The 72,089-nt window shown below is 44.9% G+C and overlaps 2 protein-coding genes and 1 long non-coding RNA gene across 3 annotated transcripts; 1 reads left to right on the forward strand and 2 right to left on the reverse strand.

The window, feature by feature from the left end:
- Positions 1 to 8,193: 8,193 nt before the first annotated feature.
- LOC138787161 (uncharacterized) lies at positions 8,194 to 11,738 on the reverse strand. Its single transcript, XR_011362315.1, has 3 exons — positions 11,646 to 11,738; positions 10,846 to 10,935; positions 8,194 to 8,765 (listed from the first exon to the last, which is right to left on the reverse strand). It is a non-coding gene; the product is annotated as an uncharacterized lncRNA (long non-coding RNA).
- Positions 11,739 to 11,851: 113 nt separating this feature from the next.
- Positions 11,852 to 35,064, forward strand: TRMT10B (tRNA methyltransferase 10B). The gene is made up of 9 exons (XM_069964324.1): positions 11,852 to 12,052; positions 12,499 to 12,758; positions 17,404 to 17,518; positions 18,665 to 18,792; positions 19,764 to 19,916; positions 26,957 to 27,035; positions 29,340 to 29,407; positions 31,270 to 31,393; positions 34,859 to 35,064. Exons 2-9 carry the CDS (start codon positions 12,534 to 12,536, stop codon positions 35,005 to 35,007), a joined length of 1,041 nt encoding a protein of 346 aa, XP_069820425.1. The 5' UTR covers positions 11,852 to 12,052; positions 12,499 to 12,533; the 3' UTR covers positions 35,008 to 35,064.
- A 2,103-nt stretch (positions 35,065 to 37,167) lies between these two features.
- Positions 37,168 to 45,495, reverse strand: EXOSC3 (exosome component 3). The gene is made up of 4 exons (XM_069964325.1): positions 45,195 to 45,495; positions 41,415 to 41,564; positions 38,278 to 38,429; positions 37,168 to 37,405 (listed from the first exon to the last, which is right to left on the reverse strand). The coding sequence occupies exons 1-4, from the start codon at positions 45,435 to 45,437 to the stop codon at positions 37,201 to 37,203; spliced, it is 750 nt and encodes a 249-aa protein (XP_069820426.1). The 5' UTR covers positions 45,438 to 45,495; the 3' UTR covers positions 37,168 to 37,200.
- Positions 45,496 to 72,089: the final 26,594 nt, after the last annotated feature.

Below are 72,089 nucleotides of genomic sequence, written 5' to 3' on the forward strand. Positions count from 1 at the left end.
CCCCCATTTATCCTCACTGGCTGTTTCGGTGTCGGAGGCAATAATAACGTATCCCTCTGACGCCGAAAACACCCTGGGGGTCATCTTTATACGGGGACTAGTATATGGGGTATGTAGTGGTGTAGTGTCAAACTTTATTCAATGTAGTGTAGTGTGGTGTAATGTAGTGTTTTTTTACATGTTTTTTTTACAGTAAGTATAAAAAAAAAAAAACTACGCCAAAAATGGTGTTGCTGATAAATGCCGCACTTATGTGCGGCACTTATAAGCAGACCGTGGCAGTAGGATAGAGAAAAAAAACACCCTACGCCAAAAAGGAGGAGTTGCTGATTAGCAGCGCACTTTCGTGCGATGCTGATCAACACTCAGCGGCGATAGGGTGCGGAAAATAGAAAAAAAAAATTGAAAAAAAAAACAAAAAAAAACAACAAACTTTATTACATACTGAACATCCCTGTAGCTGCTGATAAGTGTATTACACATATCAGCCGCTAGAGGGCAGCAGAGCGAAAAATCCCGAAAACCCGACGCTGGAGCCAAAAATAGCCGAACGTGACGTCACGGAAGCCGAAGACCCGAACGAGACCACGAGGACGCCGCGAACCCGGAAGACGCCGATCAGGACCCCGGGAAAGGTGAGTAATGTACGAATACCTGCTCTGGACCCCTCAGCTAGGTAGCTGAGGGGTCCAGAGCAGGTATTTATAACTTTTGTGGACTTTGATCGCCGTGAACGGCCGGCCGGTAGCGGCCGGCCGTTCACGGCGATCGGGCCGGTGGCACCTGGCCACCATTACTTTTTACAGTAATGGCGGTCGGTGCCGTCCTCGGACAGCACCGACCGCCATTTTTTCCGGGTCATCAGGTTCCGATCGCCGCTATTGGCTGATCTGAACTGATAAGCCAATAGCGGCGATCGTCGGCATGGGGGGGGTTAACAACCCCCCATGCCGACAGGGAGAGATGGCCTGCAGTGTATTTCTGCAGGCCATCTCTCCCGATCGCATGCGGCCGGTCCGCGGCGCCCTCTTAAAGGACCCGCGTACCGGTACGTCATGGGTCCTTAAGTGACAGTGATCCATGACGTACCGGTACGACATGGGTCCTTAAGAGGTTAATCCACTCCCAGTTTTGGTTGCAAAATACTGAGCAAAAATACTGTGTTGAAACATAGCCTTAAAGTTACCTAGCTTTGGGCTAGTAAAACTTTGATTTATTATAATTCCTCTTCACTACTACAAATAGGCATTCCCATTCCTTCTTCCTATAATAAATATCTACAATTAGGCATTGATAAAGTCTGAATTTCCTAGTAAAATAACGTAACCAATCCAAGTTGTATTTTTAGCGACATATTTTTCTATGCTGTCACAACCATCAAAACATACATTCAAAACTTAAGTGACAGTTTGGTCAAAAACCAGAGCACATAATAAACTGTCAGATATCCTTGGAGCAGGATAAAGAAATATTTCCCCTTTGTTGGTGATAATCTGTTTATTCTTCATTTGAAACATTAAAGGCATTAAGGACTACAGGCGGCTAAACTGGTTATGGAACAGTGAAAGACAGATCAAATTCAATTACAGTCGCCTGAAGCACAAGGTATTTTTTATAATAGGTTGGAAAGAAGAAAGAAATTATAATTATTTATTCATGAACTGTTATACTAATAAAAAGTGTCATTGCTGTACTGTAACTTTTCTATTCTTTGTCATCTCTGCCCTATGGTACCAAAAATGATGCAAAAATTCAAATGAAGAAAACATAAAAATACTGTTTAGCTGTTCTTCAAAAAAACAAGAATGCATTGAAGATTATTCGCTCTTAAAAGGAAAGTGTCATCAGACAATGATATATATAGCGATTGTGCTCTGTGTGAATGGTTACTATTTACACCGTGGATCCATAAAATACTCCCATTTGCTATGTTGACATATTGAGCCTACCATTTGAATAAGCCTGCCCCACTATTTGACGTAATCAGTTGCAGTCTTAGCATTGGTCCGCTCCCTGATGGTCGTGCAGTGTTATAGTCACATGGGGCGCTTGAGTAGTGCGGTTCATACTAGTGTGAGTTCCACCTATTCTGATGGTCTCTCACGGATGTTTAACAGTTGTTTACTTGCTTTGCTGATGACGCGTGGCGAGTTTTCCCAGCTGCTCTGTATGTTCATTATTTATTAACACAAATTTGTATTTTCATATCTTTTTTTACTATGTATATTTTCACTTTTGTTAGTATCTTTCCAGAAATACATATGTCTATGTATGTTTGACTGTACTATGATCTATTAATGCACTTTAATGATGTGTTTACACTGATTACATGAATTGAATAAATCGCTTTGATTTTGCACATATGTCCGGAGTGCTGCAGTACTTTCTATTGGATATACGTGTGCTGGAGATCCCTGGCTTACAGCTGGCACCCGATACTCGCTCTTTGACTATTCGAGTGTTGCGTCTTCTTTATATATTATATATATATATTTATTTATAGTGAGAGAAAGAAATAGTGGTCCCTAAACATATGATATTATTTGATTCTGGGAGGACCATTGTATGTTGAGCCCATTACTCTATGCAAAACTTGTAATTCATTTCAAAGTCCCCAAAATGTCATCCGAAAGTAAAATGAAGGAAAATAACCACTAAAATAGTACATATAAACTCAATAGAACTTTATTTAACTTCATTTAAAAAAAGGAAGTTTGGGGGCTTCTTTGGTCTTTTTTCCACCTGTAAATTGGCCATTTTATGGGTGCAAAAATACACAGTGTGAACTTGACCTAGTCCCAGCAGGTCTAGAAGGACTGCCATGCTTGGGCTTGGGGTTCTTCAGAACAGGAGAAAAGGGGATTGCTTTTACTATACAAAACCTTTATTAAGCCATGTTCACATAGCGTATAACACCGGTGTTACTGAAGATCATCCCAGCCAGTACTTCGGTACCGGCCTGATGACCGTTGTTGCAAATTGCAACAATGGCCGTAATTTAAGTTAAACGTACGTTGTGTGAACATGTCCTTAGACAGACACACAGATAGACATGTGCTGCACTCCGTCTTCTGTTACTTTTCCCCCTACCCTGCTTTAGGACCATGGAGATCATTGTCATGTGACCATGATCATGACATCATTCCAGGTCCTTAACCCGCAAAATGATGATGGGATGTTACAGGAATGTCATGAAAAGCAGGACGCTCCAGGAACGTCATGATGTTCAGGGGCTCTATGAAGCGGGCTCAGGAGCTTAGCTCAATTCATTCAAGGACCAGCTGCTATCAGCTGCGCTCCTGTCACTGTGCAATCGGGACCCTGCAGTGTGTTTGTGTGACTGCGGGAGGTAAAATACTTACTTCCCAGCTGTTCGATTCGCAATCTTTTAAAAAAACAAACAAACACAACAATTTTTGTCACAAAAAAAATATTAAAAAGCGATCAAAAATTCCAATCTACACAAATATAATATTAATACAAACTAGAGGTTGTGGTGCAAAAATGTCGCCCCAGCCAGCCCTGTAGGTAGAAAAATAAAAGTGCAATGGCCCTTGGAAGGTGGGAAGGGAGAAAAGCAAAAATTAGAAGTGACCATGTCATTTAGGCCAAAATGGGTGGCAGAGGTAAGGGATTAAAATAATATTGCCACAACCCCTCCCCCCTTTCGTTACTTTATTATGCAGTTTAGTAGGGTAGACAGTGTCACCTAGGCAGGGCTTGATGGCAGTTGGGCCCCCACTCCCCTGCCTGCCTAGTTGATACTGTAAACCGATTAAATGAATCAATTTTAGAGCAAAAAGAAAACACAGACATTTATAGCTCAAAGTTTGCTACTACATAAGTGAAAAAGATAAAAAGGGGGCGGGGTCCCCTTGGCTTTACCTACTGAGATTTGTCAGTAGAAACAATCAATCAAAATGGATACGGCCATTATGGATATTCATATTTGTGCCATATTATACAGCAGATCTGTGCAGCATGGCTGCATAATACAGCAGTGTGGATGGGACCTCGCCCTGTATATCTTTACTCATTTGTCTGGAGGGAGAGAACTACTTTGAACAATTTTTATGCTTATGATTAGAACAGAGAGAAGACTTAAGAACATCCAAGTGACAGGAGTTGCCTACACTGATTACTGTTTCCACAGTACAGCACCTACACATCGCTTTCTGACAGCAGCTATCAAATCGAAAGTGTTCTACATTCACTGATTTACTGACATCAAATAACACAGTACTCTGGCATAACAAACGAATTTGGAAGCCTGTAATCTACCAGAAAATTATTTCCACTATATTTCCATTATTCGACAGGATAGGTGATAAAAGAATATATATACATATATATATATATATATATATATATATATATATATATATATATATATATATATATAGACAATTAGTGAAAGTGAGGTGTGTTTACAGCATGCTGCCTTATGCTAAAATTTCTACATAAAGAGCTGACAGGAAATAAATGCAGCAGTTGCCGCAACCTCGCTGATGAAAATTGTGAAATGAAATGTTCTTCAACTGCTTTGGATGGGAAACTGGCAGGTGTCCTGGGGAAGGGGTTTGGCAGGGTGGGAGAACTGTGATGAACAGCTGAAAAAAAGCATTCTAGAAATTGCAGTACTATGCAACTGCTCAACCGGGATGTACAGAACTAAGACCACTCCCCCTCCAAAAAAAAAGAAAAGAAAATTAATGGTAGAACGCTAAGGGAGTAAGGAACATACTTCTGCAACTTTTTTTTTTCTTTACCAGATATCAGAGTACACTTTTAACCCAATAAGGACCCATGACATACCCATATGCTATGGAAGCCTGTCACTTAGGGACCCATGCCATATTGGTACAGCAATAAGTCCTGTGGCTCCATGGATTGAGCTCAGAAGCACAACTCTCTGCATAGAGGGTGAGGACCAGCGACTATCAGCAGCCAGGTTCTCATTGTAGCAATGCCACTGACTCCGGTCATTAACCTTTTAAACAGTGCACTTAAGTGTCAGTGACAGGAGCTTAGGTCTCAGTCTTTTTTCCTGACTGCCGGAGGTCTCATACTTATTTCCGTGCGGTCAGCTTGGCAATCTTCTTGCCTCGGGCACACTCTATGAGAAGATCGCAGAGAACACTGATCACTGCTATGCAATGGCGTAACATTGACCAGTGTTAGCAATCTAGTGATTGCATGTAATAGTCCCCTAGGAGGACTACTATAAAACTTGTAAAAAAAATAGACATATTATATATCGTAGTGTGCACAACTGTCCAATCTATTAAGATATAACAATACTATTCCTTTTTTTGTCACATTATCACAAAAAAATGAATAAAAAACAAAATCTCCTATCTATACAAATATGATACTAATAAAAACTAGAGATTGTTGTTCAAACAGCTCCATAGGTGGAAACAATTTTTTTTTGCATTTTTCTAACGATATTGCAAAAATAAAAATTGGCCTGTTCTTTTAAGGGAATCGTCAGCTGTAAGTCATGCTCCAAACTGATGAAACTGTTAAATATCAACATAACATCTCTCATATATCCAGCCGTGCTTCCAGGATGTAGAAAAATGATTTGATTCTCTGGTCCAAAGAGTCAGAGGCTTTTCTAAGCTCTCAACCAGGTCCCAACCAGGGTTAGGTATGGAGGTGTTAGGCCCCGTTCACACGTAGCAAAACTAGCAGAATTCCGTTAGCCTCCCTCTCATAATGGGAGTCTATGGGAGGCGCGCACTGCTGTTCTCACAGCGTCTCACCGCTGTGAGAATGTTCATTCTTTAGCTCGGGGAGAGCAGCAGCGCGCGCCTCTCATAGACTCCCATTATGAGAGGGAGGCTAATGGCATTCTGCGGCGAACAATTCCGCTAGTTTTGCTGCGTGTGAACGTAGCCTTAGGCTAAGTTCAGACAGAGCAAAAGGGGCGGATTACGCGAGGAAATATTTCCGCCTGAAATCAACTGACACTGAATTCCGAGCAGAATGTAAGCGGAATCCCTGCGTATTTCAGCACGGAATACTTGAGGAATCCGCGCTGATTCTGCATGCATTCAGCACTGAAATTCAGCGAGTATTCGGTGAGTAATAATAGAGGGAGGTGCCAACAACAATTTTGCAGACTTTGGAGACTAGACTATATGGTACCTGAATTTTCTAGAACAGATCACCTCAGAGCTGGCAGAGGAAAAGGAGCAGAGCTGAGCAGAAATGGCAAAACATCACCGCTTTGCAATTGATGGAGATGCACTAATTTCAGAGGTATGTATGTATGTTTTTTTCCATATTCCACGCTGAAACAAAAAATCACAGCCCCATTGATTTGTATAGGCTTCCGCTAGCGGAAGAATGAACATGTTCATTCTTCTGGCGAAGAGCGGATTAGTCGCGGAACTTTCAGCGAGGAAATTCCACTGTGTGAACTGCAGAGCAGAATTTCCATTCAACACAATGGAAATTAGCTCTGCACCTATTTTAACGGCTGATTCAGCGCAGAAATTCAGCTGCTTTTGCTCTGTGTGAATGAGCCCTTACAGCCTGCTGCATTTCAGCTCAGAAAAACTTCTTTGACTATTCTTAGTAAATAATTAAAGCATTTCTCTACATTCTGGAATCACAAACAGATATAGGAAAGGTACCAGGTATCTCCCTGATCTAACAGCTACCTAGCAGTGTCAATAGGATAGAATTTGAATTTCAGCTGACAGATTCCCTTTCAGGCTAAAATCCACTGTGTCCAACAGTCCCGGCAAATTAATGTCCCAGGTATGTGCCGACAAGCTCCACCACAACCATGGGTGGGAGATTAACTCTATTACTGCCAATTAGAGGTCACCCAGCTTTCCTGCATCTTGTATAGTAGTCAGTATGATGGAGTTCACCCAGCTTTCCAATATCTTATACTCAATATGATGAGGTCACCCAGCTTTCCAGCATCTTGTAGTCAGTATGATGGAGGTCACCCAGCTTTCCAGCATCTTGTAGTCAGTATGATAGGGTCATAGCATCTTATACTCAGTATGATGGAGGTCACACAGCTTTCCAGCATCTTATACTGGAAGTCACTCAAATTTTTCATCCTTCTGATACACAGTGTGAGGGGGGTTTCCCAGCTTTCCAGCATCTGGTACTCAGTATGATGAGATCAAAACATCTCATCTACACAAATTTTTACCTGATAAAAAAATAGAGATCATGGCGTGAAAAAATGACATCTTGTAGACGCTACTAATAGGTAAAAATATAAATTTGCAAAAAAAAAAGGTTTTAATGTAAGAAAATAGTAAAACAATAGAAAAGTTAACCCATAAAGTTTTGGGGTTCCCCCATACATTTTATGGTAGATTGAAAGGCGCCATTACAAGGTACACTTGTCCCTGAAAAAAACAAAACAAAAAAAAAACAAGCCCTTACATGCTACAGTATATAACATGTTTATGTATCTAATTATTTTTACGTTTTATTTGTATAATGAAGAAGGGGGTTATTTGTTCCCCCAATTTTTAAAGGGGTTATTTAGCATTAGAAATACACGGCCACCTTCTTCGAGACAGCACATCACTTGTCTCCAGTTTGGATGGGGTTTTGCAGTTTGATTCCATTGAAGTGAATCAAGATTAATTTCAAAACATTTGTCCATGTTTTTCTAACACAGGATAATCCCTTTATGTCACCCTGGAGACTATTACATGCAATCACTAGATTGCATACATTGGTCAATGCTGTGCCATGGCATAGCATTGATCAGTGTTTTCCTCACTCTTCACATAAAGCCTGCCTGTGGCAGACTGTATCAGAAAATCACTGAGCTGACTGCATAGAGGTAAGCAGTATACTTATGGCAGCAAGGGAAAATGATCGGGACCCAGTAAGTGCCTTGATCGCATTGTTTAGGGGTTAATGACAGGCTTCAGCGCAATTGCTGCTGCCTGTCATTGAGATTGAGGGCACGGCAGCAGATAGCAGCCGGTCCTTACCCGTACATCATAGGTTGTCAAGTGACAAGCGCCCATGCCATACCTATACGTCATAGGTCATCTAGGGACTAATGGCTGTACATGAAAATCCACTCATATCTCACTTTGTATTTCCACTAATTAGAGTAATAAAATACAAATACTGTTACAACATTTATTTTTCTTTATTGTGAAAGTGTTAGTAAAAGCATTTAAAATATACAACACAAGCACAATTGCCATCACTTTGGTTCATTTAATTTTAGATTGCTTTTGCTTGCATTGCAGTTTAGAGCCCATATGCATTTTAATCTTTAGCCCCATCTAGTGTTATAATTAAGACACTGCATATTCTTTTTTATTCTGGGTAAGGCCTTATTCACATGTTCCTTAAATTCACACAGATCCGCAATTACGGACAAATTTAGGGTCCATTGATTGTTGGGCTAGTCACACTATCTGTAGTATTATGGATCTGCAATCTGTTCTGAAAAAAAATAGGACATGTCTTAGGCTATGTTCACACTACGTAAAAGTACGGCCGTTGTTGCCATGTGGTGGGTACTTAGGTAATAATGGTGGAGGTTAGTGTTAGCCATTTTATACCAGCTAACACCCTGACCCATCTAACAGACGGCTTCCAATACTAAGCCCGTAAAGAAACTAAAAACACAATTGAAAAAATGTTTTATTACAAAAAATAACAGTCACACCCCTCGTTGCCCATTTTATTAAAAACAAAAAACAAAATGCTGGTCATCAAGTAGTCCAACGAATCCAACGCAATCCTCTGGATACCGATATCTGAAAAACAAGACAAAGGCAGTGGCAGAACATCCATCATTTTGACGGGTGTTCTGTACTTTGCAGATGCTGCATACAGTCTGGCACACAAGGGGTTAAGTGAGGAGGCATTGCATCTGCACTTAACCCTTTGGGTGCCATACTGAACAATGTGGCTTCCAGGGGATTAAGTGATGATGCGTTGCATCCACTTTAACCTCACCCGCAGGCAAGCAGACCCTTAAAGCGAGCAGGCTGCAGGCCCGGCAGCGGTCCTTCCCCCATCCGCCCCCCCGTCCTCGGCATGGTGATGACTACTGAGGCCCCCTGGACCACGTCAGTGATGTTTGCAGCCCCACCCTAACCCCAGATCTCTGACGCGATGTCTGAAGTATCTTCTCTGCACCCTGATGTTCCGGTTCTCGACCACCACTTACAGAGAGGAGGAGAGTCATGGGAGTTAGGTGAGTATTGTGTTGTTTTTTTGTTATTTTTGGGGGGTCATATGCAGCTTTCCCAGTATCCTGTTTTCAGTATCATGTGGTCCAGAATACTGCAGTCAGTATGATGGAGATGCTTGTATGTATCAGGAAATCCTGAAGGAATTTCCTGATAGTTTCCTGGAGGCCAAAACAGATTAGGTCCCCTTCACACATCCAGAAAATACACCCGGATTTCTTATCAGGAAATCTGGACAGATACGGACCAATAGGGGTACATTAGTTAAGGATTTTTCCTAAAGGGTGTCCGTTCTGGAAAAGAGGTCAGGATTTTTTTGATCCTGTCCTATTTTAGTCCGGAATTCCGTCACGGACACCCCATAGAACTCCAAGGGGGCACTAGAATTCCAGACACTTTCCCGATGCATATCAGGAAAGTATCTGGAATTCTGAAATGGTTGAGAGCGCCTCCAACCACGGACCTCAGTGGTGCTGCCCGCCACTGCATAATCCCTGTTGGACCTCAGCAGCAATGGTGACACCGGACGCACCTTTCCAGGGATCTCAGCGGCGCTGACCAGCCCACAACCCCACAGACCTCAGCAGCACCGACCGACCCGCCACCCATCACCCCCTGGATCTTAGTGGCGCTGCCTAATTTGCTTCCCAACTTCCAAACTCCCCCCCCGACCTTGGCAGAACTGAGGCCAGCAACCCCCCCGGGACCTCAGCAACACTGTTTGGGCCCACCACCGCAACTGACTGCCGCTCCCCCAGGACTATCACACATCCCATAATGGTTGTAGTTCTGCAACAGATTAGAAGATGACAGTACATGAGGGGAAGGCGGTGGCACGGTACACGAAGGGCCATGTAGGGTACATGTGATATATGTGCAATGTGTGTTGCCATACTGCCATATTGAAAACACTTTTTTTTGTGATGAGGAAAAAAAAAGGTGTTGTCAACATGGTCTAGTATGCCAACACACATTGCACATATATCACATGTACCCTACATGGCCCTTCGTGTACCATGCCACCGCCTTCCCCTTATGTACTGTTATCTTCTAATCTGTTGCAGAACTACAACAGAACTACCCTTGCTTACCTGGGTGGTGGGTGGTGCCATGACGATACCCTTGCTTACCTGGGTGATACCATTACGGTATCCTTGCTTACCTGGGTGGTGCCATGACAGTACCCTTGCTTACCTGGGTGGTGCCATGACGGTACCCTTGCTTACCTGGGTGGTGCCATGACGGTACCCTTGCTTACCTGGGTGGTACCATAACGGTACCCTTGCTTACCTGGGTGGTGCCATGACGGTACCCTTGCTTACCTGGGTGGTGCCATGACAGTACCCTTGCTTACCTGGGTGGTACCATGACGGTACCCTTGCTTACCTGGGTGGTACCATTACGGTATCCTTGCTTACCTGGGTGATACCATTACGGTATCCTTGCTTACCTGGGTGGTGCCATGACGGTACCCTTGCTTACCTGGGTGGTGCCATGACGGTACCCTTGCTTACCTGGGTGGTGCCATGATGGTACCCTTGCTTACCTGGGTGGTGCCATGATGGTACCCTTGCTTACCTGGGTGGTGCCATGACAGTACCCTTGCTTACCTGGGTGGTGCCATGACGGTACCCTTGCTTACCTGGGTGGTGCCATGTTGATGAGGAAACAGTGCCGAGCTGCAAAATTCTCCTCGCTCTTAAACCGTCACCAAGCAAAACTGTTGACACTGCTGGGAAAACCGTTTACATGTCAGTAACAAGTCCATGTTGTACAAGGTGCCACCGACTAACATCTAGCCTCAACATTCCCCTAGCATCAACCCTTCCCTTCTCTTCCAGTGCAGAGACCCCCAATAGTTACTAGAAGGTTTGCACAGCCCATGATGTCAGACCACACTCACAGCCCCATGATCATGCAGAACATCACATAACAATGCCCCCACACACCCCTGATCCTGCAGAACATCACATAAGAGTGCACCCACACACCTGTCACCCTGCAGAACATTGCAAAACAGTGCACCCCCCCCCCACACACACACACACACCCACACCCTGCAGAACATCAAACAACAGGGCACCCACACACACCCCCACCCCGCAGAACATCACATAATAGGGCACCCACAGACCCTGCAGAACATCAAATACCAGTGCACCCAAACACCCCTCACCCTGCAGAGCATCGCATAACCGTGCACCCACACACCTGTCACCCTGCAGAACATTGCATAACAGTGCACCCCCCCCCCCCCCACACACACACACACACACACACACACACACACCCACACCCTGCAGAACATCAAACAACAGGGCACCCACGCACACCCCCACCCTGCAGAACATCACATAACAGGGCACCCACACACACCCCCACCCTGCAGAACGTTGCCCTCAATGTGGCTTACTGTTAATTGAATACACTGCACTCACTAACCTGCTGCTTCATGAAAAAAGCCTGGAAACCAGCTGCCTCATAGAAATCCTAGCAGAAGATAGCTGCTCCCACACATGAGACTGGTCACATGGACATGACGTCATCAAAGGTCCTTTACACTTCCCAACCAGCTGTCTCATAGAAATCCTCGCAGACAGAAGATAGCTCCTCCCACACATGAGACTGATCACATGGGCATGACGTCATCAAAGGTCCTTTACACCTACCTCCGGCAATTACACTCTAGCTTCTATCCCCCTCTAGCAGCCTATACGGTGTAGCAGCTGGTCGGGGACTTCTGGGGTTGAGTCTCCTGTGGATTATATTCCTCTGCACAGAAAACAAGTACAGGCTGAATGGTTCCTCTGTGCTGATAGGAAAGCTGTCGTTCTACTAAGCAGTACCGTGTAAGTATACGGAATGACTGACCTGCTGCTGTGTAACATGGCGGCTGGGCTCTAGAGCATTGGCTCCGTATGGTGTGTGCTACAGTTTACCATTCTTCTGTCTGTGGCTGGGTACACATATATATATATATATATATATATATATATATATACACACACACACACACGCAGCCACACCCCTTTTTGTAGAAGAACGCTTGCAGCCTCCATAGTGTTGTGTGGGTGACTATCTTTGCCCAGTTCTGCTGAATGATCATTGATTGTATGTAGGGGACAGCCAGGGTGATCAGAGGGACCAGATGCATTGCCACCAGCTTCCACTATAGATAGGATGGTCTGTATGAGAGCAGCGGATTATACTTGGCAGTGTGTGTACATGTATATATAATGTATATCTTATACCTTGTGATAACTAACAGTCTGATCCCAAACTTATGTTATCCCAGTAACTACCGCGTAAAAAGGAGCGATAGAGGCGGACATGATGAAAGTCCCCGAAAATCTGATCTGCAGCCAGGCGGTGAATTGTATAGGAGAAGCTGAAGAGGATGACGTCGGAGAAGAAGGCAGGAATGAGAAAGAAGAAGGCAGGAATGAGAAAGCAGAAGACCTGAACTCTTTACTAGATCATCTCCCTTTAATTCATATCGATGTGGATGATAACCGTCCTGAGCTGCTCTCTCAGGAAAAAGAATCTTGTTGTTCTGTAAGTGTGCTTGGGACCATGGTGTAAAGCTATATTTATTTTGCTATGCAGACTTAGGGTCCTATTAGACGGCCCAATGAAGCCCTGATCAATATTGTAAACATGTGCCAATCAGCTTGATCGGTACTTATTTACTGGGCCTATTACATGGCCCGATAATTGTTTGGCAAGGGCTGCAGGGACATTGTTAGCGATGTCCGTGCTGCCCTTGCCCAAACAGTTAATACTTAACCTGTCCACGCTCCTGGTCTTCTCCTGCACTCTGTATATGTCCCGGCATTGCACGCTGTGGCTTCACTGGCAGTCCCAGGTCGCTCTGAAGCCAGGATGCATACAGAGTGCAGGAGAAGCCAGAAGCATGGGCTGGTAAGGTATTACCTGTTTGGCAATCGTCAGACATCAGCCACGTATCGCTATTACCCGTAGCAATTTGTGGTCAGAGGGCGATGATTTTAGGTCTGGGCCTAAAGAAACAATCAGACAAAGATTGTTTCATCGGCTGATCGTTGCCTCTATTACACAGAGCGATAACCGATTATCCTTCTGTGTATAAGGGGCCCTTAGGGATCTTTCTGCGCAACTGTATACGATAGATTTTGTGATCAAACAACAACAAAGTGACCTTTAGGAGCTTTAAGCAAAGAAGGGGGAATGAGCGCCTCCTTGCTGAGATGTAGAAGCTAGAGATGTCACAATAACAGAATTTTGCCTTCGATACTTAGTTTAGTATCATGAGTTTTGAGGCCAAAACGTTACTTTGAAGAAAAACAAAACACAAAAATATGAAGTCTGTCCGTTTTCTTAGCATAAAATGCTTGTTAGCTTGATCACCACAATTGGTATCACTTTGCCAATGTTTGATTTTTAGTTTTACATAAAGCATTTTTTCCCTACCTAATTTCATGTAGGGTCCATTCACACATACAGGATGTGCAGCAGATATGATGCTTTATGTTTAATAATCTAATTATATTGATATCTGCAAAATAGACAACCCATAGGGGCAATAAATCTTTCTCAATCTGGACAGGCATTATATCCTCTCTCTGTGGAGCGTTATATGCTCCGTCAGACAGTGAGTGTAAGAGTTTATTATAAGATAATGCCCCTCATATTGTTGTCGATAGGGCTGTGTGAGGGATAATTTTTTTGTTCTGTGATCTGTAATTTTTATTGGTACCACCTTTGTATATATGTGACTTTTTGATCACTTTATGCTATTTTGTTTCTGAACTGTGATGTGACCAAAAATCATCCAAATTTGGACTTTGGCATTTTTCCCCACCAATGCTGTTTACAGTGTAAGGCCAGTGTAAGTTGTGTATTAAAGGACAAGTGCCATGAAAAACTTTTTCCCAGAAATTGAAGCACATTACAAAGTTATATAACTCTGTAATATGCTTCAATCACCTATCTGCCTCCCTTCCCTGTCTTTTCCCCCCTCCACCCCCCCCCCCCACCAGGAAGTGTCCTGACTCACACAGACCTGATTACTGTCGTCACCGTCACCAGGCAGCTCCTTCTTGTGAGGATGAGTCATAAGCAGGAGGGCTGCTCTAGGTCCTGTTACACCAGCCTCCCCCTCCCCTCCTTGTCAGGTGACTCTGCTTGCTCAGCTTATCTTCTCTAGTGACATGACTCCTTCACTGAGTCCATGGGAGCAGGAGAGAGGGTATGAGGGGAGGGGGGAGCTGCCTAAGTGCCGGAGTCAGTTAGAGGGAAGATAAGCAAGTGAGATGTGACAAGTGATGGCTTGCAGTTGTTCAGCCAATAGGAGCTGAGCAAGCTGTCACCTGACAAGGCAGGGGAGGGGGGAGGCTGGTGTAACAGGAGAAGGGGCTGAGAGAAGAGCTTGGTGACGGTGACCACAGTAATCAGGTCTGTGTGAGTCAGGACACTTCCTGGTGGGGGTGGAGGGGGTAAAAGACAGGGAAGGGGGGCAGATAGATGATTGAAGCATATTACAGAGTTATATAACTTTGTAATGTGCTTCAATTACTGGGAAAAAGTTTTTCATGGCACTTGTCCTTTAACCATGGCCAATGTTGCAGATTTGCATAAACTGTCAGTTTTTCGTGTGGCCACTAGGGATCCCAGCCGGATTGTATACGGCCATGATTAAAGGGAATGTGCCATCAGGCCTGGGCTGAAGCACTGGAGGCGGTCCGAACCCCCACCCCCTGCCCCTCTAGGATTCAGCTCCATTGATTCTAATGGAGTAGTGTCATAGGGGGGTGGAGGTTTCCTCCCACTGGGGGTGGGTCTGCCCTCCTCCAGTGCTTCAGCCTAGGCCTGATGGTACAGTCACTTTAATACAAAAGTTATGTGCACTGCAGTCTGAGGGAATCCCGGACGGAGTATATACACATAGTATACGCTCTGTCCAGGATCCCTAGCGGTCTCACGAAAAACTGACATAATTTTCTTTGAATAGCGGCCGCACAAGCCACACTCTCCATTGTCGGCTGTGGTGAATTGAGAAGTGGGCGCACACTGATGCGTCCATATCCCAATTCAGCACAAATTTCACCCAGACGGTACTGCAGTAGCGGCTGGCATGATCTTCACTGACACTAGCCGTTCTGTGACCCGGCCGGCCGGTGTTTCATGTAGTGTGAACCCGGCCTAAGATTGGAAATGTGATAATTTAACAGTTTTGGCAATTACAAATTTGATTATACCAAATATTTATATTTTTTAATTGAAAAATGGGAGGGGGGAAGTAACAGAACTTTTATTAAGGGATGTTTTCTGAAGAGTACTGTATGTTAAGCTACGCTATTGCTCTGCTTAAAGGGGTGCTCCAGCGTGGGGGCTATTTTGGGATCTGGCCGGGGAGGAGGTGGCTGAGAGAAAAGACGTCCACTTACCTCCCCGGATCCAGCGGCGAGTTCCGTATTGCGGCGCTCCGGTCCTCGGTTCCCGGCCGCTTCCTGGTGTCTGACGCGAGCTTGAGACGTGACGTCTCAAGTCCGCTCAGCCAGTCAGTGGCAGAGGCAGGTTCTGAGCGGACTTGAAACGGATCCCGCCTCTGCCACTGACTGGCTGAGCGGACTTGAGACGTCACGTCTCGAGCTTGTGTCAGACACCAGGAAGAGGCTGGGGACCAGAGCGCCGCTGGAACCTGGCCAGATCCCAAAATAGCCCCCACGCTGGAGTACCCCTTTAACATACAGTATCGAGCATGAAATCCTGGTATCGTATCATGTACTGAGTATCGATATTACTACTGTATTGATATTTCTGTGCATTGTACATCCCTATAGTAGACAGTAGTGGTGGGAAATCTCTTTTTTGGAGATTAGCTCACTATGATCTAGTTCATTTAAAAGAGTAGTTCAGTTCAGAAGTTCAGCTCATATAGTTCTCACACACGTGTGTAGGCAGTGTAGCTTCATAGTTTTTATTTTCTTTATTAGATTAGTATATTCTGGGATATGCTGTTTTTATTACTTTCATTTTCCAGCATGGGAGACCGAAAAGCTGAACTCTGTCGCCCTCTGGCTTTAGCTCAGTTTAAACTAATCCCTGCCAGGAAAGTAAACTAAGGGTCCTATTCCACCGGACGATTATCGTTCAGATTATCGTTAAATCGTTTGAATCTAAACGATAATCGTTCAGTTGAAATGCAGTTAACGATTAACGACCGAACGAGAAATCGTTGATCGCTTTAGAAGACCTGGACCTATTTTTATCGTCGCTTGTTCGCAAAACTTTCGCAAATTGAATAAGACATTGTTCGGTCGTTCGCAGTAGATACGAATACAATAGGGAAGAAAAAACAATCGCAAATATGAGTGAACGTTTTCAGGTCTTTCGCAATAGCGGTCGTTTGAGATCGTTAATCGTTAACGATTATGCAAACTATAATCGTCCGGTGGAATAGGGCCCTAAGTCACTTCGGTCACTTAAAACATTAGTTCATTTTGAACTGATCATTCACAAGAAGACTATAGAGGAGAATATAATAATTGGTCATTGCTTACCTCTCCCCATGCGTGCAATGCACTTAGGGAACGGGTCAGGGATCCCCACCAGAAGGAATTTTCACCCAAGTTGTGATGTCACAACTCGGGGTTAAAATGCCAATCCCGGCTGCCTGGGGTTAAAATGCCAATCCCGGCTGGGGCGTCCTGCCCCAGTCACTGACTGGCTGAGCGGGCGGTCCATCAACCGGGTCATGATGACGGCTCTGCAGAAGGTTCCAGAGCAGCAATCCAGCCCTGGAAAGCATGGGCAGAGCCTGTCTCTGCAATTCGAAAGTTTTTTTTCCCATGGCCAGACTTTTCCTTTAAATATAGGATGCCTCCCTGGCCGAGGGAGGTAGTGGAAACTAGTATAGGACATTACAATGGTGTTTTCCCTAGGTGGTGGGGAATCATAAGAATTGAGGCCACTCACTATAAATATATACTTTTTGTTTGCAACTGTTTTAGTTGCGTGTCTGTTACTATAGCATGGGCAGCATAGTATGGTACGGGCGACATGTTACCTTTAAGTAAAACATACTCTTTAACAGTGGTACCTAAATAACAGATCACAGAATATTCATTTATATCGCAATATGGATCTTAGGGGTCATCAAGCTGGTGGTGTGTAGCTGCACAGAACATATAATTTTTTTTTTTTTTTTTTTTTTTCTCAGAGAAATGTAATGAGAAAACAGAGACACTGGGAAAAAATAGTTGCAGCCAAAAAAAGTAAAAGAAGACAGGAAAAAGAGAGAAGAAAGGCTAAGCAGTGTGCAGATGCCAATGCAGGTAACATGCCCTTCCTTTTTTGTCCCAATGGATATAGGATACTGTAATTCATGTTTGTTTGTTTGGTTTTTTTTTTTTTTATGTATTTCCGTTCAGTGTTACCATTGTTAGCATTCAGATTCTTGCATTTATATTTTTATATTTATATTAAAAATATATTTAATCTACATAACCTGTGAATTAGGATAAAGACAGGACAGTAATAATTTTGGCCATGCCCAAGGGGAATGTATAAAGCATATTTCTTGTGGTAGCAGAGATTGAATAAAGTGAAAAAAACAACCAAATTTCCCTGTGTAAAATAAGTCTATTCACGTTGCTTAAATGCCTCATCATTGTATGCGCTGGATGGTATTCAGCTGTAAGCCTTGTTTAAGCCACTGTTTAAAACAGTGCACTGTAAAATATGGTGTGGCTTCAAATGTAAAACTAATGGCCAGAGGGGGACTTCTATTGCACTGGAATCACGATCATCTTCTGACCACACAGATACTTGAGCTATAGGTGTTGGGTAAAGATAAGTGAATCTATAGTAGGAACAAAGTCAATCGCTTGGTTCCTACCTGCATTCTCCTCGTCAGGCTGTGGGCCTGCTCCGCTCTGTGCCGCTTCTCCCTGGGTGCTGGGAAAAATTGGATCTAGTCCTGGGAAAGTTTCCCAGGACTGGATCCATCTTTTCCCAGCACCTTAGACACCCACCAATCAACTTGCTCCATCCCAAGGATGGGGAACCTTCGGCCCGTCCAGCTGTTACAAAATTACAATTCCCATCATACCTGGACAGCTGAAGATTTAGCTTTCTTTGTCCAGGTATGATGGGAACTGTAGTTTTGTAACAGCTGGAGGGCCAATCCCTGCTCTATCCTGTAGATAGGGGATTACTATCAGATTGCGGAATCTGTTGGCGCTATACAAATCTTATTATTTATTATTATTATTATTATTAGATTGGGAAAAAGCTGCTTTAAAGTTTCCAAGCCCAGTCTCTGATCACTTTTACTCTGATTTTGTACATAATAGTAAGCTAATGTCTGACTGCTCAGTGAGCTTTGTCAGCTTTCAAAAGGGAGGCCAGAGCTTCCTATGATGATGGGGCTGCAGTGGATGAGCATACCATTAACTGTCTTCTATTCCTCTTTGATCCAGATACTGACCAACAACAACACAGCAAAAAATTTTTAAAAGCTTTAATGAAAGAACGTCTCTTAGAAGCAAAAGATTCTGGTCCAAGACTTTGCATTGATTTAGCTATGACTGATCACATGACCAAAAAGGTAATACAATTTCATATTAAGCTAAGAGTGAACCTGTCAGCACCTGGGTCCTACCTGAGGTGCTGACAGTGTGCTGTGATTTGCAATCCCTTTGTGAGCATGTTACCTTTTGGTAATTTGTCCATGGAGTGGATCATTCACAATCTCAGGTCTCCTACTGTAATAAAGAGTCAAACAGGAGTTGTGGCTCAGTGTTTGTGCCACACACTAGCAAGCCTCACCCCTCCTTCATGAATAATCTTTGCTGCTCAGCCTCCTGCTCTCACACACTGTCAGTCAGTGTCTCTGATTGCAGATCAGTCCTCTGTAGGCAATTCTTTTCACTTTTATTACTGATACAATAATGTAAAAATATATATTTTTGGTCTCTAGACAGGTAAATTACCCCTAGACGACAGCTCTAACATTTGTTTCTTTCAGACATAAACTACCTACAGAGGACTGATATGTAATCAGAAACACTGACAGCTGACAGAGCAGGAGGCCAGGCAGCATTGATTATTCATGAAGAGGGAGGAGGAGGAAGAAGGGGTGAGGTGTGCCAGATTTTGCACAAATGCTGAGCTACAACTCTTCTTTGACACTTCATTATAGTAGGAGACCTGAGATTATGCATAATCCGCTGCACTGACAAATAACCAAAAGGCGCCATGATGACATCTATAGCACAATGTTAGCACCTCAGGGAGGACCCAGGTGCTGACAGATTCCCTTTAACTGTATTGTCAGTTGTCTTTTGCAAAATGTCATTTTTACCACAAGCAGGCCAGAAATCTTAAAATGCTTAAATCCAGTGGTTTGTTTATTTTGCTAAGAAATCTAAAGACCTTCTTAATACTTAATCTTGTTGGCCAACACCTGGATATGTTCAGAAAGCTGCCCAGTAAAATACCCAATCCACTAAAGATGTTGTGGTGCTTTACAAACAGGTGCATTGCACTTTTCATGTTTGTTTGTTTTTGGTCTTCCAGGAGATAAGTCGTCTTGCTGCCCAAATCAGAAGACTTTATGGGTCAAACAGAAAAGCTGCAAAACCATTTTGGCTGTACCTGACAGGTTTTGTAGAAAACAGTCTATTATATGATGAATGTGTGAGAATGAATGACGGATTTGTCCAGTATCTTGTAAGTTCCTTCCCTTGAATTATATCTTTTTTTAGATCTGCACTTAAAGGGAGTTGTTCAATTTGTCTCCAATTTAAGGTCTTTGCTTGCTGTCAGTGAATTGGGTATACAGTGCTATAAAAGGGCATGTACAAGAGCAGGACATCAAACCATTCTTTATGCAACTTGTTTCTTCGTTATTTTCTTTTCATGCAATTACAAATTTGTATAAATGCAAAATAGATACCAAATTATATCACCACAGTGCCCGGGAAAAAGGAGGAACTGATGTTCACGCCATAGCGCTGGTAAGCTCCATTAGTCCCCTGAGACTCTCACACTTGTCAGACGATAGTATGGTGATGTCTGAACGTGTTACGGGGTCCGCCCCCTTTGTCAAGCATCTTTGTCACGCATCTACGGCGTGAAAATCGGATCCTCCTTTCTCCTGGGCACTGTGGTGGTATAATTTTGTATCTATTTTGCATTTATACATGAAATGAAAATAACAAAGAAACAAGTTGCATAAAGAATGGTTTGGTGTCCTGCTCTTTTTGTACATGTGATAATATCCAAGTAAAGCGGCTTGGTTCATGACGAATTTCCCACAGTGTTATTAGGCACATTACTACTACTTTGAGTGCTATAAAAGGGCAGTATAGTAAAAGCTGCTTAAACCCTGCCAGGGATAACAGAGTCCTGCTCCTCTACCCACCCGGTACTTGTTAGCTCTTTCTTCATACTGACTTATACATGAGAATCAGCAGTGTGCTGTGTGTCTTGCAGAATGTATACAGCTTAAGGCTAGGTTCACACTATGTAACTGTGCGGCTGTATTTTTTATGCGGCTGTAAATGTGCGGATGAAACTACGGCCGTGGGAAAAAATAGACATGCGGCTGAAAACATACGATCATTTACTTGGAAATCTGGTTCAACTAAAAATAACAAATAAAATCTTAAGAAAGTGATGCAAACACCTCTGGATGCATCTGGGAAAGCAGGGAAACAGTTTACATGAATCGCTATTACCCGGGTTTGCAATCCTCTGCAGTAATGCCGATGCCTCTCATGTTTAATATATTGAATTAATAAAACACATTTTCGTTGTAATAAAGTCCCTTTCGTTGTTCAATAATTTAATTTAAACGATTCCATCATTTTGCAATTAAATATACTGTTAAAATAAATATATAAATAAATGTATTTATTTTTTGACAGTATATTTAATTGCACAATGATGGATTCGTTAGAATTAAATTATTGAACGAAACTGATTTTATTTTAACAAAAATGTGTTTTATTAATTAAATATTAATTAGTACAGGAAGCTCCATAAGCCGTTAATTCATATTGCCGGCAATAGAGCATTCTGTACTAATCATCACTTTACTGTAATTAAAACATCAAATGTTTCTTCTAATTATGTTATCACAATAGCATTATTAGAAGAAACATTTAGAATTATATGTGCGCTCAGCTGATTGGCTGATCGGCTCAGCGCACATATAATTAGCGGGTCCGCAGCACAGTCACTTCATTGTGCTGCGGACCAGCGAAGAGGACACATCGGGGTGAGTATACAGATCTCCCCACCCCCTCCCTAGCACTGCACCCCTCCCAGCAAGGAAGGGGGGTCACTTAACCCCTTCCTTGCTGGGATGGGTGCAGTCTGACATCAGTCTGGCCCCCAAGGGGTTAAGGGGGATACAATACATCCTCCCTTAACCCCTTGGGGGCCAGACTGTAAGCAGCGATCTGTAAAGATGCTGCATACTGTAAGGTGCACAACACCGCTCGCAATGATGGGTGTTGTGCTACTGTTTGTGTGGTTTTTGTGTGTTTCTCCCTTTTTGTTTTTCAGATATCGGTATCCTGTGGATTACGTCGGATTCCGTGGACTACGTCGATGACCAGCGGTTGTTTGTTGTTATATTTTTTTATAAAATGGTCAATGAGGGGTGTGGGGGTGTTTTTATTTGACTAAAAAAATTTTTTAACTTGTGTCTTGTCTTTATTTCTTTACTTTATAGACTTAGTAGTGGAAGCCGTCTAATAGACGGAATCCATTACTAAGTTGGGGCCTAGTGTTAGCCGGTATAAAATGGCTAACACTAACCCCCTATTATTACCCCAGTACCCAATGCCACCAGGGGTACTGGGAAGAGCCGGGTGCCAGTGGTCCCGGAGCGTCAAAATTGGCGCTCCTGGACCGGGCGGCAGCAGGCTGGTAAGATTTAGGCTGGGGAGGGCCTAAACTAATGGCTCTTCCCACCCTGGTGTTACCAGGCTGCTGTCGTTTGGTTTTTAACCCGGCTGGTTATAAAAATAGGGGGGACCCTATGCGTTTTTTTTTTAAAATAAATAAATAATTTAAAAAAAACGCATAGGGTCCCCCCTATTTTTATAACCAGCCGGGTTAAAAACCAAATGACAGCAGCCTGGTAACACCAGGGTGGGAAGAGCCATTGGTTTAGGCCCTCCCCAGCCTAAATATTACCAGCCTGCTGCCGCCCGGTCCAGGAGCGCCAATTTTGACGCTCCGGGACCACAGACACCCGGCTCTTCCCAGTACCCCTGGTGGCATTGGGTACTGGGGTAATAATGGGGGGTTAGTGTTAGCCATTTTATACCGGCTAACACTAGGCCCCAACTTAGTAATGGATTTCGTCTATTAGACGGCTTCCACAACTAAGTCTATAAAGTAAAGAAATAAAGACAAGACACAAGTTAAAAAAATTTTTTATTCAAATAAAAACACCCCCACACCCCTCATTGACCATTTTATAAAAAAAACAACAACAAACAACCGCTGGTTATAGACGTAGTCCGCGGAATCCGACGTAATCAACAGGATACCGATATCTGAAAAACAAAAAGGGAGAAACACAAAAAACTACACAAACAGGAGCACAACATCCATCATTGTGAGCGTTGTTGTGCACCTTACAGTATGCAGCATCTTTACAGATCGCTGCTTACAGTCTGGCCCCCAAGGGGTTAAGGGAGGATGTATTGTATCCCCCTTAACCCCTTAGGGGCCAGACTGATGTCAGACTGCACCCATCCCAGCAAGGAAGGGGTTAAGTGACCCCCCCTTCCTTGCTGGGAGGTGTGCAGTGCTGGGGAGGGGGTGGAGAGAGCTCTATACTCACCCCGATGTGTCCTCTTCGCTGGTCCGCAGCACAATGAAGTCACTGTGCTGCGGACCGGCTCTTTATATGTGCGCTGAGCCAATCAGCTGAGCGCACATATAATTCTAAATGTTTCTTCTAATAATGCTATTGTGATAACATAATTAGAAGAAACATTTGATGTTTTAATTACAGTAAAGTGATGATTAGTACAGAATGCTCTATTGCCGGCAATATGAATTAACGGCTTACTGGAGCTTTCTGTACTAATTAATATTTATTTAATAAAACACATTTTCGTTAAAATAAAATCAGTTTCGTTGATCAATAACTTAATTCTAACGAATCCATCATTGTGCAATTAAATATACTGTCAAAAAATAAATATGTGTATATATATATATATATATATATATATATATATATAAATATACATTTATTTATATATATATATATTTATTTTAACAGTATATTTAATTGCACAATGATGGATTCGTTAGAATTAAATTATTGAACAACAAAAGGGACTTTATTACAACGAAAATGTGTTTTATTAATTTAATATATTAACTATTAGAGGCATCGGCATTCGGCATCATTGCCGGCTATTTTTGAAGTACTCCGTACGGACCGCCTGTCAATCCACGCCCGCATGTCCAGCCGCAAACAATGGTCTTGTTAATTTTTTACGGGTCCGTTTACGATAGGGCCATAGATTCATACATAGTGTGCACTGTGCAGCCGTATATCATATATTTTCCAGCGTACGCATGAACCACCAAAAATACCGCCGCACAATTACAGCCGCAAATACAGCCGCACAGTTACATAGTGTGAACCTAGCCTGAGGCTGCGTTCACACTACGTATATTTCAGTCAGTATTGCAACCAAAACCAGGAGTGGATTAAAAACACAGAAAGGATCTGTTCACACAATGTTGAAATTGAGTGGATGGCTGCCATATAACAGTAAATAACGGCCATTATTTCAATACAACAGCCGTTGTTCTAAAATAACAGCAAATATTTGCCATTAAATGACGGCCATCCACTCAATTTCAACATTGTGTGATCAGAGCCTTTCTGTGTTTTCAATCCACTCCTGGTTTTGGTTGCAATACTGACTGAAATATACTGACTGAAAGACACATATACTGACTGAAATATACGTAGTGTGAACGCAGCGTTAGGCTGGGTTCACACTATGTATATTTCAGTCAGTATTGTGGTCCTCATATTGCAACCAAAACCAGGAGTGGATTGAAAACACAGAAAGGCTCTGTTCATACAATGTTGAAATATGAGTGGATGGCCGCCATATAACAGTAAATAACGTCTATTATTTCAATACAACAGCCGTTGTTTTAAAATACCAGCAAATATTTGCCATTAAATGACGGCCATCCACTTAATTTCAACATTGTGTGAACAGATCCATTCTGTGTATTCAATCCACTCCTGGTTTTGGTTGCAATATGAGGACCACAATACTGACTGAAATATATGTAGTGTGAACCCAGCCTTATACATGAAAACACAAAATCAGTTTCCCATTGCTGTCGGGCGCACCGCTCCTATTTACACAGGGAGATGCGCGGCCGATAGCGATACATTTTAAAGCCTGCTCAAAATACACGATCAGCTGAGGATCTGCATTTTCCCGCTCCTCAGCTGATTTTTTACACACTTTTACACAGGCCGATTGGCTGAAGTGCATTTCTATCAACACTCCTGGCTGATAATTGCCCCATGTAAAAGGCCCTTTAGTTCCTTGTTTTCTGATCTAGACTGAGCTGAACTTATCTGCCATAACAGCAGTTATTTGCATTGTTTTCTAGAGTCCCCTTCTCTTGTTATACTGTATGCCTACAAGGCTGCCTTGTCAAGGGGAGCACATGCCAGCTGATGCAGGCTTTAGTTCTTAGGCAATGTTCAAACAGAATTTTTGGACTTATTGTGAGTTGTTAAAGGGGAACTCCGGTTAAGGAAGATTTAACCCTGTTCAATCCCCACCCATAATGTTAAGGTTGTTTGTAATAGGTTTCGATTACATGAATTGGCCCGTTTCTATTTAGATAGTTAAATAGATACTGTGTTTACTATGCAAAGCAGAAGTAGATCAAGCGGTGGGCAAATACTACAAGACAGGGTTTGGGTACCCAGCAGTTGTCCTGGAGGGAGATGTAGGTTCCTGGGTGGAGGCCATGATGTAAAACTGAATATGCAAAAGAAGAGCCCGTGGAGCCTCATTTAAGATTCTTGAAACACAGGACTAGCCGGATATCCCTCCGGGAAGGACCCAGACAAGGGGTGGCTCCTGTAGGGGTAGTGCGCCGCTAAACACTTATTCACAAAATAACACACATTACAAAGTTATACAACTTTGTAATGTGTGTTATGTATATGAATGGCCCCCTTCCCCATGTTCCCCCCCACCCACGCTAGACCCGGAAGTGTGGTGCATCACACTTACCGCATTCGTGTCGACCCCTGGCCGCCATCTTGTGACAATGACGTCATCTTCGGGAGGCTGGCTGGCTGGACCGCTCCAGCCGTCCCTCATGCCGGCACCCCTCTGCCGCGTCATCAGCTGCTCAGCCGTGATTGGCTGAGCACAGTTATGCTCAGCCAATCGCGGCTGAGCAGCTGATGACACGCCAGAGGGGACCAGCATGAGGGATGGCTGGAGCGGTCTGGCCGGCCTCCCGAAGATGACCTCATTGTCACAAGATGGCGGCCGGGGGTCGACACGAATGCGGTAAGTATGATGCACTACACTTCCGGGTCTAGCGTGGGTGGGGGGAACATGGGGAAGGGGGCCATTCACTTACATAGCACACGTTACAAAGTTGTATAATTTTGTAATGTGTGTTATTTTGTGAATAAATGTTTAGCGCCGCACTACCCCTTTAAGGGGCCCTATAGGTCAATATAATGACAAGGGAAAAACCACGGCCAGGTATCCATCCACAGACAGCTGTTTCAGGGTGTTGCCCCTCATCAGTGTGGAGCAGGATTCTGGCTAGGTCGGCGCAAAGCCTAGTACAGCCATAAGAGAAAAAGATTGCTGATCTCGGGGAGACCAGCCAAACGATAACACCACTGGCTAAAGCGCTCAATGCAGTGAAATCCTAGGTGCATTGCTCCCTGGGAAACATGAATATGCAAAAGAAGAGCCTGTGGAGCCTCATTTAAGATTCTTGAAACACAGGACTAGCCAGACATCCCTCCAGGAAGGACCCAGCCAAGGGGTGGCTCCTGTAGGGAAACCACCATATTAAGTGGCACGTGATGGTGTCTCTGCAGTGTTTTGGTTGATCTCCCTGAGGTAAACCAGCGTCCTTTTGTATGCGTTTACTAGGCATTGCTCCCACTAGCCAGAATCCTACTCCACACTTATGAGGGGCAAATACCCCGAAACAGCTGTCTGGATGGACACCTTGCTTGGGTGGTTCTAAGCGTTTTTCTCTTCAGCGTTTTTTGCATATTTGAAACACAGGGCTAGCCAGATATCCCTCCGGGAAGGACCCAGCCAAGGGCATTGCTCCCACCTAGCCAAAATCCTGCTCCACACTGATGAGGCACTGATGAGGAGCAACACCCCGCAACAGCTGTCTGTGGATGGATACCTGGCCTTGGTTTTTCCCTTCTCATTACATTGACTTATAGGGCCACTTAATGTGGTAGTTTTGGTGGTTTCCCTACAGGAGCAACCCCTTGGCTGGGTCCTTCTCAGAGGGATATCTGGCTAGTCCTGTGTTTTGAGACCCTTAAGAGGATGTACCAACAGGCTTTTTTGAGGCTCAGACTACATCTCCAAATACTGTGTGCACTCAGCTGTAATAGTTAATATTATTAGTAATTGACTAATAGGCTCCTGGTAGATTTAAGCACATATTTAAACAATGTTTGATTTTTATATTTTTAGGTTGAATCCACAGAAGACTGCTTTCTTGATCTCTTTCCATTGGAAACAATAATTTACCTTACTCCAGACTCTGAACGTGGTAAGTAGTAAGGGCTTTTTTATAATGTGTAAGCTAGATATTGCAGTCAGACTAGTTAGTAGGTCACACTGAAGCACACGCGAAAACTGCAGATGTCAGTATTTGGTGCAACTTTCCTCCCTTTTTTTTAACTGTAAATCATGTGAAAGAATTGGGTGCGGTGCGTGGCTTCATAAATAGTGTCAGCAAGAACACCATATTAATAGATTTAACCCTTTAGGGATCCTAGAAATATCTGTATTCATTAGGTTGGTCCAATGACAATAATATCCAATTTGTGTAGTTTCCATCATATTTTACTACTTTTCTGAAAAACATTTGTATTTGCCTTTTTCTGACCCCTATAAATGTTTAATTTTCTACAGAGGTGTATTGGGGTTCAGTTTTTGCACCTTAAGGTGTAAATTTTACTGGTACCATGCACAGATTGGACCATCTTTTTTACTTATTTTTTGTGGTGAGATATGGAGATATTTTTATAGTTTTTTTATGTGGAGTCGTATATATATATATATGTGTGTGTGTGTGTGTGTGTGTGTATATATATAATATATATATATATATATATATATATATATATATAATATAATCTCTATCTATCCATTGGATCACTATTGTGACCTACATGAAACTTTATTTTGTATCTCTATTCCTCCACAGGGTAAGGGATAGGGACTCTAGGAGGTTCCAGTGTGGGATTATTGGAGCAGAGGTCTTGCTGTGTTAGGCATTGGGAAATCAAAGGGGTTATCCAGCGCTACAAAAACATGGCCACTTTCCCCCCTCTCTTGTCTCCAGTTCAGGTGCGGTTTGCAATTAAGCTCCATTTACTTCAATGGAACTGAGTTTCAAAACCCCACCCAAACTAGAGGTAACAGTAGGGGGAAAGTGGCCATGTTTTGTAGTGCTGGATAACCCCTTTAAGATTAGGACCAGCAATAGGGTTAGTCCTTTTCATTGTCTTGTAGTAATATTATTGTGACACATCTCTATAACCCTGGCATATAAGCCCTTAGGCTATGTTCCCACGACATGCTTAAAGGGAACCAATCACGAAAAAAACGTCCATAAAGCTAAGGAAACGTGCTGGTACATCAGCCAGCACGCTTCCTAACCATCCCCCTGTACCCCCCGTGATCCCCTCTATTAGTCAGTATTCGTACTTTGATTAAGTCCCGCGCTGTATGTAAATCTCCGCCAAGTAGTCACAGTGGGCGGATTTAGTCATTGTCCTGGGCGGCAGGAGGCGCTGTAATCACGCCCACAGGGGCGTGATTGAAAGTCGTGCGTTCCACTTACGTCAGCCGGGGCCTGCGTTCCACGTCGGCGGCACATCGACGTCTTCAGGACGCTGCGCATGCGCAGTACATCGGTCTCGTCTCCCTCCGTACTGCGCATGAGCAGCGTCCTGAAGACGTCAGCACGCCGCTGACGTGGAACGCAGGACCCGGCTGACGTAAGTGGAACACACTACTTTCAATCTTGCCCCTGTGGGCGTGATTAAAGGCCTTTCTGCTGCCCAGGACAATGACTAAATCCGCCCACCGTGACTACTTGGTGGAGATTTACATACAGCGCAGGACTTAATCAAAGTACGAATACTGACTAATAGAGGGGATCACGGGAGGTACAGGGGGATGGTTAGGAAGCGTACCAGCACGTTTCCTTAGCTTTATGGACGTTTTTTTTGTGATTGGTTCCCTTTAACATCGCAAAAGAACGGCTGTTGTTATTTTAGGCCATTGATTAATAACAGCCGCTCCAGCTGTGATAGAGACATGTCAACAGTTTTGATTAGTCCGGGTCTAAGTGAGGATGAGCTGTGAGAAGACCACGCTAAATGTGGCCCTCTCCTGGCTCTGTGTGACACGATGAGTGGGCTCTCAATGTAAGTCTGTCTGTGAAGCACAGCGCATCCTCTCCCACTAACCGTATGGGTCTGAACACTTAGACCAGGACCAATCAAAACCTTTGACATGTCTGTATTTTTTTTCTACGATGACAGTTGCACTTAAATCTCATCTGCGGATATATACTCTATATGAGCTTCCATGTGTGCACTAGAGGGTTTTTTCTGGGTTAATTTAGTTGATTAAATAAAAGTTAGATTTTACTAGAGATTATTTTCAATATTTTTTAATTAACAAAATATCTATTTCATACTACTTGACATTGTAAAAATGTGCATTTGCACCAGTCACCAAGTTTGTTAGTTACTTAATTTCTTTTTGTTTTATTTTCTAATATTCACAAAAAATGGAAAAATAAGTTTTTTTTTTGTTTTTTTTTCTTCTTTCTTTTAAGTCCTGGAAAACATTGATCCTGCTAAAGTATATGTTCTTGGTGGACTTGTGGATGAAAGCGTTCAGAAGGTGTGTTCTGTACACAAATACGTCAGCACTTTGTGATGTTACTGTTTTAACTGAATAATGACAGCTCCAGCTACAATACTGAACACAGTGAGACTTCTAGTCTCCTCAAAGTAAAAGCAAGTTATAAGTTACCCTTAAGATATCCCCGTCCCACTGTGACGCGGCTCCATTAATTCTAATAGAGCCACCTTACAGAAGGGAGGGGGTTTCATCACACTGGGAGCCGGCGCCCGTGAGAAGACTGGCGTCGAGCACAGGAACCAGGTGGCACTTCAAAAAACAGTATTGCGCCACCAGAATCCCCGTGCCAGCACCAATTGATTCAAAGTAAAAATATAAACTAAAAAAAACAGTGATGTACCTTATGGTCCATTTGCTTTAACATAAAGTATTACGCCACATATAGATAGTAGAATTGATATTTTGGTGTATTGTGCATCGCTACCCTAAGAGTACATTTGCATGGCAGATAAGTTGCAGCATTGTGCCATGTGTAAACACACCCTCACATAGTCAGCATTTGCTGTATTTATTCCCTGTCTGCTCTAGTTTATGTGCATATGGCAGGGCTGTGTGGGCTGGAAATAGGTGGCAGGGGCTAGAGCTCAGAGACGAGATGCAGCTAAGCTGCCTGAGACAGCAGAATCTCCATAGGTGTTGTCTCAGGAAGGAGGAGCTAGGGAGCTGAAAACAGCGCATTGAAAGCAAAAGAATTATACCAATTCCTCTCAGGGGTGATTCAAGCAAGTTTGGAGACCAAAAAAAAAAATCCCTTCCTGGTGTGGCAATATTGGAAGCACAGATGTTTTTCCAAGATTATTGCAGTGTGCAGGAATTGTTCTAGTACAGCACCTCCTCCAAGGGCAGGGAGTTACGGAAATATCTTTGTGTATAAAGTGGCTACATAAAATGTTATTGTAATGCTGTATCTAGGCCCACAGCAGTAGGATAGAGCTATTATTAGGTTTCTCTTTCTGTACTGATGAGGTGACTCTACTCATTCTTACCCAGTCTGTACAACCAAGCTGCTAAATGAGATAAGGAAAACAGGAAGTATCAGCCTGTTGTCTGCTCTAATAGTCAGTGTGAAATCTATATGGATATAAAAATACACCAAGGCGTAGATGTATATAATGTAGTAGTAGTAGTAGTAGTAGTAGTAGTAGTAGTAGTTTCTTGTCTCATGATACAATCCCTTTTAAGGCTAAAAGTGACCTGACATGTACATGGTCAGTGACACATGAGACAATTATCCTGGTGAGGTTTGTGATAACTTATTTCCCGAAGAAAATAATTCTATACTTTGGTATTTCACTGAAAAAATTTCTAGGCAAGCTATGGCGTTCAGGATTTTTTAGAGCCATTTCATTCTGTAAACCAGTGATGGCCCAAGAGAGACCTAACCTATGTCATCTTCTGCTATGTATTGATGACAGATCAAAATACTTTCTGGACTTCTTCGCTGATTAATTTCAGTAACTGTCTATGCAGCTATTTTCAGGGAAAAATCAAAGCAAGTTGACTACAGTTTACACATTATACAGTGATGGGGAACCTTTTGGCATCTCGGCTGTTGCAAAACTACAATTCCCATCATGCCTGGACAACCAAAAATATGGCTTTGGTTGCCCAGGTACAATAGGAATGATAGGTCTGCAACAGCTGGAGTGCTGCAGGTTCGCCATTACTCTTCTAGGGGTTGAATGATCTGGTAACTTTGGCTAGAAAGACTAGTCCCTACATAGAAGTATAAAGAACATGCAGAACAAGCCATTCACATCTTTGCTTATTCTACTATATTTATTTTATAATAAAGTGTAAATTTCCATCCTAATACAAAACATAACTTTGCAATGTTTTAGAAAGTAACTTATCAGAAGGCTAAAGACAATGGCCTGCAAACTGCTCGACTGCCAATACGGGAATACATGGTTAAGAAAGACAATGTGAAAAACTTCCACTCTGAGATACTGGCTATCAACCAAGGTGAGTGACACAGGTTCTGTACAAAGAGCTTTGCAACTTTACATGTGTAGAGGCCCTATTACACCAAGCGATTATTGGCTGTATTTGGCTGATTATCGTCCGTTATGGGCGATAATCGCTCGGTGTAATAGCTCCTGGTAAAAGGCAACAATCAGCAGACATGCAAGATGTCGTCTGATCCTTGTCTATCAACATGTTAAAAAAAAAATAAAATAAAAAAATAGAATGCTTGTGGCCACTATCTTCTATGGGCCACCTGCAGCTCCCTGCGGCCTGCTCGCTGTTGGCGCATGTTATAGTGCCGGCAGCAAGCGGAAAACAACGAGAAACCAAGCACTGATCTAACAGTTCGGTACTCGCTTGCTCCTAAGCATCGGCCTGTGTAATAGGGGATTAATTGTGTACGGACACTGAACACCATTGTTGCACATACACATAGATAATAACCTTGGGGGGGGGGGGGGGGTTGTGTGAAAATCCATGCTGTGAACTTTAAAAACCCTGCTCTCATTGGCTTTCATGGGAAATGGAGGACCTCTAAAGACAAAGTATAATATAGACCTCTTTCCATTTAGAACAATTTTTATGTATTCCTGCCCATGTCACTACTTTAGAGTGGTTACACACTAAAGCTTCCATTGAATTCAATGGAAGCTTCAGGCTTAGCCCCTCAGAGAAAGGCATATATCTGCACGCTGGCAAGGTTTTTGGATTGATACTTTAGTATTGACTTCTTTAGTAAATTGGCACCTAGGGGGCCTTGCACACTGAGCAATAGGAGAGGAATTAAAGAGGAATCCGATCTTAATTTCTGCTTGAAATTCCTACCATAAAATATGAACAGGGCAGTGTCCTATTGGGTTTAATGGGATTTCCGCTCTGTTGTTCACACTGCAGAATTTCTGAGCAGATCCGCAGAGGAACCCTATAGAAGTCAATGGGGCTTGAATTCTGCTTAAAGCGACTCGGTACCCACAAACTGCCCACCCCAAACCACTTGTACCTTCAGATAGCTGCTTTTAATCCAAGATCTGTCCTGGGGTCCGTTCAGCAGGTAATGTAGTTATCGTTATAGCCTAGAGTGGCTATGCATTAGGCTGGCACAACCTCTCTGTCCCTCCTCCCCGCCCTCTTCATCATTAGGAATGCAGATTGCCTCCTATTTATCAGCTGTGTTAGCACGGCACATGGGCTGGATCGTTAAGGCACCTGTGCAGTTTTCACTGCAGAGGAATAGGAAAATCCTGCCAGTAGTATTCCTAATGATGAAGAGGGTGGGGAGGAGGGACGGAGGGGTGGTGCAAAGTTAGGAGCAGCTATCCGAAGGTACAAGTGGTTTGGGGGGGTCAGATTGTGGGTGCAGAGTCGCTTTAAATTTTCGCTTGAATTCCGCTCCTATTCTGCCAGAGCAAAATAAGGGTATGTGCACACTATGGAATGGCGATGGAAACTCACCGCACATTTAGAAGCTCGCACCCGCCCGCAGAATGTGGCATAGACTCTATTCTGTGCACGGGCGTATTTCGTTGTCCATCCAAAGAATGAACTATGTCCATCCAAAGAATGAACTATGCCGCTGCATGCATCTCCCCATAAATAGCGGGAGTAGATGGCAGTTTAGCGATGCCTTCCTGATGAAGCGGTGATTGAGAAATGTATGTTGAGGGGGATTTACAGTGGCACAGTATAGCGGCATATACGGGTAAGTGAGGTGTAATATGCATTACCTGTTCCCTAGTAAAAACTAGCTGTTATTTTGATCCAAGTTGGATGCAGTTGTTATGACATATGGATATTGGGAAGTGCTTTTTTGCAATTCATGCTTTTTTTTTTTCTGTAAAAAAAAAATAAAATATATATATATATATATATATATATATGTATGTATTTATGTGTATATATATAATATATATATATATATATATATATATATATATATACATATACACATTTAAGCCAGGAGCAGAGTGAAGAAATTAAGGGACTGTCTTTGCAGTCATAAAAAAAATAAAAATAATTTTATATATATCTGTTCCATTCCAGGTTTTTACTTTGACAGATTTCTTTAAAGGGGTTATCCAGTGCTACAAAAACATGGCCACTTTTGCCCCACTCTTGCCTCCAGATTGGGTGAATAATTATTCACAGAATAACACACATTACAAAGTTATACAACTTTGTAATGTATGTTATGTCTGTGAATGGCCCCCTTCCCAGTGTACCCGGAAGTGTGGTGCGCAATACATACCTGTCACGTGCCGACTCGTCTCCGATCTTCAGTCTGCGATGTCGTCTTCGGACGGCCGGGCCGAATCCCTCCGAGCGTCCTGAGTGCCGGCCACCCTCTTCAGCGTCATCAGATGCTCAGCCGCGATTGGCTGAGCAGTTTGGCTCAGCCAATCGCGGCTGAGCAGCTGATGACGCGGCCGCGTCATCGGCTGCTCAGCCGCGATTGACTGAGCACAGTTACGATGACGCGGCAGAGGGCGGCCGTCACTCAGGATGCTTGGAGGGATTCGGCCGAAGACGACATCGCTGACTGAAGATCGGAGACGAGTCGGCACATGACAGGTATGTATAGCGCACCACACTTCGGGTACACGGGTGGGGGTGGTGGGACACGGGGAAGGGGGCCATTCACAGACATAACATACATTACAAAGTTGTATAACTTTGTAATGTGTGTTATTCTGTGAATAATTGTTTACCGCCGCACTACCCCTTTAATTGCAAACCACACCTGACCTGGAGACTAGAGTGGGGCAAAAGTGGCCATGTTTATGTACAGTAGCACTGGATAAGCCCTTTTAAAGAGGTTATCCAGCACTACAAAAACATGGCCACTTTCTTCCATAGACTGCACCATTCTTGTTTCCAGTTCAGGTGTGGTTTGCAATTAAGCTCCATTCACCTTAATGGAACTGAATTACAAAACCCGGACATAGAGAGAAAGGAGCACTGCACCTTACACCTATGGCTGACACTAATGCCTCTTGGCTACATTTAAAAACCAACGCCAGCCCTGTTTTGTGCTCGCTTTGCAGCGTTGGTGGTCACTGACCAACACAGTGTTGAGTTAGTGTAGGGACTCATGTGAACCAGGGGACCTGCATGTGGTACATGAGGCAATAGGGTTTGATCAAATTATATACCAGCATCCTGGCGTTTGGCTTTTAAATGTAGCCGAGAGGCTTTAGTGTCAGCTATAGGTGTGAGGTGCAGCAGCTCCTTTTTCTTTTTGTCCGTGAATTACAAAACCTCCACCCAAACTGGAGATGAGGAGTCTCTGAAGGAAAGTGTCCATGTTTTTGTAGCGCTGAATAACCCCTTTAACTCAGCATCTTATAGTCCAGGAACCCACAAGGGTATCCAAATGTCAGGCCACTTGTTACTCATGTTATTTCAATTAGGTCATATGGACGCTTATTTGTGTACATTTAAACACATGCATTTTTTCTCCCACAGTGTTTGATATTCTGCAAACTTACTGTGAAACACGAAGTTGGCCAAAAGCACTGAAAGCTGGAGTGTCACCGGGAAAAGGCTTTGTTCTACAAGATGAAATTATAGCGGGAAATCCTCTTTTACATAGTCTTACAACTAATCCCTTTTAGTCCATGTACAATGTATTTTAAAGAAAAATGAATAAATGAATGGGTTTTGGACAAATAGTTTTGTCTAGCTTAATTTTTTTTAATGACAACGTTCAGCTAGAATACTGCAATATAAGTTCCTTAGAAGGCAATACAATAACTTCCTAGTGTTTATGTAGCAGTGACCGCTCTGAATTGTGCTACTCCTGCTCTGTTATCAGGGTCCATGGGTTTATGGAAGCACTAAACCAGGCTTGAATGACTGTTTCCACAATTCTCATCAGAGTAAGTGAAGAGAGAGGTACATGACCACCTTTAGATATATTCTCTATTTTGATGTGGCAGCTGCCTCATTATACAAAATGGGTCTCAGATGAGTCCAAATTTCTATGTAGGGCCTGTATCTGACACATTATGGTTTATTCTGTGTAGAAGACTTTAGGGTTCTTTTACACAGGCCGATTATTGAGCAGGAGTATAGCTAGAAACCCTCCTGCAGCCAATAGTTGACCCATGTAAAAGTGACAACGAATCAGCCGAAGACCGTTTATCGGCTGATCACATCTTTTGTGCCTGCTTTAAAATTTCTTTATTGATTGCTCACCTACATGTGTAAACAGAGAAAGGGAAACTGACAGCACAGGTATATATATATATATATATATATATATATATATATATATATATATCAGTGCTGTCAATTTCTAGATCACAAGCAGCAGTCTATACATACCAGCCAGTTTGTTTTCCAGTCCAATGGCCACTGCTGTAACTTCAGGCCGTGACCTCCTCCGGAATGATTGACAGCCAGAGGAGGCAAGACCTGAAGATACAGCTGATGCAAGGACTGTTATTAAGCGGCGTGGCTGGTATGTTTAGACTGCTGCTTATGATCTAGAAACTGAACGCACAGATAGCACAGAGAGATATAGATATCTATCAGTTTCTAGGGCTGCATGAGCGATCCAAGGATTCTTTATGTAGCCCTGCACCATATTTTCCATTAATCTTTTAAGTTTTGAGTTATATTGCTATTTACTATATTCTACCAATTCTCTTTCTTGGAATCTTTGTGTATACACCATTGGGTTTATCTTCAGTCATACGAAAAGAAACCCCAAACTGGGTCTTTGTTTCCCAGTGACATAATAGGATGAATCATAGTTTTACCAGAAAGAGTGCCACTTGTAACTCTGCAAGATGGAACGTACAATGGAGGCTCAGAACAAAACCTCCTATGTAGATATGAACAGGGTCTTAAAATGCATCTGTGGCATCATATACAGTGTTGCATCAATGTAGGACTCCTATTGGTAAAAAGATAAATCACACCCTTACATATCACCTTGCTCTTGTTCCCTGATAAAGTTTAAAGGGGTACTCCGGCAGGGGGGGCTATTTTGGGATCTGGCCGGGGAGGTGGTGGCTGAGGGAAACTACGTCCACCCACCTCCCCGGTTCCAGCGGCGGGTCACATATCGCGGCGCTCTGGTCCCTGGCCGCTTCCTGGTGTCTGACGCGGGCTCGAGACGTGATGTCTCAAGTCTGCTCAGCCAGTCAGTGACAGAGGCGGGATCCGTTTCAAGTCCGCTCACATCCCGCCTCTGTCACTGACTGGCTGAGCCGAGACTTGAGATGTCATGTCTCGAGCCCGCGTCAGACACCAGGAAGCGGCCGGGCACTGGATCGCCACGATACGGGACCCGCCGCTGGAACTGGGGAGGTGAGTGGATGTTGTTTCCCTCAGCCACCTCCTCCCCGGCCACATCCCAAAATAGTTCCCCCCCCCCCGCCGGAGTACCCCTTAAATGGGTGCCTGAAGTGGTGAGGGCCAGGTCCACAAGGCATATCCCCTCTGATGTCACACCCGCTACCTATTTGATTGACCCACAGGTTCTGCCAGGCAACGATGAGCCATGTGGAAATCCTGTGTATGCACCATGAATTAGGATGGCAGTGCACATGTGGTGACTAATGCCAATTTCTAATCTGGGGGACCACGTTTGACACTTATGGCACCCATACATTTTTCAGGGGAATAAAATATGTAAATGTATGACCTGTATTCTTTTACTAAATGATACACCTATACTGTAACCATAAATATATATTACACAGAAAGTCAAAACAACCTTAGTAACAAAAATATTACTTTATTTATAAAAAAAAAAAAAAAGTCTAGTATCTTAGAAAATAAACTATGCAATTGTTCAGTTATACATTATCAGAGAACTTTGCAAAGACTTGTTTCCTCTGTTCAGCGGTTAAATATTCACATGCTTCCAGTATATTCGCTACTATTAATGTCTGTTGAATGGTTTTGGCCTTAATCCATATTCTTCCATTCATGCCAATTACCAATTCCATTGGGAAAACATTCATTAGTTCCTGAATAATGTCATTCTGAGGGGTTAAAAGCCTGAAATGACAAAGATGAGTAGTCATCCACAGATGAAATGCAGCCAGAATGTTCTCATACATAAGTACATTATCAGCTGTCCCCATTCCATTATACCCTTAGAGCCCTATATACAATAATTGTTGGATCATTTGGATTTGAACGATAATCCTTTAGTGTAACAGACAACGATTAAACGACCAATGAGAAATTGTTGGTCGTTTGATAGAATTTGGACCTATTTTTAGTGTTTGCACATCATTCGCATGTAAGACATAATTTAGTCGTTCACAGTAGCGGCGACAGGACGACCGCTCCCTGTATTTGGGTGAACGATTCCAGGTTGTTAATTAAAGAAATGGTTTTGTGGAATAGTACCCTTAGTTTGCCTGCCCCCTCAGATGGCATGACTCCAGATGTCAACTAAAATATTGCTGTTTTCTTAATAACCAATGACTTCTATTGGATCTATGGAAACAGTATAGAATGGTCAGGCTCAGTTCTGGGATACCAAATGCTCAAAACTTTTGAGGCCTCTAAGAGGTCCTTTTTTAAGGGACTGTGATACCTTAAACTGTTCACTGTCTTTACTTATGAGATCTTATAAGTTTACAAAGGACAGACTCTTGTCCACAGAACCAACACCACAAAATGCTATGCTCACACTTGCACCTAGACATTGTTGGAATGTTTATGACTTGACAATACCGCAACATTACTCCTGCTGCAGAAATGATTAAATCAATTAAAAGACAAAGGGACCCATCAGTTACCATTATTAGGAACTGGGTATACTGGTAACAGCATTATAGCTTCCATTATAAAAAGCAGCATTGAAGCCAAGGTGTACAGAGCTTGAGTGATAGGTATAATACAAGTTTATGGTATCTTACTTTCTCACAAGTCCTAGGGAAACTTTAAACATGAGGCCATCCTGCCCAATCACTCCCATTCCGTTTGCTTTTCCAGAGCCATCTATACATGCCAACTCTGGCTCCATGTCCTTATTGGCAACAATGAACTGGCCATAGACAAGATCTCCAACCTGTTAGAAAAGAAAACATTGGGGAAATAATTTAAGTTGCACCAAAATCTGGTGCAATTTGTGGCACGTTTTCTATGTGTTTTAGACACTTTCACCTGGCTTGATAAAAGGAGTGCACCACAAATGCACCGGATTTTCAAACAGCCCCAGACTGTCTAGGCTAAGGGCCCTATTACACAGGACAGTTATCGGCTGAATCGCCCTGTGTGAGGGTACGTGCACACTACGGCAGCTCACCCCCCCTCGCGGACTCTAGCGGCCACGCGCATTTCCGCCCCGTGCCATAGGCTCCATTCTATGCACAGGCGGATTCTGCCGTCCGTCCAAAGAATGAACCTGTTGTGATCAGGAAGTTTAGCATAGGAGAGAGCGTAGCAGCAACACCATCTACTCCCTGGCTGTGTCTCTGACAACGTAAGTCTATGAGGCTACATTGTCAGAATTAGTAAGTGGCCGAGGAGTGGATCACCCTGCTGCTGCATACTCTCCCTGGCTAAATCTCCTAATCACAGCAGGTCTCAGCAATTCGAGCAATAAGTTTTGACATGCCAGATGACATGTTAAAAGATATTTTAATGACAGGTACTCTAAAGGCGATCTACTAAGCTAATGTCTTGCTTCGAGAGGATACATGGCAGGCGCTCCCCTGAAAACATCAGCACAGGATTATTAGGCGTCTTCTGTCTGCTCAGACACTTCCTCACACAGGGGCTGTTACCTCTATGGGATCAGGATATACATTAGTTATGCACCTCTCCTTTTTTTATTTTTTTTCCCTCTATTTTTGATTTGATTTTCCCCAAACTGCAGCAAAAATTGTGCTATATTACCTGTGAGGAATATGGACAGCCCTGTCCCTTTTCATGAATATGTAAAGTAGTTTTATGTGTGGTGTGTTTTATATGTATAGGGGTAGTGGATATTTTGTAGATAGTAATTGATATTTTATAGATTGTGTATTAGCAGTTTGGTGCAGGTCCATAGCTGATCCAAGTTAATCAAATGACCTTATTGATTAGCTTGGAGTCAGGCCGTCTGTTTACCTTGTATAAAAGACCAAAAGGCAATAAGCACGGAGCTGTAAAGAGATGGTGGAGTAGATTGAGGCTAGAGTGTGGAGTTAGAAGCCACAGAAGCAATACCATAGCGTTGGTTATGATGAGGACATCGCAGGAAGTCCAAACATGGCCTGTCTACCTGTCCTCATCATGCTATAAGCGGTATCTCACCTTCTGAGTGTCCAGGACATATCATGTTTGGTATGCCGGGAATCAGAGCGGTGAAATATGAATTATGAAGCAGCGCTGGGGCCCGTACCATCGCTATGGCACCTGGGAAAGTATCTTTTGGATATTCCCAGGTGTGTTCCCTTGATAAAAGTGAGACCTAGGGAACATGTAAGTGTCACAAAGTTGGGGATCCAATCAAATTGGTTTGTGCACTTTCCTAGCCCAAATCCCCTGGGAAGGCAGAACCTATACAACGCATCCCTGCGCTAAGTATTAGAACTTTATTTTATTCTTTTTGTTTTCATTGTTTGCAGTGTCTATGTCCTTTGTTAACTCTCTTTTCGTAACCCAGTACTGTCCATTTCTATGCATTAAACCTAAAAGTTTCATGGTTTGTCTTGTACCCTAAAACGAACATAGTTAGCTCCCTGAGGAGTGCTTGTGTATGACCGGTTGGCTTAATTTACCGTGTGGGGTGTGTCTGCTTGTGAGTGGAACACTCTTGGGTTCCCTGTCTCCCCAATAACGTAACACATAGGGTGGTGGCAGCAAAGTCGTGTTTGTATGTTGTGGTTGGGTGTCTGGCAGCGGCTGGTGTATGACAACAGCTGGTGGGTCCCAACATAGCAAAGTTCTGTGTGCGGGCTTTGTGGGTGTGTGTCTAGCAGCCGTCGGTGGGTCACGTGTATGACAGCGACTGGTGGGTCCAGATACAGCGAAGTGTTGTGTTTGTGTTTGCCAGCGAGCAGACAGTGTTCGTGGCCAAGTGGGTGTCTGGGTGGTGATTTATGCTCAAGTTACGGCCCGGGAGCAGGGCGCAAAACGTGAGTGCATGAGATGAATCGATCTGCAGGGCTAGTGCAACCCAGAGCTCCCAAATTCCTCTGATCCCCTTATCTTGTGTTTATCCCTCTTTGATCCTTTCCCCTGTTTTGGTTAGGATTCTCCTCCCCCTAGTCACGGGACGGACAGGCTTGACGCAGGTTGGCCCGCGGATTGCTGACAAAGTGGTGGGATATCATTTTGTGTGTGATTAGGCTTTAGAGAATTAGAGAAATTATTCCTGACACTTAAGGCTGGTAGGTACCTTGCGAGGTGGACCAGCATAAAAGACAAACCATCAAACTTTTAGGTTTAATGCATTGAAATGGACAGTACAAAAAGAGAGTTAACAAAAGGCATACACACACTGCAAACAATGAAAACAAAAAGGATAAAATAAGAAAGTTCTAATACTTAGCACAGGGATGCGTTGTATAGGTTCTTCCTTCCCAGGGAATTTGGGCCTAGAAAGTGGTGCACAAACCAATTCGATTGGATCCCCAACTTTGTGACACTTAGATGTTCCCTAGGTCTCACTTTTATAATAGACCTGAAAGGGTTGGCCTGAGGGCGTCACCTGACATCTGTGACTCAGCCCCTCTGGGCAGAGCTTCAGACATCAAGGGAACACACCTGGGTATATCAGAAAGATACTTTCTCAGGTGCCATACTGATAGTACGGGCCCCAGCCCTTCTTCATAATTCATATCTTACCGTTCTGATTCCTGGCATACCAAACATGATATGCCCTGCTTCATTTAGGAGCTATGGAGTGAGAACTATTGCAGCCAGTAGCATAGCTATATTAGGTTGTTTTATATTAGCCCTACTATATAATAAAAATGTAAACGTTATATTCCACTGTTATTGTTTGTGAAGTGCTCCATGTCTACAGAAATACGATAGGGAAGAATCATTCATCCTGGGGGCTCACCTTCACATTTGGTCTATTCTTTTTAGTTGCACCTTCAAAGGCCAAAAATGATAGTGACGCTTGATCACTGCCAGCAACATCAAGCTTGAAAATATCCCCAGACTTCATAGTGACGATTCCAATAACATGGTCCCCTTTAACTGGAACATACTATAGAAAACAGACAGGCATTAAAGGGGTATTAAACTTGTACATGTAAGAGTGCCCAAGGTGGCAGCATATCAATAAAGTTTAGTCACTGCTGCAGCTCCCCAATTTAATTGGATCCCCAACTGTCTGTGACTCCTCTATTCCACCCAACAGGCTTTTCTATTGTGTTGGCCTGTAGAAAAGGAAGTGCAGACAGTGGAGTCCAGCAAGTGACTGCCACCCTGGGTATCTTTAAAAGAAAACTAACAGCAGGTTTACCTTCCCATAGGGCTCAGGATGCTAAGAAAAAAAGATAGGGTTCTCATCTTCAGCCCTATTCCACAGGAACGATAATCGGCCCCGTTTGGCCGATTATTGCTCCGTGGAATAGAGAGAACGATCAGACGATGATTGGGTCATCGGCTGATCGTTCATTTAGGTTTAGACCTAAAATCGTCGCTCGCCACCAGCGCATCACTACGGTGAAATAGCGGTGCGCGGCAGCGACCGACGATTTCAGCAGAACCATACATTACATGTCCGGGCTGCAGGTCTTCTTCTCCCGGTCCTGCGCGGCAGCATCGGCTTCGGAGCAGGGCTGTCTGAACTGACAGACCGCCAAGCCAATCACTGGCCGGAACCACCGCGGCAAGTGATTGGCTGAGCAGTCTGTCAGTTCAGACAGCCCTGTTCCGAAGCCGATGCTGTCGCGCGGGACCAGGAGAAGAAGACCTGCAGCCCGGACAGGTAACATATGAAACAAGGCCTGCAAGGACATCGGTAACAATGTCCCTGCAGCCCTTGTTTCACGATCATCGGGGCCGTGGAATAGGCCCAGTAAACGAGCGCTGATCTAGCAGATCGGTGCTCGTTTACATCGTTGATCGGGTCCTGCTCGTTCGGTGGAATAGGACCCTTAGTGAGGTTATCCCTAAATCCTGGAAGAGGCTGACAAGGGCCTCAAGCTTCCAGATGGTATAATAAGAGCACTAAAGGGGAACTCTACTTGGAAGCGGTTCATCTTTTGCTCAGAATCAATATCTCTTCACAATAAGACTGAATGGCATATGTTGTCTGCAAATTTTGGCTTATGGGTGCAGTCGTGTTGGAGTACACAGCAATGTCATTCACAGCTATCACAACAACCTGCATACTACGACATGTCAGCACACTGTTTGTTCTGATTGCCAATCTTTGCCATGAGGCTAATGTGACCATAAGATCAAGGCAGTAAATTTGCAGCTTGGTGAATCTGGGCATAGGAGATAGAATATGGATTGATAAATGGGTACAATATGCTAAGAGAAACCATGTCAATAAATGTACAGTATATTAGGAGGCTTGGCAAGAACTGGCCATAAAGTTGACATGTCAGTAAATGCTGTGTGCTCTGTAATTACTATTATTCTTGTATCGTCACTACTGTAAGGGGGAATTCACAAGGGTCCAATCTGCTACATGTTTGACTTGTAAATTTGTGCAGGTAGAGCCCACAGTGGATTTCTGCATCAGGCATGTGGGTACATTTTACAAGTCTCTTTCATAAGCTGTGGACATTTCCACAACCCATCTACAACACTTCATTACAGAAGGAGCCCCAAGACTGTGCATAATCCAGTGCATGGACAGATTACCAAAAGGCACCATGCTTACTAGGGGACTGCCAGCACCTGAGCTAGGGTCGCAATGGGACAGATTCCCTTTAATGCTGCATCCACTATTGTGCAGCCACACACTGCCTCAGCTGTGCAGGGATCTACAGCATGTAAAACTAAGGGGCCTATTCCCCGGAGCGACAATCGGCCGATTCAGCCGATTATCGCTCAGTGGAATAGAGAAAACAATCAGCCGATGATCGGTCTGACAGCTCAGTCAGGCCGCTCCGGAGTTAATGCTGCGCCACGGGACTCGGGGAGAAAGACGGAGCGGAGGAGAAGCCCTGCTAGAGGTAATGTATGCTGCAAGGACATTGATAACGATGTCCCTGCAGCCCTCGCTAACGATTGTCGGGCCGTGAAATTGGTCCAGTAAACGAGCGCCGATCTAGCAGATCTGGCTCGCTTACATCGTTCATCGGGCCCTGCTCGGCCTGTGGAATAGGACCCTAAGGCTGCATTCACACGTTCCGTGGAATGCCTGGCTAGGACACAGGTTGTGCAAGGATTGAGAGTCACAAACCTATATCCCAGCTAATAACTCAGAATGGGGTTGTAAACAGCAAATAACAGCAACCAAAAGTCCATCTTAGGTGGATATGTGGTGGCTGTTGGGTTGTGGTCACATGCAAAACAGCCCCATCCACTTTTATTAATTGTAATGTTAGTTAAGACTCTTGTCATAGCCTGTGTAGCCTGGGCTGCAGCTCCCTCTACTACTGGGCCCAGCACTGGCTTTTCTCAGAATTGCTGGTGTGCTCAGAGTCTGGACTCTAAGGCAGTGTTCACATGGAGTAAAACCGGTGGAATCCTGCCAGCCTCTGCGTCATATTGGCAGTCTATGGGAGGCTTGTGTCCCTCTCTCCGCACCTCTCAGCTCAGAGGAATTCACATGTCCGTTCTTCTGCGCAGAGAGAGGAGGCGTGCGAGCCTCCCATAGACTGCCAGTATGACGCAGAGGCTGGCGGGATTCCACCGGTTTTACTCCATGTGAACTGGCCCTGAGAATTCAAAGGGACAGCAGACTCTAACAATACACTATCATGCCATAAGCATACAGGATTAGTGCAGAGTGAACCTGTCAAAATGTTCAGCTCCGCCAATGTTATCTGAACCTGAATGCTGGGTGTTGGTTTCCCTGCGGCTTCAGAAGTTGGATGCCGCTCTAAGGAGTCCAGGACAACACGGATACCACCACAGGCTAGAAGCATGTTTTCCTGGAAGCCATCGCAGAACATTTTGAAAGGTTCACTCAGCAGTATACATGATCCCTCCAAAACACCATGGGGGAGATTAATTAAAGGGGAACTACAGCATATATTTTTCTTTTAAGTCAACTGGTGTCAGAAAGTGCCAGAAATGTATAATTTACTTATAAATTACTTATAATTTACTATTTAAAAATCTCCAGTCTTCCAGTACTTAGCAGCTGCTGTATGTGGTGTATTCTTTCCAGTCTGACACAGTGCTCCCTGCTGCCACCTCTGTTCCTGACAGGAATTGTCCAGAGCAGTAGCAGTAGCTTGGGAGGCTGCCCAAGTCACTGACTAGCTGACAATAAAAGCTGGCGGTGGTCATACAGACTCCCAGACAGGTAAGTATACTTCCATCTTGGCTCATTTAGCCAAACATTGGATGAGGTAGGCCACCATTACAGCAGGTAGAAGCAGCTGCATGTAGAGGACCTGTGGAGTGGTGCAGTGCGAGAACCACCCACTCCTGGGGCACAGATCTGAAAGGTGTCCCTGCCTAGCTGTTTAATGGCAAGAGTCTCCTAGTTGCTTTTAGCAACCAATCACAATTCAGCTTTCATTTTACCTGAGCAAGGTGAAAAATAAAAGCTGGGCTCTGATTGGTTCCTGTGCGCAACAGAGTATCTAGTCATAGGACAGAGCGGAAACCCTTGTACAAGGTGTGGGCATGTGACAGCAGGATTAACCTATTGTATAGACACACGGAGAGCCCCGCACAGCCCCGGCCTAGGTAGTGACATTACCCTCTTCTGCTGAGAGTCCACCCAGTAGAGCGCCGGATCCCGGTGTCTCAGGAGCCCGCACTTCACCACCTGCAGGTTCTCTCCCTGGCGCATCAGCCCGGGCCCGCACACCACCCGCATCCGCCGAGTGGCTGAGGGAGCCGACAGGGAGAGCGGAGCGTCTGCGGCCGGAGCGGGAAGCAGGAGCACATCACCCGGTAACACGATCTCACCCACCGCATCTTGCGCCGGTACAGGCGACATGCTGCTGCTAAGGGAGAGCGCGCTAGGAACTACTAAGCTACAGGACCTTTGGTGATGTCACAGCCATGTGACCAGCCACGTGGGTGGGAGAAGCCAAGCTGAGACTATAGGGAAGGTTTTATTTCTGTTTGCCTTTGATAGTAAGTGTGTGATGGTACATGTCCTTATAGGGTGGTGTGCGTCACCAGGGCGGCCTGTGCTACACTGCACACACACAGCTCTGCACTACTGCTCTACCCTGCAGTATACAGCACACACAGCTCTGCACTACTGCTCTACCCTGCAGTATACAGCACACACACAGCTCTGCACTACTGCTCTACCCTGCAGTATACAGCACACACACAGCTCTGCACTACTGCTCTACCCTGCAGTATACAGCACACACAGCTCTGCACTACTGCTCTACCCTGCAGTATACAGCACACACACAGCTCTGCACTACTGCTCTACCCTGCAGTATACAGCACACACACAGCTCTGCACTACTGCTCTACCCTGCAGTATACAGCACACACACAGCTCTGCACTACTGCTCTACCCTGCAGTATACAGCACACACACAGCTCTGCACTACTGTCCTACCCTGCAGTATACAGCACACACACAGCTCTGACTACTGTCCTACCCTGCAGTATACAGCACACACAGCTCTGACTACTGTCCTACCCTGCAGTATACAGCACACACACAGCTCTGACTACTGTCCTACCCTGCAGTATACAGCACACACACAGCTCTGCACTACTGTCCTACCCTGCAGTATACAGCACACACACAGCTCTGCACTACTGTCCTACCCTGCAGTATACAGCACACACACAGCTCTGACTACTGTCCTACCCTGCAGTATACAGCACACACACAGCTCTGACTACTGTCCTACCCTGCAGTATACAGCACACACACAGCTCTGCACTACTGTCCTACCCTGCAGTATACAGCACACACACAGCTCTGCACGACTGTCCTACCCTGCAGTATACAGCACACACACAGCTCTGCACTACTGCCCTACCCTGCAGTATACAGCACACACAGCTCTGCACTACTGTCCTACCCTGCACTACAGTATACAGCACACACACAGCTCTGCACTACAGTATACAGCACACACACAGCTCTGCACTACTGCTCTACCCTGCAGTATACAGCACACACACAGCTCTGCACTACTGCTCTACCCTGCACTACAGTATACAGCACACACACAGCTCTGCACTACTGCTCTACCCAGCACTGCAGTATACAGCACACACACAGCTCTGCACTAATGCCCTACCCTGCAGTATACAGCACACACACAGCTCTGCACTACTGCTCTACCCTGCAGTATACAGCACACACAGCTTTGCACTACTGCTCTACCCTGCAGTATACAGCACACACACAGCTCTGCACTACTGCCCTACCCAGCACTGCAGTATACAGCACTTACCACACAGCTCTGCACTACTACTCTATCCAGCACTGCAGTATACAGTACACAGACAGCTCTGCATTTCTGCCATAACTAACACTGCAGTATACAGCACACAGACAGCTCTGCACTCCCGCCCTACCCAGTACTACAGTATACAGCACACACAGCTCTGCACTACTACTCTATCCAGCACTGCAGTATACAGTACACAGACAGCTCTGCACTACTGCCCTACCCAGCACTGCAGTATACAGCACACAGACAGCTCTGCACTACTGCCCTACCCAGCACTACAGTATACAGCACACAGACAGCTCTGCACTACTGCCCTACCCTACACTGCAGTATACAGCACAGGCCACACAGACAACTCTGCACTACTGCCCTACCCAGCACTGCGGAATACAGCATACAGACAGCTCTGCACTACTGCCCTACCCAGCACTGCAGCATACAACACACAAACAGCTCTGTACTACTGCCCTAGCCTACACTGCAGTATACAGCAGTGCTTCTCAAACTTTTTCAGTTCGGGCCTCTTCAACCAAAACACAGTGTTGCTCGGGCCTCACCATTGGTGGGCGCTGAAGCCAGAAGTGAAAAAGAGTTAAAAGATTATAAGGGGCAAGGAGAAAAGGGCAGAGATGTGGGCACAGGGAGCAGAGGGCAGGAATGTGGGAGCAGACAGCAGGGGGAAGGGATGGAGCAGAGGGCAGAGATGTAGGCACAGGGAGAAGAGGGCAGGAATGTGGGAGCAGAGGGCAGAGATGTGGGCACAGGGAGCAGAGGGCAGAGATATGAGAGCAGAGGGCAGAGATGTGGGCACAGAGGGCAGAGATATGAGAGCAGAGGGCAGAAATGTGGGCACAGGGAGCAGAGGGCAGAGATGTGGGCACAGGGAGCAGAGGGCATGAATGTGGGGGCACAGGGGGAAGAGGGCAGAGATGTGGGCACAGGGAGCAGAGGGCAGGGATGTGGAAGCAGACAGCAGGGGGAAGGGATGTAGGAGCAGAGGGCAGAGATGTGGGCACAGGGAGCAGAGGGCAGGAATGTGGGAGCAGACAGCAGGGGGAAGGGATGGAGCAGAGGGCAGAGATGTAGGCACAGGGAGAAGAGGGCAGGAATGTGGGAGCAGAGGGCAGAGATGTGGGCACAGGGAGCAGAGGGCAGAGATATGAGAGCAGAGGGCAGAGATGTGGGCACAGAGGGCAGAGATATGAGAGCAGAGGGCAGAAATGTGGGCACAGGGAGCAGAGGGCAGAGATGTGGGCACAGGGAGCAGAGGGCATGAATGTGGGGGCACAGGGGGAAGAGGGCAGAGATGTGGGCACAGGGAGCAGAGGGCAGGGATGTGGAAGCAGACAGCAGGGGGAAGGGATGTAGGAGCAGAGGGCAGAGATGTGGGGGCAGATGGCAGAGATGTGGGAGCAGACAGCAGGGGCCAGGGATGTGTGAGATGCATGCATGGCCGGCGTTAGGGGGGGGCAAGCAGGGCAAATGCCCAGGGCCCCCATCCCCCAGGGGCCCCCTAACGCAGTTCCAGTAGGAGAGGAGAGCACAGACAGCGTCCTGCAGCGTCTGGCAGTGATCCCCGGCTGCTGCTATCAGGGGTCACGCAGAGGCTGCAGGACGCTGGGCTGGTGTCTGCTCCGTGTGTGTAGCTCCCCCTCCCCCTCCCTCCAGCTCCTCTCTGCACGTGACTTCCTGCTCTGGTGTGGAGCTGTCGGGACGATGGAGGAGAGGGCTGCCGGGTGAGGATGACAGCCTGCTGCTGCTGCATGGTACATGAGGGGGATTCACCACTACAACCAGCATGCTAGAGGGGGTAAGTATTCTGTGTATGTAGTGTGTAATGTGTATGAATGTAGGTGTATAATGCATGAATGTAGTGTGTGTTACATGTCCTGTGTATAGTGTGTGGACTGGATGGTTTGTATCTGTATAATGTGTTTTCATGGATGTGTGTGTGTGTGTGTGTATATATATATATATATATATATATATATATATAATGGTGTGTGTGTGTGTATATATATATATATATAGCTGTGTGTGTGTGTGTATATATATATATGTATACACATATATACTGTATATATATACATGTAGCGGCAGTCCTGGCATATAGCGGCAGTCCCGGCATGTAACCTTCTGAACTGAGTAAGGGCCCTAACACATGGAGCGAAAATTGTCCGAATCAGGACGCTATCGCTCTGAGAGGACACTGGGGAACATAATCAGGTAGTATATATCACAGACAAGGCCTGAGGACACCGGGGGACCTTAATCAGGTAGTATATATCTTTATTGTTTACTATATACAGCAAGGATTGCACACACATCACTAATGATATACTGTATATATACACATAGGGGGGGAAATTTATCAAACATGGTGTAAAATGAAACTGGCTCAGTTGCCCCTAGCAACCAATCAGATTCCACCTTTCATTTTCCAAAGAGTCTGTTAGGAATGAAAGGTGGAATCTGATTGGTTGCTAGGGGCAACTGAGCCAATTCTTCTTTACACCAGTTTGATAAATCTCCTCCATAGCTTTTGCTGCATCATAAAAGAGCCATGTAGTAGGCTCTCTAAGCGAGCTCCATTCTACCAGATTGGCGCTCGCTTCTGCGGAATATCAGGCCGTGTAATACGGCCTTAAAAGTGGCCGTACACTTCCAATAACTGCTGGCTGAACAATCCTTCAGCTGACAATTATCTGTCCCATCCGGTCCCGTCCTCCCCATACACAGAAATTTGGCACATCTGAGTGTTCCTGTGTTCTCTATGAGAGGGGAAAGCCATAGCCATACAGATCTGATGCCGGCTTATCTCTCTGAGAACAAAGAGGTTGGGCGTTGATTTTCCATCAAGCTCGACCCCCTATGTCCACTGATATCATCTGTCAGAGGACTGTCCAGAGAGCCCCATACACCTTACGCTGATGGCCGAACCCACCAGGAGCAACAGGTACCACCAACAAAAGAGTAACATGTATGGGGACCTTAAATTGTTGCTAAAATATTTCAGCATTTGGGGCCCCACCTTTAACTTTGCCCAGGGCCACATCTAGTCTAAAACCGGCCCTGGATGCATGTGACTGCCTGTCTGCACACATCCCCTGCTCTCACTTATCTCCGGACCTGATGACATCCAAAGCTTGAGGCTTATCAGAGCTGAGTGGAGGGGGGATTTGTTGAGAGCTTATTTAAGGTGGAACAGACAGCCTGAACCTCGGCCACCAAGAAGATTAAAGGATAAGTCTGTCCAAAAGTATTTTTTAATATGTTATTACTTATGGAAAGTTATGCAAATTCCTAATGTACATTAATTATGTGAAATGCACCTATAGGGCTATTTCCCTTGATTAAGTAGATCACGGAGTGTTGAAATTCTCAAAGATTCGTTGACGTCACGAATCAGGGTGTAATTCCTATGTAGTGTCCAGAAGGGGGCGCACTATATATAGAAGTCTATGGATTGTATTGTGTCAATGGGGCTGTATGTAATGTAATGGAGTGTTATGTTACTGTACTGTACACTGCGTTTTATTGATTAAGTTTATGGAATACTTTGGGGAGCAAGTGTCCTTGTGGTATGTGCACACTGAGTAAATAGGACGGAAGGTCCGTCGCGTAATCCGAAGCTCGCACCCGCTCGTGGACAGCTGTGGGCGCGCGTGTCTCCATCCGTGCCATAGACTTCATTCTATGCACGGGTGGATTTCTTCCTCCGTCCAAAGAATGAACTTAGTCATTCTTTAGACGGAGGGCGGAATCCGCCGGTGCATAGAATGGAGTCTATGACACACACGGAGACGCACGCGCGCGCCCGCTGCTATCCGCGAGCAAGTGCGAGGGTCAGATTACGCGACGGACTTTCCGTCCTATTTACTCAGTGTGCACATACCCGTATACAGCACACAAACAGCTCTGTACTACTGCTCTATCCAGCACTGTAGGTATACAGAACACAGACAGTTCTGCACTACTGCTCCACCCAGGGGCGGATTAATTGTACCATAGGCCCCGGGCTGTTCACCAAGCCTGGGCCCCCAAACCCCACTGTAACTATGGCAGCAATAGTTTGGTGTTCATAGTACAAGATAGATAATGTCATGATGCCCTGATTTGTCTAAAATTGCGGTAAAAAAGCAGCAATTTTTTTGCAAATCATGGCAGAACTGTAGCCAGGGATAATACTCCACTGAAAGTATGTGTCTGTTGGGTGGCCATGGGCCCCCCAGGAGCTCAGGGCCCCGGGCTACCGCTCAAAAAGGACCTGTTCTAATCCGCTACTGGCTCCACCCAGCACTGCAGTATATAGCACACAGACAGCTCTGCACTGCTGCTCCGCCCAGCACTGCAGTATACAGCACAGGCCACACAGACAGCTCTGCACTACTGTTTTACCCAGCACTGCAATATACAGAACAGGCCATACAGACAGCTCTGCAATACTGCTCTCCCCTGCACTGCAGTATACAGCACACAGTCAGCTTTGCACTACTGTTCTACCCAGCACTGCAGTATACAGCCCAGGCCACACAGACAGCTCTGCACTACTGCTTTACCCAGCATTACAACGATAGGCAAGGTATATACTGTAACTTTAGTTTTATTTTCCTTTCAAATAATTAAAACTTTAACCCCTTAAGAACTGGACCTGAAATGGCCTTAAAGGACAACTCCCACAAAAATTTTTTTTTGCTCATTTAACACACATTACAAAGTTATATAACTTTGTAATGTGGTTAAATACCCGGCCTGGCCCCCTTCCCCCACTTTCGGACCCCCGACCCCCCACCCCGGAAGTTAAGGAATTTATACATTACCTATTACGATCGTCACGGTCCTCTTCTCCGGGGCGGCATCTGGTGACGACGACGTCAGAGCCGAGGGGCGGTCCGGGTCTTCTTCCTCCTCGGCGTCTTCATGCAAAGTGAATGGGGATGAAAAGGCTGCTGGTGCACATGCGCACCAGCAGCCTTTTCATTGGCTGGAGCGCATCACATGGCTTCCAGCTTGCTCAGCCCTGATTGGCTGAGCTTGCTGGAAGCCATGTGATGCGCTCCAGCCAATGAAAAGGCTGCCGGTGCGCAAGCGCACTGGCAGCCTTTTCCATCCCCTGGACCCGGAAGTTGGAGACATCGCTGGATGGCGGAAGGCGGCGACGGAGAGGCGGACGGCGGGCGAATCGAGCGGCGATCGTCACCGGAGAGATGGTGAGTATGGTGTCTGTGTGTGTCTGTGTTTTTTTTTTTTTTGGGGTCCCGCGGGAGTTGTCCTTTAAGAACCAAGGCAAATTTTATGAATATGACCTATATTCATTTTATTCATAAATAACTTGGGAATGCTTTTACCTATCCGGCTGATTCTGAAACTGTTTTCTCGTGGCATATTGTACTTTGCATTTCTGTTAAACTGGAGTCCATACTCACAATGAATCTTTATGAAAAAAAAAAAAACTAAATAACATGAAAAATTGTGACAAATTGCATTTTTCCAACTTTAACCTCTTAACGACGCATGACGGGTATACCCATCATGCGGCCGTTAAGAGTAAACAAAGAGGGCTCCCGGCGTGAGCCCTTTCTGCAGCGCGCGGTACCCGGTTGCTAAGTGCAGCCAGGGACCGCGTGTATTAGCCGGCGCGGCCGATCGCCGCGGACGGCTAATTAACTATTCAAATGCCGCTGTCAAAGCTGACAGCTGCATTTGAATAGCAGCTGTACCCCCTCTCCCTGGTGTCCAGTGGGGGATCTCCCCCCCCGCGATGCGATCGCGGAGGGGAGATCCGTTCTAATGAGCCGGCCGGGGCTCAGCGTCGGAATGACGCTGATCCCGGCTCGGCAATCTATTCAGATGGTCTGCAGCAGACCATTATAATAGAGCACTGATCTGATGGATCATTGCTCTATTATATACACAGGATTGATCTCAATGGGAGATCAGTTCTGTGTATATAGAAGTCCCCCAGGGGGCTTCATATTACTGTAAGGGAAATTTAAAAAAAGTGTTTTTATTAATAAAAAATCCCCTCCACTAATAAAAGTCTGAATCACCCCCCTTTTCCCATTTTACAAATAAAAATAAATAAATAAATCAACATGTTTTTTATCACCGTGTGCGTAATTGCCCGAACTATTAATTAATCACATTCCTGATCTCGCACGGTAAACGGTGTCAGCGCAAAAAAATCCCAAAGTGCAAAATTGCGCATTTTTGGTCGCATCAAATCCAGAAAAAATGTAATATAAAGCGATCAAAAAGTCGCATATGCGCAATCAAGGTACCGATAGAAAGAACACATCATGGCGCAAAAAAATGACACCTCACACAGCCCCATAGACCAAAGGATAAAAGCGCTATAAGCCTGGGAATAGAGCGATTTTAAGGAACGTATATTTGTTAACAATGGTTTTAATTTTTTACAGGCCATCAGATACAATAAAAGTTATACATGTTACATATCGTTTTAATCGTAATGACTTGAGGAACATATATAACAACTAAGTTTTTCCATAGGACACACGGCGTAAAAATGAAGCCCCCCCCAAAGAAAAATAATTGCGTTTTTTTTTCAATTTCACTGCGCATATAATTTTTTTCTGGTTTTGCAGCATATTTTATGGAAAAATTCAGCCTTTCATTGCGAAGTACAATTAGTGACGCAAAAAATAAGGGCTCATGTGGGTCTGTAGGTGTAAAATGCAAGTGCTATGGCCTTTTAAGCACATGGAGGAAAAAACGAAAACGCAAAAACGAAAGTTAGCACGGTCCTTAAAGGGTTAAAGCTTTTCTGCTTGTACAGAAAATGGTTATGCCACATAAATTATATATTAAATAGCATTAGCAATATGTCTACTTTATGTTGGCAGCATTTATTAAACTATCTTTCAATTTATTTAAACAATAGGAAGCTTAAAGTGACTGTCCCACCAGGCCCAGGCTGAAGCACTGGAGGCGGGCCGACCCACCCTTAGTGGGAGGAAACCCCCACCCCCCTATGATAGGGTTCCATTGATTCTAATGGAGTCACGTCATGGGGGGGCTGGGGTTTCTTCCCACTAAGGGTGGGTCGGCCCGCCTCCAGTGCTTCAGCCTGGGCCTGGTGGGACAGTCACTTTAAAATGTTAGCAGCAATTTTCCAAATTTTCTGTAAAATTTCAAAATCAGATTTTTTTAGTGACTTATTCAGGTTGATCAGGCTGGGTTCACACTACGTATATTTCAGTCAGTATTGCAACCAAAACCAGGAGTGGATTAAAAACACAGAAAGGATCTGTTCACACAATGTTGAAATTGAGTGGATGGCCGCAATTTAATGGCAAATATTTGCTGTTATTTTAGAACAACGGCTGTTATATTGAAATAATGGCCGTTGTTTACTGTTATACGGTGGCCATCCACTCAATTTCACCATTGTGTGAACAGATCCTTTCTGTGTTTTTAATCCACTCCTGGTTTTGGTTGCAATACTGACTGAAATATACGTAGTGTGAACGCAGCCACAAAGTGTATTTGAGGGGACTATATGTTAAAAAAAGCCCCACAAAGCACCCCATTTCAGAAACTGCACCCCCCCCAAACTCTGCAAAAGCACATCCAGAAAGTGCTTTAACCCTTTAGGGGAATCACAGAAATAAGCTAAGTGTGTACAAAAATTGAAAACTTCAATTTTCTGTGCAGAGATTTTATTGTAATCCAATATCTTTCATAATTATAAACCTATTACCAGAGAAATGCACCCCAATATTGATTTCCCCGTTTCTGCAGTTTATAGAAATACCCCATATGTGGCCCTATTCAGGGCTCCAGATGGCGACCAAAATGGTCGCCAATGCGACTGATATTTTGCAAATGGCGCCCAGATTTATAAATCTGGGCGCCATTTGCGACTGGCCCCGGCGGCGGCGTGCTGTCTCTTTAAGTCCGGGTCCCCGACTGATGCGCGGCTGCCGGGGGTGTCCCATCCTATCCCCGGCAGCGCGGCGCATCAGTGAGCTGCCTGGGGCCCTGACTTCCGGCACAGGAAGCGCGCGTCAGAGACGCTTCCTGTGTCAGAAGTCACAGCCCCGGCGTACAGAGAGCTCACTGATGCGCCGCGCTGCCGGGGATAGGACGGGACACCCCCGGCAGCCGCGCATCAGCCGGGGACAGCGTCCGAAGAAGAAGAGGATCGCCGGGGGAGCGGGTTGTCAGGTGATTTTGTGTGTTTGTTTTTTTTAAATACTGCTTAGCATAGAGGAAAGGGGGGGCATCTATAATGGGGGGAGAAGAGGGTTCCATCTATAATGGGGGGAAGAGAAGGGGGGGCATCTATAATGGGGGGAGGGGGGGGCATCTATAATGGGGGGAGAGGGGGCCATCTATAAGGGGAGGGGGTATCTATAAGGGGGGGGGGGAGAAGAGGGGGCATCTATAATGGGGGGGAGAGGGGGCATCTATAATGGGGGGGGAGAGGGGGCATCTATAATGGGGAGGAGGAGGGGGCATCTATAATGGGGGGGAGGAGGGGGCATCTATAATGGGGGTAGAGGGGGTCATCTATAAGGGGAGGGGGTATCTATAAGGGGGGGAGAAGAGGGGGCATCTATAATGGGGGGGAGGAGGGGGCATCTATAATGGGGGGGGAGGAGGGGGCATCTATAATGAGGGTAGAGGGGGTCATCTATAAAAGGAGGGGGCCATCTATAAGTGTAGGGCAAACTGGCTGCAGACACTGGGAGATAGATATATGCACAATTATTATTATCAGGGCCCCTCAGGTGTCTGTATTGTAGGGGGTCACTTGCATTAGTCACTAGGTGAGAGATATATCTATCTATTTACACATCTTGTGGGGGGTCACTATGGCTGCAGTCATAAGTCTAGCTCAGTATGTATAGACTGTTGCAAGCTTTTAAAGGGAACCTGTCACCCCCCCGGTGACGGGGTGACAGGCTCCCAACCCCCCGTTAGAACCCCCTATACTCACCTCATCGCGCCGGGTCCCGCTTCTGAAGATGGTCGGGTCACAGAGATCTAAGCCGCTGCAGCCCGGCGCGCACACTGAGAGATGAGTCCAATGCTCATAGAGAATGACGGAGCGCTGGACTCTCCCGTCATTCTCTATGAGCGTTGGACTCATCTCTCAGCGCACACCGGGCTGCAGTGGCTGAGATCTCCGTGACCCGACCATCTTCAGAAGCGGGACCCGGCGCGATGAGGTGAGTATAGGGGGTTCTAACGGGGGGTTCAAGTTCAGAAGAGTAAGCCTCATTAAAAGGCTAGCCAAGTGAAGCTGAAGTACTGAGTCAGACTGTATATGGTTGTCAAGTTGCAAGTTTCCATGTTGAACATTTTCAAACTAAGAAAAGAAAGGATCTAAAGGAGGAGGAGGCTGCCGTGGCCTCTGCACACAGTAAGTCCCATGTAACATAACATTAATTTTACATGGTTTAAAATGTTGGCGACCAAATATTCTATTTGTCGCCTAAATTTTTCAGGTTAGGAGCCAATGGCTCCCAGGTAAATTTTTTAGTCTGGAGCCCTGGCCCTATTGCGCTATTTGACGCAACCACAAGCCTCAGATATAAAGGAGCGCCTAGTGAATTTCAACGCCTCCATTATATTTGGTCATTTCTGACTGTACCACTTCAGGTTGGCAGAGGCTCTGGGGTGCCAAAACATAAAAAAACACCCCTAAAGGGACACCATTTAAAAAACTACACCCCTCAAGGAATGTAACAAGGGGTGCGGTGAGCATTTGGACCCCACAGGTGCTTCACAGATTTTCAGAACAATGGAGTGAAAAAGGAAAATTTTATTTTTTTACACTAAAATGTTGTTCTAGCCTTCAATTTTTAATTTTTACAAGGGGATAAAAGAAAAAAAAACACAAAACATGTAGCGCAGTTTCTCCCGAGTACAGAAATACCCCACATGTGGACATAAAGTGCCAAGTGGGCGCAGGACGAGCCTCCAAAGGGAAGGAGCGCCAATTGGCTTTTGGAAGCTGGATTTTACTGGAATGGATTTCAAGGGCCACGTCGCATTTACAGAGCCCTCGTGCTGCCAAGACACTGGAAACCCCCCACAAGTGACCCCATTCTGGAAACTACACCCCTCAAGGAATCTAACAAGGGGTGCAGTGAGCATATGACCCCACTGTTGACGGGCACAAATGTGGAACAAGGTGACATGAAAGTGAAAATCTTCATTTTTTTCCACTTTCACGGCACAAATGTGCCCGTCATCAAGGGGTCCATATCCTCACTGCACCCCTTGTTAGATTCCTTGAGGGGTGTAGTTTCCAGAATAGGGTCACTTGTGGGGGGTTTTCACTGTCTTGGCAGCACGAGGGTTCTGTAAATGCAACATGGCGTTCATCATCCATTCTAGCCAATACCAGCCATTCACCCACATTGCGCTTTATGTCCACATGTGGGGTATTTACGTACTATGGGGAAATTGCTCTACACATTTTATGTGTTTTTTTTTTTTTCTTTGAACCCCTTGTAAAAATGAAAAAATCAAGAAAACAAAATTTTATATTTAATTTTCACGCCACATTGTTCCACATATGTGCCCATCACCAGTGGGGTCCATATGCTCACTACACCCCTTGTTACAGTCAAAAAGAGGGACATGTAAGGGGCAAAGAGGGACAGAGGGACATGGGTCAAAAGTAGGGGCTATCCCTCCAAAAGAGGGACACTGTTTAAATAGAAGAGGGAGCCCAACTGCCACATGCATTTTTGTCACGGCATGTTAGTGGCTATGGATACTTGAACTTCTGGGCGCAGAGTGGAATTCATCACTGTCATCGGATCAGTGAATCGGTATGACAGCTGATCTCCAGGTAGTTTTAACCTGTTATATGCCGCTGTCAAGTCATGACCGTTTCGGCCGTGACAGGTTTCGGTCATGAGCTGTCTGGTACATGCGTGATCAGAAGTCCTACAGCGAGGTCAGGCCTTCCGATCAGCTTTAGGCCCCCAGGATTGCCATGCAAATGCATCTACAGAGCCCAGAGCCATACCAGACGCATGGCTGTGTAGATTGCCTGTCAGTTCATTGCTGACCATAGACAATGCACTACAGCAGTAGTGTAGTGTATTGTATCAGTGAACAAAAGATCACTGGTTAGTGTACACTAGTGTAAAAGTAAACGTAAAAAAGAAAAGTTTGCACAAAAACACATTTTTTTCAGGAAGATAGTTTCTATTGTGTTAAAGTGGTTATAGGTAAAAAAAAAAAAAATTACCCGCATTTGATATCAACGTAACTGTAGTGACCCAGAGAATACATCGATTGTTATTTTTACCGCACACTCAATAGCGTACGTTCAATTAAAAAAACAGGAAAAATAAAAGATAATTTTTCCTGAAATGTTGATGTTTTTCACAAAAAAACACAGTAGTGACCACATTTTGCCACTAATATGAAGTACAATATTTGACAAAAAAAAACAATCTCAGAATCGCTAGCATACATTAATGCATTACGGCGCTACAAGCACATAAAGTGAGACAGGTCAGATTTTGAAAATTGAGATTGGTCATTAAAGCGGGTTAAACCCCCTGTTTTATAAATTATGTAAATTAGGCAGTTTGATGCACTACCTCACACTACGTTTACACCTCAGTAGTATATATCAACATTTTGTCAAAATAGGGAGGTATATTACAATTTAACCCCTTCAGGACCTACAGGCGCACACGAACCCTTATTTTCTACGCCACTAATTGTACTTTGCAATGACAGACTTAATTTTTCCTTAAAATATGCAGTGAAACCTGAAAAGAATATTTGCGCAGTGAAATTGAAAATAAAATGCATTTTTTTTATTTGGGGGGGGGGGGGGGGTTACTCTATTACTTGTGTAACTTTCATTTTATTTGATGGCTTTTTAAAAAAAATTAAACCCTTTTTTAAAAATCTAAATGCTCCTTAACAATTGCTCTATGACCATGCTTATAACTTTTTTTATCCTTTGGTCTATGGGGCTGGATGAGGTGTCATTTTTTGTGCCATGATGTGTTCTTTCTACTGGTACCTTGATTGCGTACATGCAACTTTTTGATTCCTTTTTATTACAAATTTTCTGGATTTGATGCGACCAAAAATGCGCAATTTACTGTGGATTTTTTCGCTTATGCCATTTACTGTGCGAGATTAGGAATGTGATAATTTAATAGTTTAGGCGATTATGCACGTGGCGATACCAAATATGTTTGTTTATATATTTATTTATTTTCATTTATAAAATGGGAAAGGGGAGGTGATATAAATTTTTATTAGGGGGAGGTTTTTTTTTTTATTAATGAAAAAACTTTTTTTTTTTTTTTACACAGTAATTAGAAGTCCACTGGGGGACTTCTATATACACAGCATTGATCTCCCATTGAGATCAATGCTGCGTATTTTACAGAGTACCGATCCATTAGATTGGTGCTTTGTTGGTCTGGTCTGCTGCAGACCAGATCAGTAAAATACAGAGCTGGGATCAGCGTCATTCCGCCCGCTAGACACCAGGGATAGGGCATAAAGAGCATTTAAGATGCAGCTGTCAGCCATGACAGCTGTCAGCCCTACCTGACTGAGGACGTACAGGTACGTCCTTGGTCGGGAAGGGGTTAATATAACTTTATTAAAATAAATGAATTTTTTTTTTTAGACAACTGCAGGGTTGTCTGAATCCTTTAATTCCTGGTGCCCCACTCTGATTCAGTGCTTATGCTAAGCACTTTACAGAGCAGAACCCCTCACCCACTCACATACCATGTATTGTACATTCTTATTAGAATATATAGTACTTGGGGGGGGGGGGGGGGGGGAGTTATAGTAATGACTACTGGCTCTGCTAGCACTTAATGTATGTGACATAAGCTAGCCCCTTGTGTGAAATTGTTATCCTGATACACTGTAAGGCTGGGTTCACACTACGTATATTTCAGTCAGTATTGTGGTCCTCATATTGCAACCAAAACCAGGAGTGGATTAAAAACACAGAAAGGATCTGTTCACACACTGTTGAAATTGAGTGGATGGCCGCCATTTAATGGCAAATATTTGCTGTTATTTTAAAACAACGGCTGTTATATTGAAATAATGGCAGTTATTTACTGTTATATGGCGGCCATCCACTCAATTTCAACATTGTGTGAACAGATCCTTTCTGTGTTTTAATCCACTCCTGGTTTTGGTTGCAATATGAGGACCACAATACTGACTGAAATATGCGTAGTGTGAACCCAGCCTAAAGACGTTAGTATTTTTGTGTGTAATCTACATGGGTTTAATAATGTACAGGTAGATTGAATGATAGAAGCACATTGTGGAATAATTTACAATAGCTATAGGCAAGTTAGCAGTATATGAAGCATAATTTATAACATTATCATATCATTAAGTATATCTTATTCAATTATTCATGCGGCAGTGGACACAGAAGAAGGCATCATCTGTTAGCTTTGATTTTAGACTTTGCCTGCTTGGTTCTGCATATCATATGAGAACCTCACACATGGTATTGTATTCTTTGTTAGCTGCCCTGGGGCACATCTTTGCTCTTCTGAGACACTCAGATTGCTTCTTCAGCATTATTATTTTCCAGCTTCTTTCTGTATTGTTTTCTATTTTATGATATGTTATGTTTTATGATCTATTTCAGTTTATTTGGATACAGAAAGTAAGCAGTTTGTTAAAGAATGCTCAGCAAGATATTTGGACTGGTGCCTATTTACAGTAAATATAAATCCAGACCTTGACCACCATCTAACAACATCTAAATATTCTTACTAACTGACTGATGCCATGATAATAGACCACACTACAGCTTATTTATCTGAGGTCTCCCCACATGGGATGTGGCTATATGGGTTGCACAGAGAGTAATCATACCAGGAGATGCAGGGGGGGATTATTATTTCTAAACATCTGTTATCTACTGCAGCGCTTCTCAAACTGTGAGGTGCGCCTCACTGGTGAGGCGCAGCTCGCAGTCTGGTGAGGCGCAGGGTCCCGGTCTGCAGGGACTCCAGGATTTATGACCTGCTGATGAAATACTTTTGTTTAGGGTGTCGGGACACTGCAATCACTCAGCAATGTCCCGGGACCTATCCCCGCTGCCGCTGCTCTTACATCCTTCCCCCAGCAGCAGCTCACCAGCAATCTGAGGGGAACGGGACTTGGTGAGGCTGCTGGAGGAAGGATGAAGTCAGAGGATCAGGCTGCTGGATCGGGGGCTCAAGGAGGATATGCGGCAGCCTGGGGAGTCTCAGGCAGGCTGGCTGAGGTGACCCACACTGAAGGAGAGGAGATGCGGCGGCGGCAGGCTGCTATCCCCGCAGTTGGCCACCGGACCAGCAGGGCCTTCAAGAAAGTCAGTGGCTTTTGGTGCGCGAGGCTCCCCCACCGGCTCCTGCAGTGGATTGTGGACCGGGGGATGGGGCCCCCCACGTCCTACGGCTACCGCTGCTGCCGGTGGAAGTGTGGTGCCACATCTGCCGGTCCACAATCCACTGCTGCAGGAGCCTCCGGCGGGGTAGCCTCGCGCACCACAACCCCCTCGCTGACCTGCTTCCCTTACTGGAAGCTGGCCAGACCCCTCTCAGTAATAGCACATCCCCCTGCCCCCCAACTTAAAATCCACCCCCCTCCACCTCTTCTCTAGCCCCTCTTTACCCCCATCATCTCCTCTCTACCCCCTATCATCTCCTCTCTACCCCTATCATCTCCTCTCTCCACCTCCTCTCTACCCCCATCATCTCCTCTCTACCCCCTATCATCTCCTCTCTCCATCTCCTCTCTACTCCCTATCATCTCCACCTCCTCTCTACCCCCATCATCTCCTCTCTACCCCCTATCATCTCCTCTCTCCACCTCCTCTCTACCCCCATCATCTCCTCTCTCCACCTCCTCTCTACCCCCATCATCTCTTCTCTACCCCCTATCATCTCCTCCAGGGCTCCAGACTAAAAAATTTACCTGGGAGCCATTGGCTCCTAACCTGAAAAATTTAGGCGCCAAATAGAATATTTGGTCGCCAACATTTTAAACCATGTAAAATTAATGTTATGTTAAATGGGACTTACTGTGTGCAGAGGCCACGGCAGCATCCTCCTCCTTTAGATTCTTTCTTTTCTTAGTTTGAAAACGTTCAACATGGAAACTTGCAACTTGACAACCATATACAGTCTGACTCAGTACTTCAGCTTCACTTGGCTAGCCTTTTAATGAGGCTTACTCTTCTGAACTTGAACTTAAAGGGAACCTGTCGACCCCCGTGCCGGGGTGACAGGCTCCCAACCCCCCTATACTCACCTCATCGCGCCGGGTCCCGCTTTTGAAGATGGCCGGGTCACGGAGATCTCAGCCGCTGCAGCCCGGCGTGCACACTGAGAGATGAGTCCAACACTCATAGAGAATGATGGGAGAGTCCAGCGCTCCGTCATTCTCTATGAGCTTTGGACTCATCTCTCAGTGTGCGCGTCGGGCTGCAGCGGCTGAGATCTCCGTGACCCGACCATCTTCAGAAGCGGGACCCGGCGCGATGAGGTGAGTATAGGGGGTTCTAACGGGGGGTTGGGAGCCTGTCACCCCGTCACCGGGGGTGACAGGTTCCCTTTAAAAGCTTGCAACAGTCTATACATACTGAGCTAGACTTATGACTGCAGCCATAGTGACCCCCCACAAGATGTGTATATAAATAGATATATCTCTCACCTAGTGACTAATGCAAGTGACCCCCTACAATACAGACACCTGAGGGGCCCTGATAATAATAATTGTGCATATATCTATCTCCCAGTGTCTGCAGCCAGTTTGCCCTACACTTATAGATGGCCCCCTCCCCTTATAGATGACCCCCTCTACCCCCATTATAGATGCCCCCTCCTCCCCCCCATTATAGATGCCCCCTCTCCCCCCCATTATAGATGCCCCCTCTTCTCCCCCCCTTATAGATACCCCCTCCCCTTATAGATGGCCCCTCTTCTCCCCCCATTATAGATGCCCCCCCCCCTTTCCTTTATGCTAAGCAGTATTTAAAAAAAACAAACACACAAACTCACCTGACAACCCGCTCCCCCGGCGATCCTCTTCTTCTTCAGGCGCTGTCCCCGGCTGATGCGCGGCTGCCGGGGGTGTCCCGTCCTATCCCCGGCAGCGCGGCGCGTTAGTGAGCTCCCTGTACGCCGGGGCTGTGACTTCTGACACAGGAAGCGTCTCTGACGTGCGATTCCTGTGCCGGAAGTCAGGGCCCCAGGCAGCTCACTGATGCGCCCCGCTGCCGGGGATAGGACGGGACACCCCCGGCAGCTGCGCATCAGCCGGGGGCCCGGACTTAAAGAGACAGCGCGCCGCCGCCGGGGCCAGTCACAAATGGCGCCCAGATTAATAAATCTGGGCGCCATTTGCAAAATGTCAGTCGCATTGGCGACCATTTTGGTCGCCATCTGGAGCCCTGTCCTCTCTCCACCTCCTCTCTACCCCATCATCTCCTCTCTCCACCTCCTCTCTACCCCCCATCATCTCCTCTTTCCCCTTCCTCTCTACCCCCATCATCTCCTCTCTACCCCTATCATCTCCTCTCTCCACCTCTCTACCCCCATCATCTCTTCTCTACCCCATCCTCTCCTCTCTCCACCTCCTCTCTACCCCATCATCTCCTCTCTCCACCTCCTCTCTACCCCATCATCTCCTCTCTACCACCATCATCTCCTCTCTCCCCCTCCACCTCCTCTCACCCCCATCATCTCCTCTCTCACCCCCATCATCTCCTCTCTCCACCTCCATCATCTCCTCTCTACCCCCATCATCTCCTCTCTACCCCCATCATCTCCTCTCTACCCCCATCATCTCCTCTCTCCCCGTCCACCTCCTCTCTACCCCATCATCTTCTCTGTACCCCCATAATCTCCTCTCTACCCCTCCTCTGTACCCCATCATATCCTCTCTACCCCCATCATCTCCTCTCTCCCCCTCCACCTCCTCTCTACCCCCTTTACTTCCTCTCTCCCCATCATCTCTTCTTTCCCTCCTCCCTCCCCCCCTTCTTACCTCCTCTCTTTATCTCTCCCTTTACCTCCTCTCCCTCCCCTCACCTCCATTACCTTTTCCCCATCATTTCCTCTTTCCTTCCTCCTCTCTCCCCCCTCACCCCCTCTCTTGTCCTCTCCCCATCACCTCCTCTTTCCCTTCTCTCTCCCCCACACCCCCTTTACCTCCTCTCTCTTCATCCCCCCTTTACCTCCTCTCTCCCCCATCTCCTCCTCTTTCCATCCTCCTCTCTCCTCCTCACCCCTTTACCTCCTCTCTCTTCCTCTCCCCCATAACCTCCACTTTCCTCCCCCTTTTACCCCCTTCACCTCATCTACCCCTTTACCTCCTCTCTCTTCCTCTCCCCCTTCACTTCCTGTTTCTCAGAAGCTGGAGAAGAGAGGAAGACCCGCTCCCTGCCCAGATTAAGCGAGTATGACTTTTTTGTGTTATGGTGGGGGGAGTGGAACGGTGGGTATTGTTATGGGGGCACAGTAGGGCAGGGGGCATTTACTATGGGGCCACAGCAGGAGACATTATTACTATATGGAGGCACAGCAGGGGGACATTATTACTATATGGAGGACACAGCAGGAGACATTATTGCTGTATGGAGGCACAGCAGGGGGACATTATTACTATATGGAGGACACAGCAGGCGGTATTATTACTATATGGAGGCACAGCAGGAGACATTATTACTATATGGAGGACACAGCAGGGGGACATTATTACTATATGGAGAGCAAAGCAGGAGACATAATTACTATATAAGGGTATAGCAGCGGGCATTATTATTGTATGAGTGTCACAGCCGGGGAATTATTAGTATATGGGGAAAAGCAGGGGATCTTACGCACAGGGGGCAACCCACATATCTAATCTGGGGGATTTACCTGTTAACTTAATTACCTGTTAATTACCTGTTACCTGTTAATTTGTGGAACACTGATTTGTGGAACACTGATATGTCACTTTTAGGGGAATTAACTATTTGTAGGTCACTAGTGGGGTTATTAACAGTTTGTGGGGCACTAGTGGGGGAATTTACTATTTGTAAGGCACTATTGAAGATATTAACTACTATGTGGGAGCTATTATGGGAATACCTACTACTTTGACAGTGCCAGGAACACTGCACATCACTCTGACAGTGACAGGAATGGCAAATGTACAGAAATGGAGTAATGAGGGGAAAGGGAGCTACCCGAGAAGAGGAGGTTAAGAGTAGAATCATGCTAGCGTGTGTGTGTAAGCTGCCAGGTGGGTTATGGAGAAAGAAATGCTGCATTGTGGGGCTGGTATACAGGTGGAGCAGTATGTGGTGATGGGTTACTGCAGGTGGAGCAGTATGTATTTTCTGCACTGTGCTGGTGGTTTACTAAAGGTGAAGCAACATTTATTTCTGCACTTGGTGTTGTTTTGACGCTGCTCTGGAATATTATGTGCACTACGTGGCGGTATCTGGCGCTTCATAGTTGTATAAGTTTGTTGGTGAGGCCCGAGCATCAACACTGATTGCCGGGTGAGGCCCGAGAACAAAAAGTTTGAGAAGCACTGATCTACTGGATGATGCCATCAGGATCAATGTTAGTTTAGCTGTAGCTGAAAAAAAATTGTAAGTTTTGGTGGGGATAGAGTATATGTTTGACGTATGGTACGTCACTGCTGAGACCCACTGTGATATGGAGAGATCACCGGGGAGAGCACGCGGCAGTACAGCCATCCACTCCCTAACCTTATTTTTGTAATGGTCAATTCCGACAACGTCGATAAGGTAAGATATTCCACGGGCCGAGCAGGGCCTGATCAACGATGTAAACGAGCACCGATCTGCTAGATTGGCGTTTGTTTACTGGGCCTATTCCACGGCCCAGATGATCATTAGCAAGGGCTGCGTTACCGATGTCCTTGCAGCCCTTGTTTCATACATTACCTGTCCGGGCTGCAGGTCTTCTCCTCCCGGTCCCGCGCCGCAGCAGCTTCGTAGCGGGGCTGTCTGAACTGACAGACCGCTCAGCCAAACACTGGCCGCGGCGGTTCCAGCCAGTGATTGGCTGAGCGGTCTGTAAGTTCAGACAGCCCTGCTCCGAACCTGCTGCGGTGCGGGAGCGGGAGAAGACCTGCAGCCCGGACAGGTAATGTATGATCTTTTGAAATCGTCGGTCGCCGCCACGCACCGCTATTCCACTGTAGCGATGCGCTGGTGCCGAATGATGATTTTAGGTTTGAACCTAAATGAACGATCAGCCGATGACACGATCATTGGCTGATCGTTCTCTCTTTTCCACGGAGCGATGATCGGCCGTATCGGGCCGTTTTGGCCTATTATCGTTCCGATTCGGACGATTATCGCTCCGTGGAATAGGCCCCTAAGGCTACATTGTTGAAATTCGCAGTCAAAAAATACATCTTAGCCCAAGAAAAGCATCTCTAATATCTAGTATCTATCTAATATCTAGGGTCTTCCTTCTCTACAATCTGCGATTCACTACTTTTTTTCAGGGGAAATCCGTCTCTAGTAACAGAGATAGCAAGACAGAATACAGGAATTGGGGTTGGGCGTAATCACTGTTATTTACAGGAGAGAAAGAGGGTGACCCTGAGCCATGTGCATGTAAGCGAATACTAATATGCATTAGAATAGCTATCATAAGTGACCCAGTATCGCTATTTCTTTGGAGGGCCTCATAGCTCACCAGAGGTAGCCTGACTGCATAATGTACCGAGATGAGATCCTCAGACCCCTTGTGAGACCATATGCTTGTGCGGTGGGCCCTGGGTTCCTCCTAATGCAGGACAATGCTAGACTTCATGCAGCTGGAGTGTGTCAGCAGTTCCTGCCAGATGAAAGCGTTGAAGCTATGGACTGGCCAACCCGTTCTCCAAACGTGAATCCAATTGAGCACATCTGGGACAAATGATGTCTCTGATGCCAATCAGGGCTGAGCAAGCTGGAAGCCATATGATGCGCTCCAGCCAATGAAAAGGATGCTGGTGCGTATGTGCACTTTTCTATCCCATTCACTTTCCATGAAGACACCGAGGAGGAAGAAGACCCGGACCGCCCCCCGGCTCTGACGTCGTCATCACAAGATGGCGCCCAGGAGAAGAGGACGGTGACGACCGTAATAGGTAATGTAATGTCCGAAAGTGGGGGAAGGGGGCCAGACCAGGTATTTGACCACATTACAAAGTTATACAACTTTGCACAGAACGAAGTATTCAATGAGAATATTTCATTAATTCAGATCTAAGATGTGTTATTTGAGCGTTCTCTCTATAATGCTAGGGGTATCCTGGCAGTGGAGGAGTTAACTATACTACTAGGGGCATCCTGGAGGGGGCAGGGGGCCTTAAAACTAGGGGCACAGAGGGGCTTAACTACTATATGTGCTGTAGCAAGGAACCTAACACATTTCTCTGGCAGATTCATCTTCAAGATGTTCTGGCGTGGTTGGAAAGACTCTGATCAGAGAAGATGCCTCATGTGAGTCACTGGATGTAGCTGCACTGTAATCACCTAAAGATGCTAATCTGATGATGTGTAAACAAATAGTACTAAAAATTCTATATCCTGCATTGTAGTATCACTTTCGTATTTTGTTGTTGTTGCTGACACTTTAACCCTTTGAGGACCAAGCCCAAAATGACCCAGTGGACCACGCAAATTTTCATTTTTGCATATTTGTTTTTTCCTCCTCGTTCTAAGAGCTCTAGCACTTTTTAGTTTTCTATCTACAGGGCAATGTAAGGTCTTGTTTTTTACAGGAGTAGTTGTACTATGTAATGGCATCTTTCATTCTACCATAACATGTATGATGGAACGCCAAAATTATTATTTATGAAGATATAATTTGGTGAAATTGTAAAAAACAATGTAATATGGTAACGTTTGGGGCTTCCTGTGTCTACGTAATGCACTGTACGGTAAAAGCAAAATTATGATAACATTATTCTATAGGTCAGTCCGAACACAACCATATGCAGGTTTAGGCTAGGTTCAGACTGTGTAACTATGCGGCTGTATTTGCGGCTGTAATTGTGCGGCGGTATTTTTGGTGGTTCATGCGTACGCTGGAAAGTATACGATATACGGCTGCACAGTGCACACTATGTATGAATCTACTGCCCTATCGTAAACGGACCCGTAAAAAATGAACAAGACCATTGTTTGCGGCTGGAAATGCGGCCGTGGATTGACAGGCGGTCCGTACGGAGTACTTCAAAAATAGCCGGCAATGATGCCGAATGCCGATGCCTCTAATAGTTAATATATTAAATTAATAAAACACATTTTCTTTGTAATAAAGCCCCTTTCGTTGTTCAATAATTTAATTCTAACGAATCCATCATTGTGCAATTAAATATACTGTTAAAATAAATAGATCTATAAATAAATGTATATTTATATATATATTTATTTTTTGACAGTATATTTAATTGCACAATGATGGATTCGTTAGAATTAAATTATTGAACAACGAAACTGATTTTATTTCAACGAAAATGTGTTTTATTAATTAAATATTAATTAGTACAGGAAGCTCCAGTAAGCCGTTAATTCATATTGCCGGCAATAGAGCTTTCTGTACTAATCATCACTTTACTTTAATTAAAACATCAAATGTTTCTTCTAATTATGTTATCACAATAGCATTATTAGAAGAAACATGTGCGCTCAGCTGATTAGCTGATCGGCTGAGCGCACATATAATTAGCGGGTCCGCAGCACAGTGACTTCATTGTGCTGCGGACCAGCGAAGAGACAACATCGGGGTGAGTATAGAGCTCTCCCCACCCCCTCCCCAGCACTGCACCCATCCCAGCAAGGAAGGGGGGTCACTTAACCCCTTCCTTGCTGGGATGGGTGCAGTCTGGCCCCCAAGGGGTTAAGGGGGATGCAATACATCCTCCCTTAACCCCTTGGGGGCCAGACTGTAAGCAGCGATCTGTAAAGATGCTGCATACTGTAAGGAGCACAACACCGCTCACAATGATGGGTGTTGTGCTCCTGTTTGTGTGTTTTTTTTGTGTTTCTCCCTTTTTGTTTTTCAGATATAGGTATCCTGGGGATTACGTCGAATTCCGTGGACTACGTCGATGACCAGCGGTTGTTTGTTGTTGTTTTTTAATAAAATGGTCAATGAGGGGTGTGGGGGTGTTTTTATTTGAATAAAAAATTTTTTTAACTTGTGTCTTCTCTTTATTTCTTTACTTTATAGACTTAGTAGTGGAAGCCGTCTAATAGACGGAATCCATTACTAAGTCGGGGCCTAGTGTTAGCCGGTATAAAATGGCTAACACTAACCCCCTATTATTACCCCAGTACCCAATGCCACCAGGGGTACTGGGAAGAGCCAGCTGCCAGTGGTCCCGGAGCGTCAAAATTGGCGCTCCTGGACCGGGCGGCAGCAGGCTGGTAAGATTTAGGCTGGGGAGGGCCTAAACCAATGGCTCTTCCCACCCTGGTGTTACCAGGCTGCTGTCGTTTGGTTTTAACCCGGCTGGTTATAAAAATAGGGGGGACCCTATGCGTTTTTTTTTATTATTTATTTATTTAAAAAAACCGCATAGGGTCCCCCCTATTTTTATAACCAGCCGGGTTAAAAACCAAACGACAGCAGCCTGGTAACACCAGGGTGGGAAGAGCCATTGGTTTAGGCCCTCCCCAGCCTAAATCTTACCAGCCTGCTGCCGCCCGGTCCAGGAGCGCCAATTTTGATGCTCCGGGACCACTGGCACCCGGCTCTTCCCAGTACCCCTGGTGGCATTGGGTATTGGGGTAATAATGGGGGGTTAGTGTTAGCCATTTTATACCGGCTAACACTAGGCCCCGACTTAGTAATGGATTCCGTCTATTAGACGGCTTCCACTACTAAGTCTATTAAGTAAAGAAATAAAGACAAGACACAAGTTAAAAAAAATTTTTATTCAAATAAAAACACCCCCACACCCCTCATTGACCATTTTATAAAAAAAAAAAACCAACAAACAACCTCTGGTCATCGACGTAGTCCACGGAATCCGACGTAATCCACAGGATACCGATATCTGAAAAACAAAAAGGGAGAAACACACAAACAGGAGCACAACACCCATCATTGTGAGCGGTGTTGTGCTCCTTACAGTATGCAGCATCTTTACAGATCGCTGCGTACAGTCTGGCCCCCAAGGGGTTAAGGGAGGATGTATTGCATCCCCCTTAACCCCTTGGGGGCCAGACTGATGTCAGACTGCACCCATCCCAGCAAGGAAGGGGTTAAGTGACCCCCCCTTCCTTGCTGGGAGGGGTGCAGTGCAGGGGAGGGGGTGGGGAGAGCTCTATACTCACCCCGATGTTGTCTCTTCGCTGGTCCGCAGCACAATGAAGTCACTGTACTGCGGACCGGCTCCTTATATGTGCGCTCAGCCGATCAGCCAATCAGCTGAGCGCACATATAATTCTAAATGTTTCTTCTAATAATGCTATTGTGATAACATAATTAGAAGAAACATTTGATGTTTTAATTAAAGTAAAGTGATGATTAGTACAGAAAGCTCTATTGCCGGCAATATGAATTAACGGCTTATGGAGCTTCCTGTACTAATTAATATTTAATTAATAAAACAAATTTTCGTTGAAATAAAATCAGTTTCGTTGTTCAATAATTTAATTTAAACGAATCCATCATTGTGCAATTAAATATACTGTCAAAAAATAAATATATATATAAATATACATTTATTTATTTATATATTTATTTTAACAGTATATTTAATTGCAAAATGATGGAATTGTTTAAATTTAATTATTGAACAACGAAAGGGACTTTATTACAACGAAAATGTGTTTTAATAATTCAATATATTAACCATGAGAGGCATCGGCATTACTGCAGAGGATCGCAAACCCCGGTAATAGCAATTCATGTAAACTGTTTCCCTGCTTTCCCAGATGCATCCAGAGGTGTTTGCATCACTTTCTTAAGATTTTATTTGTTATTTTTAGTTAAACCAGATTTCCAAGTAAATGACCGTATGTTTTCAGCCGCATGTCTATTTTTTCCCACGGCCGTAGTTTCATCCGCACATTTACATCCAAATTTACAAAATACAGCCGCACACATACATAGTGTGAACATAGCCTTACACAGATTTTCGAATTATATATATACATTTTTTTTTATGAAATCCTTTTTTTTTTTGCAATTAATGATTAATAAAATGGGCTTATTGTGATGCTTATAACGGTTTATTTTTTCACCTACAGGGCTGTATGTGGTTTAATTTTTTCCGCCATGATCTCTAGTTTTTATTAATACCATATTTGTGAAGATCGGACTTTTTGATCACTATAGGTAATCCTGGCACTTTTTTCGCTCTTTTCGTTTACCCTGTTTGCCGTTAGTGATGGCGCTTGCTATATTTTAATAGATCGGACAACTACGCACACTACGGTATATAATATGTTTATTTATTTTTTTATGTTTTATTTACATAATGGGAAAGGGGGGTGATTTTAACTTTTATTAGGGGAGGGGATTTGGGGTAGTGTAATAATGATTTTTACAATTTTTTTTACACATTTTTAAGTCCCTTTGGGGGACATAGCATTGTTCAGTGTGATAGCCGATCTGCTTATTGAGCCTGCATGTGCAGGCTCAGTGAGCAGATCACTGATCGGACCGCAGAGGGGCAGGTGAGAGAGCTCGGGCGGTCCATTACAACCAGGACTGTGGAGTCGGAGTCGTGGAGTTGGAGCTAGTTTTGGCTGGAGTCGGAGTTGGAGCTAGTTTTGGTTGGAGTCGGAGTTATTCGGAAAAAAATGTACCAACTCCAGCTTTAAAAAAATCTTTACAAAATGTAGAATTGAATTTTGATATGAATTTTACAAGTTTTGCTCATGAATATATATTATGAGCAACATTCTAATAGGACACTGGCCCTATAACATAAGGGTGGTCATGAAAAGTTGTCGGTCACTATTTGGCAGTTTGTTTCTGAGCTGGAAGAGTCCATTGTTTGTGTGTGTGTGGGGGGGGGAGATATGTGCTGTTCTCTTTCTGGATGCTGGATGACTGTCTATGAGCAACAGTGTAATATGAAGATATCCTGTGTAATATAGAGGAGGAGGAGAAGACATAAATAATGTAGCAGTAACCTCTGTCCTCAGTGTGGTGTTTTCTCTCTGGGAGAAGATTGTGTGTTTTTCTTCAGTG

Source organism: Dendropsophus ebraccatus, chromosome 3, assembly GCF_027789765.1.
Source record: "Dendropsophus ebraccatus isolate aDenEbr1 chromosome 3, aDenEbr1.pat, whole genome shotgun sequence".
Taxonomy (NCBI): Eukaryota; Metazoa; Chordata; class Amphibia; order Anura; family Hylidae; genus Dendropsophus; species Dendropsophus ebraccatus.

Coding starts and splice junctions, on each gene's coding strand:
- TRMT10B (XM_069964324.1), top strand. CDS start 12,534: ATGATGAAAGTCCCCGAAAATCTGATCTGCAGCCAGGCGGTGAATTGT. Junction 27,036..29,339: donor TACTCCAGACTCTGAACGTG/GTAAGTAGTAAG, acceptor CTTTCTTTTAAG/TCCTGGAAAACATTGATCCT. Junction 31,394..34,858: donor GATACTGGCTATCAACCAAG/GTGAGTGACACA, acceptor TTTCTCCCACAG/TGTTTGATATTCTGCAAACT.
- EXOSC3 (XM_069964325.1), bottom strand. CDS start 45,437: ATGTCGCCTGTACCGGCGCAAGATGCGGTGGGTGAGATCGTGTTACCG. Junction 41,565..45,194: donor TGGACTCTCAGCAGAAGAGG/GTAATGTCACTA, acceptor TGTTTTCTATAG/TATGTTCCAGTTAAAGGGGA. Junction 37,406..38,277: donor TCCCTAGGACTTGTGAGAAA/GTAAGATACCAT, acceptor TTGTCATTTCAG/GCTTTTAACCCCTCAGAATG.